The sequence below is a fragment of the Eleutherodactylus coqui genome, chromosome 3 (genome assembly GCF_035609145.1).
Source record: "Eleutherodactylus coqui strain aEleCoq1 chromosome 3, aEleCoq1.hap1, whole genome shotgun sequence".
Classification (NCBI taxonomy): Eukaryota; Metazoa; Chordata; class Amphibia; order Anura; family Eleutherodactylidae; genus Eleutherodactylus; species Eleutherodactylus coqui.
Window position 1 is genome coordinate 23,420,686 of NC_089839.1, and position 72,089 is coordinate 23,492,774.

Here is a 72,089-nt window from a genome sequence, read left to right on the forward strand (position 1 = left end):
AGTGACGTCATCAGACACGGAGTAAGCTTCCTCGCCGTACGTGCGCCGTCTCTGGAATGCCAGCGCTGATATATCTGGCTCTGGGCTTTATTTTCACAACTGCTCGCTGCCCCGGAGTGACAATTATTCCCCACAGCATCCATTGTGTGCGGCGTGTTGTGATTGGGAGCGCTAACCGTTATTATGGCGAGCGGCGTTGTTATTGTGCTATAACAGACAGGAGAGGGATCGTGTTACCCGAGGTGGAATTTTCCACTTTGAGGAAGAGGAGACGGGAGCCGCGTTCATTGCATCATCAAAAACCACTTGTGGAACGGTTGTTAATGCAACCTTGGACCAGCGTTAACAGCAGCACAGAGGATGTAAGCGTAATATACCGCAGTCTGGGTATTGCATATTATATAAACACTACTGAGCCTGGGATTTCCCTTTCATGGCACAATTTCTCTGCCTGCAAAGGGCACCAACCAACCTAAGGCCAATCTAGCCAGCAGAATTGTGAATGCAGCTCTGGGTGTGACTAGAGGACATGACATTTGATGATAGTTTAACACATACAAGCTGCTCTTGTGGAGCACGGTGGACACGTCACATACATGTTTATTTATACTGACCGCTAATGCTGTGAGCTAAACATGGGGTCACATGTGCAACACAGAGCAGCAGCATAGTGAGAGGAGCGTAGTAACAGCAGCACAGAGGATGTCAGCTAGGAGTGTGTGAATCCTTAGAGAGGTCTCAGACTGAGAAGGGGTCTCCAGCAGCACAGAGGGATTCAGGAGGGACGTGTGCTGAACTGGTGGGAGGTCACAGACCGAGATCAGCGTCCATGTGGAGGATTGGCAGCAAATCGCATGCATTGAAAGGCAGGTGCTTTCACTTTTTCACTCCTTCACACTAGCAAGCACGAATTGCGTATTCCACGAGCGGAAGATAAATCGCAGCATGCTCTATTTTGCTGTGGACTCCACGAGGACTGTGTCCATTGAAGTCAATGTTGTCCGTCCGACCTGCTGCCCAACTGCGGGTACCTGCGTCATCGCCCAGCGATGGCACGGGGAATACAAGTATTGAGTAAAAAAATGTACTGCGCGTCAAGCCGCCACAGTCATCCGGATTACAGATAATGCAGGTACGCGAGATCGCCAGACGGATCCCGCATGCGCAATCTGGCTCACCTGTGAGCAGCCGGCCTTGTATATTGCAAGGCGCAGGGTCCCAGCAGAAGGGGAGTAAGCCGAACAGTGAGAGGTCCTAGAATGAGCATTACATACTGTAGTAAGAAGCGCAGGGTCCCAGCAGCACAGAGTATTTCAGGAGATGAGTGAGCTGATCTTGCAGGAGGCCACAGACTGCGGGCTTATTCGAACGGGGAAATTTGCGCAGGTAACTGACAGGCGCGAAAAAAAAAACACCACTATTGGAACCGATGGTTTCTTATGGAAACATTCAGAGAAAGGAATTTTAGTCGCGCAAAAAAATCTGCACCTGCGGGGAATCCCTTGTTCTCCCCTGCAGGGTTACCACCTCCATCCCCACTGCAGGGGAATCCCTGTATCTCCCTTTGCCGGCCGGCTCGCAGTCTCCCATAGGAGTCTATGGACACTCCTGCGCATCACGTACCAAAGATAGGTCAAGATGTATTTTTTTCACGCAGCAGGGAACTTCAGATGATGATGTCATATCTTTTTAGGTTTTTTTGCGCAGCTGAAATTCCTTTGGGGGAATCCCTTGTTCTCCCCTGCAGGGGTACTCCCTTCATCCCCATTGAGATGAAGGGAGTCCCTGGCGATGAAGGGAAGCCCCCGTGGGAACCCCCTTCATCTCCGCTGTAGGGCTCCCCTTTGCTGCTGGAGAGAGAGATGGAGGGAGTCCCTGGGGGAACTCCCTTCATCTCCGAGGCGGGGCATCCCTTCACCGCAGAGACCCCCTGGGGGACTCTCTTTATCTCCCTCTCCAGCAGCGCATATTCCAGGCCACGGGTCCCTCCCGTTCAGCGTGGAAAGAGCGTGGCTGAAGCTAATAACTGCGTGGTTTTGACCCCCGTGAGAATGAGCCCTGAGAGTTAAACAATAGCAGGATCTTGCAGCAGCACAGAGTATTTGAGAAGAGGACTGTGGAGAACTAGTGAGATCTCACAGAGTCACATACTGGAAGGTGTCCCCAGCAGCGCAGATTATTTCAGGAGAGGAATGTGCTGACCTGGTGATAGGTCAAATACTCAGCATTGTATAGTGGAAAGAGCAATGTCTGCTGCAGCATAGAGTATTTCTGGGGTGCTTTGTGCTAATCTTTTGCAGGGCAGTGAGATTAATCTCGATGCTCTCTTGTTTTGTTCTCCGCTATATTGTACATTTCAGGCACCATTACTCCACATTGTTCCAGTCTTGTTCCGGTGACTCGGCATTGCTGGTGCCGGAGGTGGATTCTGTGTCCTCTGGTAGAGGTGACGACGCATGTCCGTTGGGAGTTGTATCGATGAGCTCTTGGTCCTTTTTCTCGTCTACTTTCCTCCTGCAGCACAGACAGGAGTCTCTGGAGTTCTCCAGGAGGTTTATACACAGGGTGATGATGAGGGCGAGCCACGCCATGCCAAACAGGATCCACAGGGACACCAGGTTGCGGTACCAGTTGAGATACCTCCGTTCAGGGTCCCGTCCTGTGGAGGTAATAGGAGTGTTATAAAGGTTTTAGGGTCAGTTCACGTGACATTAAAAAAAATCACCATTTTTGCTGCAAACTTACAAAAGTCATAGGAAAAAGTGATCCTAAGTATTCCTGGACCGTAGGCGCCCACACTTCCTGAATATATGAGGTCAGAGGACCTTGTGGCCACTCCCACTTAAAGGGATCTTCCACTCAGAGTCCGACCACTAAGACCACCAATGAAGTCAGACTAAATGTCCATGTAAGATGTTTAGGCTTAAACCCAAAACTCAACAGAAACGCCCACTTTCAGACATATTTCCTTAAAACCTGCCCACTGCTAGGTCCGTGAGTAGTGCTGTGGATACTGACCATACCTGCAGCCAGAGTACCTCATAGCCTTGCTTTAACACAGCGGAGTCCAATGCAATTTTTTGCGCATGTATTACATGTCTAGAACCGTGGCACGAATCTACAGCTGAGCCACGTGCTTCGCCACGCATCTGCACACAGATTTAGTCCTTGTGAATGGGCAAAATCCGTGTTTGTCATTTCCAATGTGGATCTAGCGTGGATCCGTGTTAAGAAGTGATGGGTTGGGCTTTTTTTTTTCTTGTGACGAGGTTTTCAAATCTGTGGCAGAAAAATCTGCACCATGAAATCAGCGACACGGATTCATATTTAACTGAAAAGTGCACAGATTTTGGCACGGAAAAAGCAACAAAAATTCACGGTATGAGCGTACCCTACGGGTATCTTTGCATGGCAGAATCCATGTCACAGATGGGAAAGGGGAGACCCAACACATCCTGCCTCTATCACCGATTTTTCACAGATCGACTGTTCTGAGCGCCTCGCCGCTATGACCACGTCTCATGGCCAAACCTCGATTGATCCCTCTAGCGAGATTGCGAGTGTGGAGTCGCCAGACTAAAGGTGGATTTGTAACCTGCTTTCACGGGGTCCTGTTGCATGCAGACCAAAAGCCCAAATCACCCCCTGATCCAGCCTAACGCACTCCAGCATACTACAATGCCATGCACATACACGCTGCCACCACCAGCTGCTTAGGGAAGCTGGGACCCAGACTGTGAATTAACACAATCTTCGAAGTTATGGTTCGTTTTAAAAAGGACAAGGTTTGACTAATAAATTGCAGGTTTATTCTAAAAAACTAGCAGTGCAAATAAATATATATATATATATATATATATATATATATATATATATATATATATATATATGTATACACACACAAAGATATACACGGCAGTATAGGGGAATACAAATATACACAACTAGACAGTATTTTAAAATCAAACAAGTGTGATAGACATGATGATTATTTATAAAATGTCTATCGTTTAATATAACCCAAATGTATTTTGTTGTTGTAATGACTTTTAACTCTGGAGTTTGATCGACACACAATCTAATCATAGTATTTAGTAGACAATGGGATGGTGAAGGATGTCTGATCTAATGTTGACTAAGTACATAGAAATTGCACAAGAAACCTCTAAGAGTTAAGGGCTATAGTGTTATGTGTATATCCTGTGTGTTTACTTAGCCCCCTTCCACTCTTCAAACACAAGCTAGTTGACAAATCATTTGTCAACTACACAGAATTCCTTAAGGCTGTCTGCATGCTAAAGAATACAAAGTCCATACCTTGGCGGACGTGAGGACGGGAGGGTAGGGAGGCGGGAGACTCTGTATAATCTAGCGAATGAGAATCTTATATGTTACTGATGTAATCTGTTGCACGCCCATTGAAGGGCGGTTGTCATGTGTTATAATAAAAAGCCTGAGCCTCTACACATGGTAGAGACTCTCTCCCGGTTTTAGACCAGCATTTGTGTCTGATTCTGGTCGATGTGTGCACACGATACTCAATTCGGAAAGCGACAAAATACCCCAAAGCCTGCTGGAGAAATCATATTCCAGATCAGTGGCGTCTCTGGGTGGACCGAGTTAAGAGATTTTGATTTCTTTCATTCTGGAAAAATACAGAGATCGGCGGATGGCACGCAGAACTCAGGGGCCCGAAAATCTACAGAACACGGTAAGATTGCTTTATGTAAATCTACCGATGTGATCTGGGTTCTGACTGCTTTTCTGCCTGTTCCTGATCCAGAGTGATAAATCAATGAAAGGCAGGTAATATAGTTCTTTCTTACTCGGAAAAGACCACCGTTTTAACCTGCTTAAGGGGTATTTTGTATGCTGTGTCTGTTATGTCTGAGACGGTTAAAAATTGTGTATACAAGACCAAGAGATAAATTCTGTGAGGGTTAATGTGTCGGGAGGGCGGACTCGGCTGTTTAAGTCTGAGGGAACACGCCAGTGACACGTGCTCCTAGGTAAAACTAGTGTGAGGTTAGGAAGATTTATGATACGTATACTTACATTTTATGATTGAGCGTGTTATGTTCTCATATGTGGAAAGGTATTTACGGGTGAATATAGCCGTGGTGTGACGGCTGGCTCCAGAAACTCTTGGTCATTGAAAATAATCGTCAGTCTCTGTGTATAGCTAAATGTCCTGTCTAGATCGTGTACAAGGAGTGCTCTTGGGGATTACTAGTATACAGTGGGCTGTTATAAAGGTAGATGAGATATATATATACCTTGAGCCGTTGTGGGTATTCTCCAGTAATCCCGTCTGTCTGCTATTATAGAAACAATGTGCAGTGTTGATTATTGGGGGAGGGGTGCTGGTAAGAGAGTGGACTGAAGTTAAGCCACTAAGAGCACTTCTCAATTAACCCTTTCTGTTTACTTTGTCTTTCCCTGTGTTTTATAGAATTAATGCGTATTGTAATCTGAGTGGGAAAGAAGGGTTATATGGGAAGGATTTGAAGAAAGCAGATTTTACAAAAGAAACAGTACTGTGTGCAGAAACTTTGAATAGAATAGAATAAGCAGGTAGCATAGAGTTGAGCAAAGTGAGCAAGGACAAAGGTCATAGAGCTTGTGATTTGGTTACTGAACAATGGGAAAGGATCAGGAAAAGTTGCAGAAAGAAATGCCAGGTTATAGACAGATAAGATAGGTTGTAGAAAGTTTTCAGAAGATGAGCAGGAAGCCTAGCAGAAAGAAATGTGTTTTTAGATTGCTAGAAGGAGGTATAATGTAGTTAAGAGATTGAAGAGGGGAAAGCATGTAGGGGGGGTATGTGTATTGCTTATGAACAATGTAATGTCTTTGTGTTGACTGCGGCCCCTCCCTGTAATGGCGGCCGTGCTTGCAATGTTTACAATCCAACATAGTGTGACTCTGCAGTAAATGTAGTGAGGCCTGCCCCCACCCTGAAGTTATTTCCCCCCATGTGCTCACTTTCAGGGTGTGTGATGTTACTTCCGGTCCCTCCCCATCCGGGACAGGACCTGGCCCCGCCCCTTCCTCCTCCAGCGGCCATCTTGCCTCACCTGGACGTGCTGCTACTCAGCAGCCATTTTGCCTCACCTGGGAGTGCTGCTGCCCCTGGCCCCGCCCGTTCCTCCGGCAGCCATTTTGCCTCACTTGGGAGATTTGTAGCCCCGCCCCTTTCTGCCTCTGGCGGCCATTTTGCTGCATTTGGGAAGCCTATATTTCCCAATGCCACTGTATCCAGTGCTAACATCATGATTGTCTGAAGTAAGGTTTTGTTTGACCAGACTTTGTTACGCTCCAAGATGTGGCCACTTTGGATGTGTGATAAGTTCAGGGAAACAAACCTTTGTGGAGATGCAGCTTGGGACATAGTAGATGACTAAGCTGGTTTATAGTGCATGGAAGATTGGAGTTGATGCATGGGGGGCAGAGACCAGGAATACATGACAGGGGACGCTCTCTCATGTTCCCAGGGGCTCTGTTTTCCACTGCCCGCTTCTCCAATGGATACTCAGACCGATGATGTTATGGAAGGCTCCTACAGATGGAATAATTTCCCTATAGTCACCCAGCAAACTTTTTCATGCAATTTGGTGAAGTAATTTTACTTTTTATGTGAAGAAAGAGGGACTGAATTGCCCAGAGTAGGATGTTAAGTCATCCGTATTCTTTAGTTTTTCTTTAAGTCTTTTGTATATTCTAGTGTCAGTCTACACTGAAGCTATAATTATATTCCGACAGGAGAGTAAAAGCTAAACGCTGGCCATACCCTGAAATACTATTACACTGGGTGACGTAAAATTTGAATCGTGTGGCGACCCCTTGTGTTAAAAAATGCTAACTGCGACCTGAAATAAAAAAAAATTTTTTTTTAAGGAGATTTTCGCTCAGACTTCGCTGCATACAATGTCACCTTGACCTACAAAGTGCTTGTTTTTGTGCCTCTTGGTTTACTAGTTTGAACGCAATGACTCTTTTTCCATTGAGTATTGCGGTTCAAAAGGGGGGAGGCATAGGTGATCTGGGTCATAGATGATCTAGGTGTTGTAGATCAGCTATTGGGTTTGAAAAAAAAATAAATAAATGATTTTGTGCTACAAGATTCCGAGCCATGTGAAATAGAACATCAGCACGATTATTTAGTACTAATTCAGTAAGAAACTGCAGATATGCAAACAGTTACCAGAACCCCTGTTGATAATGCATATGTTGAGCTTTTTGCAGATGGTACCAGGGTGAGGATTGATGACTCCACATCGGATATGCAGTGGTCACACAACAAGATGTCCTAGAAGCAGAAGCTCTGCCTCCGCATGTCACAGTACAATAAGCGGAATGGAAGGCCCTCACTGAGGCGTGTAGAGTGGCGAGAGGTAAGACCGGCAATCCTTTACACTGACTCCTGGTATGCATTTGGCATAGCTCATGATTACGGCCCAATATGGAAGGCCAGACAGTTTTTTACCTTAGCAGGACAACCAATTGAGAATGGTGCAACGGTACAGAGTCGCATGGAGGCCCTACTTCTACCTGACAAAGTTGAGAGTTCGCACCGATTCCTACACTGGAGAGGCGAGAGACGACACACTCGCTGACAGCGCAGCAAAGGCAGCGGCCCTCAAGCCGTGGAAGAAAGAAGAAAGATACTGACAGCATGAGTCAGTGGTAAAAAAAAAAAAAAAAAAAAAAACTTTGGACATTGACAAAAATTTGGACTTTGATATGCTAAAAGACTTTTACAGTTACAAGCCAGCAAGGAAGAAAAGAATAAATGGACTAATATGGGAGCAGCAGAAACAGGACAGTGTGTGGTGAACGGTCAACAGCACTTGCCCACCACAGTTCCTGTATCCCATGATGGCCCAGCTGATGGACGGAAAGACCCACCTAGTAAAGCAGTAATGACGACGACGCTTGAAAGAGGTTGGGCGACTTCTAGGTTCTCTGTAGCTGCTGCATCATTTGTCCGGTTTAGCATGATCTATGCCATGGGTAAGTCAGGGCAGAAGTAAATTTGCCACATCACACTTGCCGGGACCACTCTACCCATTTCAGGGATTGCAAATTGACTACGTTCAGCTCCCACTTGTTGGGAAGTATGAATACGTGCTTGTTGTTGATGTCTTTGCAGGTTGGAGGCCGACCCTGTTACCAAGGTAAACAAGTAGGTAACCGCAAAGAAGCTCATGAAAGAGGTAAACTGTGAATATGGGGTACCAGAGGTGATTCAGAGTCAGACAGAGGTATAAACTTCGCAGGTGAATGTAACATGTCATGTCTGCTCTGGGTGTATCCCAGGCCTTTTACATACTCTACCATCTTTAGAGTAGTGGAAAGGTGGAGAGACGTAGTGGCACACTAAAAAGTAAGATACTTAAAAATGACGCCACTTTGGAAAGACTGTCATCCAATAGCCTTATACAGTGTTAGATATGAACCCAGGGGGGATTATACATTATCTCCCTACGAGATTGTTTGGGCTAGCTCCAAGGCTAGGTCGTTACTATCCTCAGTGGTTACAATTACAATCTGATGTGTTGACTGAGTATGTGATTTCCGTTGTTAAAGAACTAACCAAAGCCTATGCACAGGTGTTCTCTTCCAGACTCAGAGGCAGACACTGGGACACATATCTTGCAGCCTGGGGATTGGGTGTGCGTCAAGAAGTTCCCCAGGAAGCACCCTCCTGAGCCCCGGTTTGATGGCCCCTACCAGGTGCTTCTGACTACTGCCACAGCTGTGAAACTAGCCGAAAGACTTACATGGATCCACGCTTCATACTGTAAGAAAGCTTCAGATCCGGGAGACCAGTCTTAGTTGTGCCAAAGACATTACTCTGGTTAAGGCTAGTGAGAGAGGAGGGTGGCAACTGGAATCCTTAGTCGGAAGAATATGAGGGTATGGTTACCTTCTAGTATAACTCGTCCAATGCTCAAGTAGCTGCATATTCCTTCGACTATTGTACTGTGGTCCCGTGTCTAGGCGCAAGATCCCACCGCAGGCCAGATTTAGCTCAGTCCAGCTGGTTATATGACTTATATACCCGGGGAATACAATATGTTTGCGCCACTGATAACGTCTGGGGAGAAGACTGCCGTTATTGGGGATCAGTGGGATGGAACACAGGAACAGACTGGTCCTATAAACCGCGAAGTGCCTTAAATAAGAAAAATAAGAGCGGGAAATCCCTAATTAGTCGTATAACCCTCCTTGAGAATAATAAGGACAGCAGGTATTGGAAGGCTGAACTTAGTATGCTGCTTGGTTTTAATGCGGTTGTTACACTAACCATGGGAGATCCAAGCCCGGGGGACGGGGAGACTTATAGTCTGGGGACATACCGGTACGGGAGGACAGATCCCTTAGGGAAGTTTAAAATAAGGGATATGGTAGATGCAGCCGAATGGAAGCCTTCACTTAGTCCCGTGCCCATAATTAACCCCCTCCGCCGTAAGATAAAGACCTTGACGAACATGATGATCATAGCCGACCCTACCTTTGAGGACACCTTGACAGTAGCGACTGGCTACTCTGACCAGAATCTCTGGTTGGAGTTGATGAGGTACAATGCTAACAGGAGCAACAAGTCTAACTGTTGCGTGTGCGGTAGTGCCCGACTACACTCGGGGATGGTCCCCCTAAATCTCCCTGTAGATGCTGAAGAGTGGTTTATTAGTCTCTTCACGAACATTTCCGCTAATTTCACTGTCCGTGAGAAATGGAAGAAGGAATACTCTATAACTACTTAAGTGTTTGCACCGGAGAGAGTATTACTGACTACCCTGGAAACTACACCTGCCAGGCAAATAGGCAGGGTGGAGGGAGATTTTTGGGGAACTCACCAACGGGTATTGCTCCTCCTACAGTATGATAGGAGGGGAATAGATGCAGAATCAGGTGCAGTCCTTAGGAGACGTTTACTGGCTTTGTGGAGGCATGAGGTAGAGGACCCGCCTGGAGGGTAATTGGACAGGGGAGTGTGCCTTAGTAAAGCCCTTATGCTCCTCCACATCCTGTCAGACACCAACGTTTCCCTTGTTTGAAAAAGATGAAGAGCCAGTTCCGATAATGCCAACCACATGCGCTACCAAAGAAAAAGGAGAAATGTACTAGTACTGCGCCTGCCCCGATCTCCTAAGATGGATTGTCAGTGGAATTCCCATTTGCCTAGGGATAGTGCAGAAGACCTTAGGTTCCGGCGAGGGCACACCCTGTGGGGTGTTAACTTGTACAGATAGAGGGTATGGATGCCCGGAAATGAGCCCAGGGAATCCATGGCCTCCCTCTGAGGTGAGGTAGGGATCCCCCCCTCCTAGGAGTAGGGACTTACGGGCAGTGGGAAAGCCCTGACGCAAGGGTGAGGCGACTTGGACGTGTTCACCATTAGGACTATCTCCAGGAGGGACATTGGTGTGGGTGAAGATTAGGGAGTCCCACACCGTGCGTACCTGTGCACGCTACTAGTATTGTAACATTATGCTAGAGCGAGAAGAGAGACCCCTGGTGGTAGTTTTGATCTACACGTATACATTGACGTCATAGGATAGCCAAGGGGGGTACCTGACAAGTTTTAAAAATTAGAGACCAAGTTAAAACTAGATTCGAGTCCACTTTCCTGATCATTATGGTAAATAAACGTTGACTGGATTAATTATGTTTATTATAATTAGCAGTGGTTTATAAATTATACTAGAGACGCCTTATAGGGACTAGTCGACCAATAGGATCTACCTCGACTATGACTTTTTTAAAAATAGAATGGCCTTAGAGACGACTTTAGCTAAAAAGGGGAGTGTCTGAAAGATGATAGGGGAGACTTGTCATACCTACATCCTAGACGACACGTGACCCGCGGGTAAAGACGCAGTTGCTATTAAGAAGCTGACCACACTAACTAAAAAGAGCTAACTTTTGGGACCAGCACTCGCCACGGATGAGCGGGTGGTAAAGGATCCTGGCACAGACGGGCGTCGCTGTTGTATGTGAACTGATGGTTACCTTTTCTGTTCTAGTCTGCTGTGTTATCCCCTGTGTCAGAGAGACCTGTGAAACTGATGCTGGAAAAGCCGCTCCCACCATGAGTTTGCTGGATGCATCCCCAGAAGGAGTGGACAAGTCCTACACCCCCTTGAAGACCCTAAAACGAACCTTCAACGCGCTCCAGTTATAGGCTCATGCGCAGAAAACTGTGAAAATTAGATAGAAAATTAGAGGATAGACATTTTAAGGGGGGATTGTGATAGACATGATGATTATTTATAAAATGTCTATCGTTTAATATAACCCAAATGTATTTTGTTGTTGTAATGACTTTTAACTCTGGAGTTTGATCGACACACAATCTAATCATAGTATTTAGTAGACAATGGGATGGTGAAGGATGTCTGATCTAATGTTGACTAAGTACATAGAAATTGCACAAGAAACCTCTAAGAGTTAAGGGCTATAGTGTTATGTGTATATCCTGTGTGTTTACTTAGCCCCCTTCCACTCTTCAAACACAAGCTAGTTGACAAATCATTTGTCAACTACACAGAATTCCTTAAGGCTGTCTGCATGCTAAAGAATACAAAGTCCATACCTTGGCGGACGTGAGGACGGGAGGGTAGGGAGGCGGGAGACTCTGTATAATCTAGCGAATGAGAATCTTATATGTTACTGATGTAATCTGTTGCACGCCCATTGAAGGGCGGTTGTCATGTGTTATAATAAAAAGCCTGAGCCTCTACACATGGTAGAGACTCTCTCCCGGTTTTAGACCAGCATTTGTGTCTGATTCTGGTCGATGTGTGCACACGATACTCAATTCGGAAAGCGACAAAATACCCCAAAGCCTGCTGGAGAAATCATATTCCAGATCACAAGGATAAAAATAAACTAAAGATACCAGATTTGCAGAGTCACTCAAGTAATGGGAGCAGCCTTACACCAAGGCGTATCGCTGAAGTCTGACCACAGTGGTCTGTGGAGCCCCGAATTATAAAGGAACCCTCAGAACACACCTTCCCCAGCCTCCTCTGATGTCATTCAGGAGGGTTGGGGTGAGGCTATGCATCCCTTGTGGAAAACTCATAATTCCCCATTTTTCCCATATCTTCGCAGAAGATCCTCCGATCGGGAATTTGGGGCCGGCATATTTCCGTTCATGATTTTATCTAACGATACTAAGCATGACTCGTAAATTATGTCCAGGTACGTGAAGAACGCAGTTTAGGGGTGTTCTGGGCTTCGGACCTCAATGTGTCTAGGTGCGTTTTGTTCAGCTGGCCCTCCTGATTCTGAAAATATAATTCATATCGGGCCGGGACCTTCACACAACCAAGAATCTTTATTAGCAAATTGTCCTTTAATTTTGACTGTCGGTGCCTGAACGTCTGGGAGAACTCTGCTCCTAGCTGAAGGAGCTTCCTGAGACTTCATTAACAGGTAAGCGATCAAACAATGCCGTGTCCTCGTGCTAATGCTAAATACTTAGACATTAGGAGCCAGGAGACTTAAGGAGAACCGAGGGGCTTATTTACATCACAGCTAAGGCTTTTTGTGCAAAATCCTCACTTTCCGACACAGAAAGTTCACTTTTTTGCAAATACACCTAAAAAAAAACATAACCCTAAGCATAAAATAAGGAATTTTCCATGATGGTCTCCAGATCGGTCACATAAGGAAATACTGAAGTTGTGGCTCGCAATGATATCACGAATATACGGTGACACCCATGCGGAAACACATTTCTGCCAGCCTACAGTCTGGATCCACATCTGGGACAGGAGTTGTAGACGACCTTTATTTCCGGGAAGTCCTCAATTTTACCCCTTCGCCACTACATTAGTCGAGCGCTAAACAAGCCGCACATTCACCTCTGCTACGTCAAGTCCCCCATACTCACCGATGACGTAGTCTCCAAAACCAATGGTACTGAGGGTGATGAAGGCGTAGTAGAAGCCCTCTTCATACGTCCAGCCCTCCATTGTCCGGAAGAGGATGGGGGGGAGGAAGAAGAACAGCAGAAGGCCAACCAGCAGGGCGCCAGCGCTAGAGACGAACTTCGCTGTTTTCTATTATGAATGAGGAGAAAAACATCAATTTGTGACGCTGAGACAATGACATCATAAATCCAGAGCAGCCTAATGCGGCGGCACTATAAACTATACAGACTACGAGAAGAGGGGTCAGGGGGCCGTTCTGTGAGAAATCAACAATCGTCTCGTCATGCTAAATATCAATAGACAAGACAGGGGAGCTTATGTACTGCTGGATACAAGGACAGCGCCAAAGTCAGCTCCTCTAAGTGGGGGCTACAAGTAGAGGAAGACAGAATTGTATCATCCAACTCTGTGACTGTGTGAGGGAAGTAGGGGGTGTGGAGGAGGTCCATATCAGAAAACTGATGCTGTACTGATCCGGAGTTACACCCTGTATTATACTCCAGAGCTGCACTCACTATTCTGCTGGTGGAGTCACTGTGTACATACATTACTTATCCTGTACTGATCCTGAGTTACATCCTGTATTATACTCCAGAGCTGCACTCACTCTTCTGCTGGTGGAGTCACTGTGTACATACATTACTTATCCTGTGCTGATCCTGAGTTACATCCTGTATTATACTGCAGAGCTGCACTCACTATTCTGCTGGTGGAGTCACTGTGTACATACATTACTTATCCTGTACTGATCCTGAGTTGCATCCTGTATTATACTCCAGAGCTGCACTCACTATTCTGCTGGTGGAGTCACTGTATACACACATTACTTATCCTGTACTGATCCTGAGTTACACCCTGTATTATACTCTAGAGCTGCACTCACTATTCTACTGGTGGAGTCACTGTGTACATACATTACTTATCCTGTACTGATCCTGAGATACATCCTGTATTATACTCCAGAGCTGCACTCACTATTCTGCTGGTGGAGTCACTCTATATATACATTACTTATCCTGTACTGATCCTGAGTTACATCCTGTATTATACCCCAGAGCTGCAATCACTATTCTGCTGGTGGAGTCACTGCGTACATACATTACTTTTCCTGTACTGCTCCTGAGTTACATCCTGCATTATACTCCAGAGCTGCATTCTGCCCAAGTACAAACACGTTAAAAATGTCTTCCGTCTGCTCTCACCTGTCGACCAATCTTCCTCCCCAGGAAGTCAGCGAATTGGTGCACCAGGCCCAGCATCCTCTGGCCAATACGCTTCAGCAGAATCAGGTTTAGTGGAATCCCAAACAGTGCAAAGAAGACGCAGAAGATGCGTCCGCCCACAGTGTTGGGGCTCAGGTTCCCGTAACCTGTCAGGCCAGAGCAAGAGGCGTTACATTGTATCCAGGAGGCAGAAAGTAACAAAGAGGAAACAAGAAGCCGGAAATACAAACAAAAAAAGCGGTACTGCGGCTATCTGTGTGCGGTCATACATGATACAATTACACGCTGTACGTAGGGTCTCTGGACGGGTTCATACACAACCCTATGCATTTTTACGCTCGGCCGTATGCTTCATGCATGTATAGTAGCAGGAGGAGGTCACTTCCAGCAGCGGTCCCACGGGACTTAGAGGAACGTAGAAAGCAGATTTCTGCTCCTCGCATGCTACTCGTTAACTTTGCGATTGGGTTTTGCTCTCCATCTCTTACAGGGGCCACAACACAAAACTGCAATCTATGTTCCGGGGCCCCCAGGGGTCCGTGCGCCGCACCATCATGCAGCGCACTCATGTCTTGTATTCAAATACACTATTTTTTTCAGTATAGGCCACCAGGACGGAGCTACGGCGCTGGCTCCGGCTTTTTTACTACACCCTGTATATAAGGCTGGAGGGGTGTGCAAGTAGTTGTAAAGGATCCTGGGATACACAGATGTAGCGATGGGTGCTGGATACACAGTGGATTTTGGGGGGCACATACTTATGCTGTAGTAGCGCTCACATAGTGTAGACCCCCAGTTCTCTGCGGGTGGAGAGTATCTGCAATAAATTCAGTCTGGCACTTCCATCTCCACCGCCGCACATCACGGGAATACGCTTCATCGTAGTGATCTGGCAGCGCTCACCTGATATGTTTTAGCAGGATTTTGGTCTAGGGAGCGCCAGCGTTGATGCATCTGTGCAAGTGCTGCCCTTCCACTGCCAATACAACTCGCAGCACTGATTACAGACAGTGAAATGCTGCCACCTAGTGGAGAAAGAGATCACTGCAGCTGCACTCAGATCACCACATCTCAGAATACTGAGACCCATAACAGAGCCAGTCACTGCTGCTACTACTGTCTGTCCCTGTGTTACACCTGTACCCCTAGGGAGATATGGGAGTGACCTCCAGTGTTATCTGCTGGAGAGGCTCCTGCAGGTAGAGGGAGGGCTGTGCCGCCGCAGTATGTTTGCCTACAGATGATCAATCAGCCCACTGCCAGATCATTAAGGCAACAGTCAGGGGTCTCTGCACCTGTCAGACCCCCTGCCCCTGGACGATAAGGCGCAGACGGCTGTCAGCAAGATTTTATCTCGCTGCAAGCTGCATTGTACAGTCAGAAATGTAAGACAGAGTAAAGATTCCCGCACACATACTGATATCAGAGCTCACCGATGGTCGTTATGGCCGTCACAGCGAAGAAGAAAGATCCAGCGAAGTTCCAGGTCTCCGTTTTACTCTCATTCCCCAGAATGGCCGACCCCATCTTATAATTCCTTATAATGTCCTGAGCAAAAATGGATACAGAGATGTCAGGAAATGAAACTGTAGACATCAGGGTTTTCTTTCTAGAATTTTCTCTTTATTTACTCTTTATGCCACAATCTCATATACATAGTAATATAGTCTGTAAAGCCGAAAAAAGACACATGTGCATCCAGTTCAGCCCCTAACCCTCCCCCCCCCCCCCCCCCCCAATGTTGATCCAGAGGAAGGCAAGAAAACCGCAATAAGGTAGAAGCCAATTTTCCTCATTTAAGGAAAAAACGTCCTTCCGGACTCCAATCTGGCAATTGATTTTCTGTTCAGAAGAATTCTAACATCCTGTAGTTCTCACACCGACCACTAGGCGTAATACTTTTCTAACACTTCCTGTTCTGTAGCGAAAACTTCCCAGCAGTCTTCTCATTATCATCACAGACAGAACAACACTGAGAGGTGACACCTATATATATAGATAACGCAGGAGGACCCATCATTTGCAATATATGATATCACAGTTCACCTCCTCCCCTCCCTGCACGGGTCACAGAGCAAAGCCACAGTACTCTCCTGTAGAAGTCTATGGTAAATGGTCACAGCTAATCTCCTCAATATCCAGTAGAGATCATAGAACATGCTCAGAACACGCTTCTATAGAAATCTATAGGCAATGAACACACCGTACCTCCTCCCCAGCCTTACACAGTGCACGGCACGCTCTGACAGAAGGCTATAGGTGATGGACACAGCTAACCTCCTTTCCTTCCCTGCACAATAAACTCTGGACTTATTATGGGCCACTCTGGACTTAGTATTAACTAACAAACCAGACCGAATAATGGGGGTGCAGGTTGAGGGGCACTTGGGGACAGTGACCACAAATATAATCAACTTCCATCTGTCATTTAATAAGAAGCCTTATCAGGGAGCGACAAATAAACTAAACTTTAGTAAAGCAAAATTTGATGAGCTTAGAACTACCATCGGTAACATTAATTGGGACAACATCCTCAAAAATATCAGTACAGAGGACAAATGGGAGGAGTTTAAAAGGATCCTAATGACGTCATGTGAGCAGTTCATTCCCTTTAAAAATAAAAGAACTACAAGTAAGGCTGGTTGTCCACGGGCGTTGCAAAGTCCCGCTGCAGATCTCCGCCGCCGCATGGGAGCAAGAGCCACACACATTTCTCCACCGGTCAGCCTAATCTAATAGATAGGCTGACCGCGGAGAATCAGTGCAATTTGCAGCATGCTGTGAATTGCCAACTGCGAGCGGATAATCGCAATGATACTCCGCTCGTGGACACGGGGCCGGCACTTTCCATAGCAACGCTGTGGAAAGCTTCAGCCTGTGTGATACGCCGGCGATTTACAGCTGAAGAATTCACGGTCGTGGACAGGGGGCCTAAAAGGAAACCATTGTGGCTCGATGAGACGGTAAGGGGGGCAATAAAGGAAAAAAAGAAAGTGTGTAAACTCCTAAAACAAGAAGGCAGCGAAGAAGCGCTAAAATCGTACAGGGAAAAGAACAAATTATGCAAAGATAAGATCAAAATTGCCAAGGAGGAGGCAGAAAGACTGATTGCCAAAGAGAGCAATAACAACCCAAAACTATTCTTCAATTATATTAACAGCAAGGATTTGCACTGAGAGCACTAGCCCTTTAACAAATAATGCAGGAGAAATCATAGAAGACGATGGGGGGGAAGGCAAACCTATTAGCCCCTTGAGTGTCACGCCCAGAAATTTTCTAGGACGAGCTCCACTGCACATAGTGATATAGCTGGGAAGGTTTCCGGGCTATGTTTCACTATGGGAGCTGCAGAGCACCTTGCCATAAGCTGTGGCAGTGTGCTCTGCCTGCACAGTCCCTCATAGAACTGTGCAGGACTTTAAAAAAAAAAAAAAGGAGCAAGAAGATATTACTGATCTGCCTGCAATCTCTGTCTTCTTTTTTTTAAACTCCTGCACTGCTTTGCTTACAGGTTGCCACGGAGACCATCGGCTTGTCAGAAGCCGGACGATGGTCTCTATGGCAGGGAGACCTGGTGATTGGCTGTCAGAGGATAGCCAGGCACCAGCTCTTACACAGCAGAGTAGTTATATTGTTGTATGAGGGAGCAATGTTATAGCAGTTATAATCTTATACATACGAGCAGTATTATAGTAGTTATATTCTTGTACATAGGGGGCAGTATTATAGTAGTTATATTCTTATATATAGAGGGCAGTTTATAGTAGTTATATTCTTGTACATAGGAGGCAGTATTATAGTGGTTATATTCTTGCACATAGTAGCAGTATTGTAGTAGTTATATTCTTGGACATAGGGGCAGTATTATAGTAGTTATATTTTTGTACGTAGAGGGCAGTATTATAGTAGTTATATTCTTGTATATAGGAGGCAGTATTATAGTAGTTATATTCTTGTACATAGGGGGTAGTATTATAGTAGGTATATTCTTGTACATAGGGGGACAGTATTATAGTAGTTATATTCTTGTACATAGGGGCAGTATTATAATAGTTATATTCTTGTACATAGGGGGCAGTATTATAGTAGTTATATTCTTGTACATAGGGAGCAGTATTATAGTATTTATATTCTTGTACATAGGAGCAGTATTATAATAGTTATATTCTTCTACATAGGGGGCAGTATTATAGTAGTTATATTTTTGTACGTAGAGGGCAGTATTATGGTAGTTATATTCTTGTATATAGGAGGCAGTATTATAGTAGTTATATTCTTGTACATAGGGGCAGTATTATAATAGTTATATTCTTGTACATAGGGGGCAGTATTATAGTAGTTATATTTTTGTACATAGGAGTTAGTATTATAGTAGTTATATTCTAGTACATAGGAGCAGTATTATAATAGTTATATTCTTGTACATAGGGGGCAGTATTATAGTAGTTATATTTTTGTACATAGGAGTTAGTATTATAGTAGTTATATTCTTGTACATAGGGAGCAGTATTATTGTAGTTATATTCTTGTACATAGGGGGCAGTATTATAGTAATTATATTCTTGTACATAGGGGGCAGTATTATAGTAGTTATATTCTTGTACATAGGGGGCAGTATTATAGTAGTTATATTCTTGTACATAGGAGGCAGAATTATAGTAGTTATATTCTTGTACATAGGGGGCAGTTTATAGTAAATATATTCTTGTACATAGGAGCCAGTATTATATTAGTCATATTCTTGTACATAGGAGGCAGTATTATAGTAGTTATATTCTTCTACATAGCAGCAGTATTACAGTAGTTATATTCTTGTACATAGGAGCAGTATTATAGTAGTTGTATTCTTGTACATAGGGGGCAGTATTATAGTAGTTATATTCTTGTACATAGCAGCAGTATTACAGTAGTTATATTCTTGTAGATAGGAGGCAGCATTATAGTAGTTATATTCTTGTACATAGGAGCAGTATTATAGTAGTTATATTCTTGTAGATAGGGGGCAGTATTATAGTAGTTATATTCTTGTACATAGGAGTAGTATTATAGTAGTTATATTCTTGTACATAGGAGGCAGTATTATAGTAGTTATATTCTTGTTCATAGAGGGCAGTATTATAGTAGGTTTATTCTTGTACAAAGGAGGCAGTATTATAGTATCGTTATTCTTGTACTTATAAGGGAGTACTATAGTAGTTATATTCCTGTTCATGGGGGGCAGTATTATAGTAGTAATATTCTTGTACATAGGAGCAGTATTATAGTAGTTATATTCTTGTACATAGGAGGCAGTATTATAGTAGTAATATTCTTGTACATAGTAGGCAGTATTATAGTAGTTATATTCTTGTACATAGGGGGCAGTATTATAGTAGGTTTATTCTTGCACATAGGGAGCAGTATTATAGTAGTTATATTCTTGTACATAGGAGCAGTATTACAGTAGTTATATTCTTGTACATAGGAGGCAGTATTATAGTAGTACTATTCTTGTACATAGTAGGCAGTATTATAGTAGTTATATTCTTGTACATAGGGGGCAGTATTATAGTAGGTTTATTCTTTTAGATAGGGAGCAGTATTATAGTAGTTATATTCTTGTACATAGGAGCAGTATTATAGTAGTTATATTCTTGTACATAGGGGCAGTATTATAGTAGTTATATTCTTGTACATAGAGTAGTATTATAGTAGTTATATTCTTGTACATATGGAGCAGTATTATAGTAGTTATATTCTTGTACATAGGGGGGCAGTATTATAGTAGTTATATTCTTGTACACAGGGGGCAGTATTATAGTAGTTATATTCTTGTACATAGGGAGCAGTATTATAGTAGTTATATTCTTGTACAAAAAAGGGCAGTATTATAGTAGTTATATTCTTGTACATAGGGAGCAGTGTTATAGTAGTTATATTCTTGTACATAGAAGCCGTATTATAGTAGTTATATTCTTGTACATAAGGGGCATAATTATAGTAGTTATATTGTTGTACATAGGAGGCATTATTATAGTAGTTATATACTTGTACATAGAGGCAGTATTATAGTAGGTATATTCTTGTATATAGGGGCAGTATTATAGTATTTATATTCTTGTACATAGGAGGCAATATTATAGTAGTTATATTCTTGCACATGGGAGCCAGTATTATATTAGTCATAATCTTGTACATAGGGAGCAGTATTATAGTTGCTATATTCTTGTACATAGGGCAGTATTATAGTAGTTCTATTCTTGTACATAGGAGCAATATTGTAGTAGTTATATTCTTGTATATAGAGGGCAGTATTATAGTATTTATATTCTTGTACATAGGAGGCAGTATTATAGTAGTTATATTCTTGTACATAGGGGGCAGTATTATAGTATTTATATTCTTGTACATAGGAGGCAGTACTATAGTAGTTATATTCTTGTACATAGGAGCCAGTATTATATTAGTCATATTCTTGTATATAGGGGCAGTATTATAGTAGTTATATTTTTGTACATAGGGGCAGAATTATAGTAGTTATATTCTTGTACATAGGAAAAGTATTATAGTAGTTATATTCTTGTACATAGGGGGTAGTATTATAGTAGTTATATTCTTGTACATAGGGGGCACTATTATAGTAGTTATATTCTTGTACATAGGGGGCAGTATTATAGTAGTTATATTTTTGTACGTAGAGGACAGTATTATGGTAGTTAAATTCTTGTACATAGGAGGCAGTATTATAGTAGTTATATTCTTGTACATAGGGGGCAGTATTATAGTAGGTTTATTCTTTTAGATAGGGAGCAGTATTATAGTAGTTATATTCTTGTACATAGGAGCAGTATTATAGTAGTTATATTCTTGTACATAGGGGCAGTATTATAGTAGTTATATTCTTGTACATAGAGTAGTATTATAGTAGTTATATTCTTGTACATATGGAGCAGTATTATAGTAGTTATATTCTTGTACATAGGGGGGCAGTATTATAGTATTTATATTCTTGTACATAGGAGGCAGTACTATAGTAGTTATATTCTTGTACATAGGAGCAGTATTATAGTAGTTATATTCTTGTACATAGGGGGCAGTATTATAGTAGTTATATTTTTGTACATAGGGGCAGAATTATAGTAGTTATATTCTTGTACATAGGAAAAGTATTATAGTAGTTATATTCTTGTACATAGGGGGTAGTATTATAGTAGTTATATTCTTGCACATAGGGGCACTATTATAGTAGTTATATTCTTGTACATAGGGGGCAGTATTATAGTAGTTATATTTTTGTACGTAGAGGACAGTATTATGGTAGTTAAATTCTTGTACATAGGAGGCAGTATTATAGTAGTTATATTCTTGTACATAGGGGGCAGAATTATAGTAGGTTTATTCTTTTAGATAGGGAGCAGTATTATAGTAGTTATATTCTTGTACATAGGAGCAGTATTATAGTAGTTATATTCTTGTACATAGGGGCAGTATTATAGTAGTTATATTCTTGTACATAGAGTAGTATTATAGTAGTTATATTCTTGTACATATGGAGCAGTATTATAGTAGTTATATTCTTGTACATAGGGGGGCAGTATTATAGTAGTTATATTCTTGTACACAGGGGGCAGTATTATAGTAGTTATATTCTTGTACATAGGGAGCAGTATTATAGTAGTTATATTCTTGTACAAAAAAGGGCAGTATTATAGTAGTTATATTCTTGTACATAGGGAGCAGTGTTATAGTAGTTATATTCTTGTACATAGAAGCCGTATTATAGTAGTTATATTCTTGTACATAAGGGGCATAATTATAGTAGTTATATTGTTGTACATAGGAGGCATTATTATAGTAGTTATATACTTGTACATAGAGGCAGTATTATAGTAGGTATATTCTTGTATATAGGGGCAGTATTATAGTATTTATATTCTTGTACATAGGAGGCAATATTATAGTAGTTATATTCTTGCACATGGGAGCCAGTATTATATTAGTCATAATCTTGTACATAGGGAGCAGTATTATAGTTGCTATATTCTTGTACATAGGGCAGTATTATAGTAGTTCTATTCTTGTACATAGGAGCAATATTGTAGTAGTTATATTCTTGTATATAGAGGGCAGTATTATAGTATTTATATTCTTGTACATAGGAGGCAGTATTATAGTAGTTATATTCTTGTACATAGGGGGCAGTATTATAGTATTTATATTCTTGTACATAGGAGGCAGTACTATAGTAGTTATATTCTTGTACATAGGAGCCAGTATTATATTAGTCATATTCTTGCATATAGGGGCAGTATTATAGTAGTTATATTTTTGTACATAGGGGCAGAATTATAGTAGTTATATTCTTGTACATAAGAAAAGTATTATAGTAGTTATATTCTTGTACATAGGGGGTAGTATTATAGTAATTATATTCTTGCACATAGGGGCACTATTATAGTAGTTATATTCTTGTACATAGGGGGCAGTATTATAGTAGTTATATTTTTGTACGTAGAGGACAGTATTATGGTAGTTAAATTCTTGTACATAGGAGGCAGTATTATAGTAGTTATATTCTTGTACATAGGGGGCAGTATTATAGTAGTTATATTCTCGTACACAGGAGGCAGTATTATAGTAGTTATATTCTTGTACATAGGAGCAGTATTATAGTAGTTATATTCTAGTACATAGGAGCAGTATTATAGTAGTTATATTCTTGTACATAGGTGGCTGTATTATAGTAGTTATATTCTTGTACATAGGGGCAGTATTATAGTAGTTATATTCTTGTACATAGAGGGCAGTATTATAGTAGTTATATTCTTGTACATAGGAGCAGTATTATAGTAGTTATATTCTTGTACATAGGAAGCAGTATTATAGTAGTTATATTCTTGTACATAGGGGGCAGTATTATAGCAGTTATATTCTTGTACATAGGAGCAGTATTATAGTAGTTATATTCTTGTACATAGGAAGCAGTATTATAGTAGTTATATTCTTGTACATAGGAGGCAGTATTATAGTAGTTATATTCTTGTACATAGGGAGCAGTATTATAGTAGTTATATTTTTGTACGTAGAGGGCAGTATTATGGTAGTTATATTCTTGTACATAGGAGGCAGTATTATAGTAGTTATATTCTTGTACATAGGGGCAGTATTATAATAGTTATATTCTTGTACATAGGGGGCAGTATTATAGTAGTTATATTTTTGCACATAGGAGGTAGTAGTATAGTAGTTATATTCTTGTACATAGGAGGCAGAATTATAGTAGTTATATTCTTGTACATAGGGGGCAGTATATAGTAGTTATATTCTTGTACATAGGAGCCAGTATTATATTAGTCATATTCTTGTACATAGGGAGCAGTATTATAGTAGTTATATTCTTCTACATAGCAGCAGTATTACAGTAGTTATATTCTTGTACATAGGGGGCAGTATTATAGTAGTTATATACTTGTACATAGGGGGCAGTATTATAGTAGTTATATTCTTGTACATAGCAGCAGTATTACAGTAGTTATATTCTTGTAGATAGGAGGCAGTATTATAGTAGTTATATTCTTGTACATAGGAGCAGTATTATAGTAGTTATATTCTTGTAGATAGGAGGCAGTATTATAGTAGTTATATTCTTGTACATAGGAGTAGTATCATAGTAGTTATATTCTTGTACATAGGAGGCAGTATTATAGTAGTTATATTCTTGTACATATAAGGGAGTATTATTGTAGTTATATTCTTGTTCATAGAGGGCAGTATTATAGTAGGTTTATTCTTGTACAAAGGAGGCAGTATTATAGTATCGTTATTCTTGTACTTATAAGGGAGTACTATAGTAGTTATATTCCTGTTCATGGGGGGCAGTATTATAGTAGTAATATTCTTGTACATAGGAGCAGTATTACAGTAGTTATATTCTTGTACATAGGAGGCAGTATTATAGTAGTACTATTCTTGTACATAGGAGGCAGTATTATAGTAGTTATATTCTTGTACATGGGGCAGTATTATAGTAGTTATATTCTTGTACATAGACCAGTATTATAGTAGTTATATTTTTGTACATATGGAGCAGTATTATAGTAGTTATATTCTTGTACATAGGGGGGCAGTATTATAGTAGTTATATTCTTGTACACAGGGGGCAGTATTATAGTAGTTATATTCTTGTACATAGGGAGCAGTATAATATTAGTTATATTCTTGTACAAAAAAGGGCAGTATTATAGTAGTTATATTCTTGTACATAGAAGCCGTATTATAGTAGTTATATTCTTGTACATAAGGGGCATAATTATAGTACTTATATTGTTGTACATAGGAGGCATTATTATAGTAGTTATATAACTGTACATAGGGGGTAGTATTATAATAGGTATATTCTTGTATATAGGGGCAGTATTATGGTATTTATATTCTTGTACATAAGGGGCAGTATTATAGTAGTTATATTCTTGTACATAGGGAGCAGTATTATAGTAGTTATATTCTTGTACATGGGAGCCAGTATTATATTAGTCATAATCTTGTACATAGGGAGCAGTATTATAGTAGTTATATTCTTGTACATGGGAGCCAGTATTATATTAGTCATATTCTTGTACATAGGGAGCAGTATTATAGTTGCTATATTCTTGTACATAGGGCAGTATTATAGTAGTTCTATTCTTGTACATAGGAGCAATATTGTAGTAGTTATATTCTTGTATATAGAGGGCAGTATTATAGTATTTATATTCTTGTACATAGGGGGCAGAATTATAGTAGTTATATTCTTGTACATAGGAACAGTATTATAGTAGTTATATTCTTGTACATAGGGGGCAGTATTATAGTAGTTATATTTTTGTACATAGGGGCAGAATTATAGTAGTTATATTCTTGTACATAGGAACAGTATTATAGTAGTTATATTCTTGTACATAGGGGGCAGTATTATAGTAGTTATATTTGTGTACATAGGGGGCAGCATTATAGTAGTTATATTCTTGTACATAGGAGCCAGTATTATATTAGTCATATTCTTGTACATCGAAGCAGTATTATAGTAGTTATATTCTTGTACATAGAAGCAGTATTATAGTAGTTATATTCTTGTACATGGGGGACAGTATTATAGTAGTTATATTCTTGTACATAGGAGCAGTATTATAGTAGTTATATTCTTGTACATAGGGGGCAGTATTATAGTAGTTATATTCTTGTACATAGGGGGCAGTATTATAGTAGTTATATAGTTGTACATAGGGGGCAGTATTATAGTAGTTATATTCTTGTACATAGGGGGTAGTATTATAGTAGTTATATTCTTGTACATAGGGGGTAGTATTATAGTAGTTATATTCTTGTACATAGAGGGCAGTATTATAGTAGTTATATTCTTGTACATAGGGAGCAGTATTGTAGTAGTTATATTCTTGTACATAGGGGGCAGTATTATAGTAGTTATATAGTTGTACATAGGGGGCAGTATTATAGTAGTTATATTCTTGTACATAGGGGGTAGTATTATAGTAGTTATATTCTTGTACATAGGGGGTAGCATTATAGTAGTTATATTCTTGTACATAGAGGGCAGTATTATAGTAGTTATATTCTTGTACATAGGAGCAGTATTGTAGTAGTTATATTCTTGTACAGATTGGGTAATATTATAGTAGTTATATTTTTGTATATAGGAGCAGTATCATAGTAGTTATATTCTTGCACATAGGGGGCAGTATTATAGTTGTTATAATCTTGTACATAGGGGGCAGTATTATATTAGTCATAATCTTGTACATATAGGGCAGTATTATAGTAGTTATATTCATGTACATAAGAGCAGTATTATAGTAGTTATATTCTTGAACATATAGGGCAGTATTATAGTAGTTATATTCTTGTACATAGGGGCAGTATTATAGTAGTTATATTCTTGTACATAGGGGCAGTATTATAGTTGTTATACTCTTGTACATAGGGGGCAGTATTATAGTAGTTATATTCTTTACATTCTTGTACATAGGGAGCAGTATTATAGTAGTTATATTCTTGTACATAGGGGGGCAGTATTATAGTAGTTATATTCTTGTACATAGGGGCAGTATTATAGTAGTTATATTCTTGTACATAGGGGCAGTATTATAGTTGTTATACTCTTGTACATAGGGGGCAGTATTATAGTAGTTATATTCTTTACATTCTTGTACATAGGGAGCAGTATTATAGTAGTTATATTCTTGTACATAGGGGGGCAGTATTATAGTAGTTATATTCTTGTACACAGGAGCAGTATAAGGGCTTAGTCAGACGGGCGTTTTTTGCCGCGATTTGCGCATGCGCATGCGTCCGGCGATTTTTTAAAACCATTGCTTTGCAATGGCATCGGACACATGAGCGCTTTTTATGCGCTCGTCCGAAAAATTATAGAACAAAAAATCGCAGATCGCACCTATCTGCGATCTGCGATTCCTGTTCGCTTCTGTATATGCGCTCAATGGGGCCGGCGGCAGCAGCGCCGACCCCATTGAGAACATATAGAAGACAAATCATTCTTCTCTGCCACAGCTGTAACAGCTGTGGCAGAGAAGAACGATGTTTGCCCATTGAATTCAATGGAGCGGCAATACAGCCGCTCCATTGAAAGCAATGGGCTGCCGGCGTGCGCGGGGTTAATTGTCGGGAAGGGCTTAAATATATAAACCCTTCCCTGCAATTCATGCTAAAATGTGTTAAAATAAAAAAAAATTGTATACTCACCTTTCCGCTGCAGCCGGAGTCCAGCCGCTGCCGCTGTCAGTTCTCCTGAACTGCTTCTCGGCACTATTCAGCCGGCGGGGCTTTAAAATCCCCGCCTGCTGAATGATCTGCTCTGATTGGTCACAGCCTGACCAATCAGAGGCCGGTTTCACTCACACACCCATTCATGAATTCATGAATGGGTGAGTGACTGCTGCCTCTCAGCGCTGAGCCAATCAGGGGCAGGTCTGACTCACATCCATTCATGAATTAATGAATGGGTGTGAGTGAGGCATGCTTCTGATTGGCTCAGCGCTGAGCCAATCAGGGGGCAGGTCTGACTCACACCCCCTTCACACCCACTGCAGGACGGCTGCCCGGAGCTGCAGGCAGAAGGTGAGAATGCAATTTTTTTTTATTTTAACACATTTTAGGATGGATTGCAGGTAAGGGCTTATATATTTAAGCCCTTACCGACAATTCATCCCGGGCTCGCCCGCAGCGCATTGCTTTCAATGGAGACGGCTGTATTGCCGTCTCCATTGAATGCAATGCGCTGGACAGCTCCGGCCCGTTTCTAATGAAACGCGGCTAGGAGCAGATTTTCGGGCGATTTGCGGGCGACTTGCGCGCACCGGTCACGCGATTTGCGGATGCGCATCCGTCATGCGATCCGCAAATCGCGGCAAAAAACGCCCGTCTGACTAAGGCCTTATAGTAGTTATGTTCTTGTACATAGAAGCAGTATTATAGTAGTTATATTCTTGTACATAGGGGACAGTATTATAGTAGTTATATTCTTGTACATATAGGGCAGTATTATTGTAGTTATATTCTTGTACATAGGGGGCAGTATTATAGTAGTTATATTCTTGTACATAGAGCAGTATTATAGTAGTTATATTCTTGTACATATGGAGCAGTATTATAGTAGTTATATTCTTGTACATAGGGGGGCAGTATTATAGTAGTTATATTCTTGTACACAGGGGGCAGTATTATAGTAGTTATATTCTTGTACATAGGGAGCAGTATTATAGTAGTTATATTCTTGTACAAAAAAGGGCAGTATTATAGTAGTTATATTCTTGTACATAGAAGCCGTATTATAGTAGTTATATTCTTGTACATAAGGGGCATAATTATAGTAGTTATATACTTGTACATAGAGGCAGTATTATAGTAGTTATATTCTTGTATATAGGGGCAGTATTATAGTATTTATATTCTTGTACATAGGAGGCAGTATTATAGTAGTTATATTCTTGTACATGGGAGCCAGTATTATATTAGTCATAATCTTGTACATAGGGAGCAGTATTATAGTTACTATATTCTTGTACATAGGGCAGTATTATAGTAGTTCTATTCTTGTACATAGGAGCAATATTGTAGTAGTTATATTTTTGTATATAGAGGGCAGTATTATAGTATTTATATTCTTGTACATAGGGGCAGTATTATAGTATTTATATTCTTGTACATAGGGGGCAGTATTATATTAGTCATATTCTTGTATATAGGGGCAGTATTATATTAGTCATATTCTTGTATATAGGGGCAGTATTATAGTAGATATATTTTTGTACATAGAGGGAGAATTATAGTAGTTATATTCTTGTACATAGGAACAGTATTATAGTAGTTATATTCTTGTACATAGGGGGCAGTATTATAGTAGTTATATTCTTGTACATAGGGGGCAATATTATAGTAGTTATATTTTTGTACATAGGGGGCAGCATTATAGTAGTTATATTCTTGTACATAGGAGCCAGTATTATATTAGTCATATTCTTGTACATCGAAGCAGTATTATAGTAGTTATATTCTTGTACATAGAAGCAGTATTATAGTAGTTGAATTCTTGTACATAGGGGGCAGTATTACAGTGGTTATATTCTTTTACATAGGGGACAGTATTATAGTAGTTATATTCTTGTACATAGGGGGCAGTATTATAGTAGTTATATTCTTGTACATAGGGGGTAGTATTATAGTAGTTATATTCTTGTACATAGGGTGTAGTATTATAGTAGTTATATTCTTGTACATAGGGGGCAGTATTATAGTAGTTATATTCTTGTACATAGGGGGTAGTATTATAGTAGTTATATTCTTGTACATAGGGGGTAGTATTATAGTAGTTATATTCTTGTACATAGGGAGCAGTATTGTAGTAGTTATATTCTTGTACAGAGTGGGTAATATTATAGTAGTTATATTTTTGTATATAGGAGCAGTATCATAGTAGTTATATTCTTGCACATAGGGGGCAGTATTATAGTTGTTATAATCTTGTACATAGGGGGCAGTATTATAGTAGTTATATTCTTGTACATAGAAGCAGTATTATAGTAGTTGTATTCTTGTACATAGGGGGCAGTATTACAGTAGTTATATTCTTTTACATAGGGGACAGTATTATAGTAGTTATATTCTTGTACATAGGGGGCAGTATTATAGTAGTTATATTCTTGTACATAGGGGGTAGTATTATAGTAGTTATATTCTTGTACATAGGGGGTAGTATTATAGTAGTTATAGTCTTGTACATAGGGTGTAGTATTATAGTAGATATATTCTTGTACATAGGGGGTAGTATTATAGTAGTTATATTCTTGTACATAGGGAGCAGTATTGTAGTAGTTATATTCTTGTACAGAGTGGGTAATATTATAGTAGTTATATTTTTGTATATAGGAGCAGTATCATAGTAGTTATATTCTTGCACATAGGGGGCAGTATTATAGTTGTTATAATCTTGTACATAGGGGGCAGTATTATAGTATTTATATTCTTGTATATAGGGAGCAGTATTACAGTAGTTATATTCTTGTACATAGGGGCAGTATTATAGTAGTTATATTCTTGTACATAAGGGGCAGTATTATAGTAGTTATATTCTTGTACATAAGGGGCAGTATTATAGTAGTTATATTCTTGTACATAGGGAGCAGTATTATAGTAGTTCTATTCTTGTACATAGGAGGCAGTATTATAGTAGTTATATTCTTGTACATAGGGAGCAGTATTATAGTGATTATATTCTTGCACATAGGGAGCAGTATTATAGTAGTTATATTCTTCTACATAGGGAGCAGTATTATAGTAGTTATATTTTTGTACATAGGGGGGCAGTATTATAGTAGTTATATTCTTGTACACAGGAGCAGTATTAGGGCTTAGTCACACGGGCGTTTATTGCCGCGATTTGCGCATGCGCATGCGTCCGGCGACTTTTTAAAACCATTGCTTTGCAATGGTATCGGACACATGAGCGCTTTTTATGCGCTCGTCCGATAAATTAGAGAACAGAAATCGCAGAACGCACCTATCTGCGATTCCTGTTCTCTTCTCTATATGCGCTCAACGGGGCCGGCGGCAGCAGCGCCGACCCCATTGAGAACATATAGAAGACAAATCATTCTTCTCTGCCACAGCTGGAACAGCTGTGGCAGAGAAGAACGATGTTTGCCCATTGAATTCAATGGAGCGGCAATACAGCCGCTCCATTGAAAGCAATGGGCTGCGGGCGTGCGCGGGGTTAATTGTTGGGAAGGGGTTAAATATATAACCCCTTACCTGCAATGCATCCTTAAATGTGAAAAAATAAAAAAAAAGGATGTTCTCACCTGCTCCCGGCAGCTGGAGATCCCGGCGGTCGGCCTGCAGTGGGTGTGAAGGAGGTGTGACTCAGGCTTGCCCCTGATTGGCTCAGCCTGAGCCAATCAGAGGCTGAGCTCAGTCACACCCATTCATGAATTCATGAATGGGTGTGACTGAGACTTGCTTCTGATTGGCTCAGCGCTGAGCCAATCAGGGGCAAGCCTGAGTCACACCTCCTTCACACCCACTGCAGGCCGACCGCCGGGATCTCCAGCTGCCGGGAGCAGGTGAGTACATCCTTTTTTTTTATTTTTTCACATTTAAGGATGCATTGCAGGTAAGGGGTTATATATTTAACCCCTTCCCGACAATTAACCCCGCGCACGCCCGCAGCGCTTGCATTCAATGGAGCCGCTGTATTGCCGGCTCCATTGAATGCAATGAGCTGGACAGCTCCGGCCCGTTTCTAATGAAACGCGGCTAGGAGCAGATTTTCGGGCGATTTTTGGGCCGATTTTTCGGCGCCGGTCACGCGATTTGCGCATGCGCATCCGTCATGCGATGCGCAAATCGCGTGAAAAAACGCCCGTGTGACTAAGGCCTTATAGTAGTTATGTTCTTGTACATAGAAGCAGTATTATAGTAGTTATATTCTTCTACATAGGAGCAGTATTATAGTAGTTATATTCTTGTACATAGGGGGCAGTATTATAGCAGTTATATTCTTGTACATAGGGGGTAGTATTATAGTAGTTATATTCTTGTACATAGGGGGTAGTATTATAGTATTTATATTCTTGTACAGAGGGGGTAATATTATAGTAGTTATATTTTTGTATATAGGAGCAGTATCATAGTAGTTATATTCTTGCACATAGGGGGCAGTATTATAGTTGTTTTAATCTTGTACATAGGAGGCAGTATTATAGTAGTTATATTCTTGTACATAGGGGGCAGTATTATAGTAGTTATATTCTTGTACATAGGGGCACAATTATAGTAGTTACATTCTTGTACATACGGGGCAGTATTATAGTAGTTATATTCTTGTACATAGGGGGCAGTATTATAGTAGTTATATTCTTGTACATTGGGGGCAGTATTATAGTAGTTATATTCTTGTACATAGGAGCAGTATTATAGTAGTTATATTCTTGTACATAGGGGCAGTATTATAATAGTTATATTCTTGTACATAGGGGACAGTATTATAGTAGTTATATTCTTGTACATAGGGGCAGTATTATAGTAGTTATATTCTTGTACATAGGGGACAGTATTATAGTAGTTATATTCTTGTACATAGGGGCAGTATTATAGTAGTTATATTCTTGTTCATAGAGGGCAGTATTATAGTAGTTATATTCTTGTACATAGGGGGCAGTATTATAGTAGTTATATTCTTGTACATAGGGGGCAGTATTATAGTAGTTATATTCTTGTACATAGGGGGCAGTATTATAGTAGTTATATTCTTGTACATAGGGGGCAGTATTATAGTAGTTATATTCTTGTACATAGGGGGCAGTATTATAGTAGTTATATTCTTGCACACAGGGGGCAGTATTATAGTAGTTATATTCTTGTAAATAGGGGCAGTATTATAGTAGTTATATTCTTGTACATAGGGGCAGTATTATAGTTGTTATACTCTTGTACATAGGGGGCAGTATTATAGTAGTTATATTCTTTACATTCTTGTACATAGGGAGCAGTATTATAGTAGTTATATTCTTGTACATAGGGGGGCAGTATTATAGTAGTTATATTCTTGTACACAGGAGCAGTATAAGGGCTTAGTCAGACGGGCGTTTTTTGCCGCGATTTGCGCATGCGCATGCGTCCGGCGATTTTTTAAAACCATTGCTTTGCAATGGCATCGGACACATGAGCGCTTTTTATGCGCTCGTCCGAAAAATTATAGAACAAAAAATCGCAGATCGCACCTATCTGCGATCTGCGATTCCTGTTCGCTTCTGTATATGCGCTCAATGGGGCCGGCGGCAGCAGCGCCGACCCCATTGAGAACATATAGAAGACAAATCATTCTTCTCTGCCACAGCTGTAACAGCTGTGGCAGAGAAGAACGATGTTTGCCCATTGAATTCAATGGAGCGGCAATACAGCCGCTCCATTGAAAGCAATGGGCTGCCGGCGTGCGCGGGGTTAATTGTCGGGAAGGGCTTAAATATATAAACCCTTCCCTGCAATTCATGCTAAAATGTGTTAAAATAAAAAAAAATTGTATACTCACCTTTCCGCTGCAGCCGGAGTCCAGCCGCTGCCGCTGTCAGTTCTCCTGAACTGCTTCTCGGCACTATTCAGCCGGCGGGGCTTTAAAATCCCCGCCTGCTGAATGATCTGCTCTGATTGGTCACAGCCTGACCAATCAGAGGCCGGTTTCACTCACACACCCATTCATGAATTCATGAATGGGTGAGTGACTGCTGCCTCTCAGCGCTGAGCCAATCAGGGGCAGGTCTGACTCACATCCATTCATGAATTAATGAATGGGTGTGAGTGAGGCATGCTTCTGATTGGCTCAGCGCTGAGCCAATCAGGGGGCAGGTCTGACTCACACCCCCTTCACACCCACTGCAGGACGGCTGCCCGGAGCTGCAGGCAGAAGGTGAGAATGCAATTTTTTTTTATTTTAACACATTTTAGGATGGATTGCAGGTAAGGGCTTATATATTTAAGCCCTTACCGACAATTCATCCCGGGCTCGCCCGCAGCGCATTGCTTTCAATGGAGACGGCTGTATTGCCGTCTCCATTGAATGCAATGCGCTGGACAGCTCCGGCCCGTTTCTAATGAAACGCGGCTAGGAGCAGATTTTCGGGCGATTTGCGGGCGACTTGCGCGCACCGGTCACGCGATTTGCGGATGCGCATCCGTCATGCGATCCGCAAATCGCGGCAAAAAACGCCCGTCTGACTAAGGCCTTATAGTAGTTATGTTCTTGTACATAGAAGCAGTATTATAGTAGTTATATTCTTGTACATAGGGGACAGTATTATAGTAGTTATATTCTTGTACATATAGGGCAGTATTATTGTAGTTATATTCTTGTACATAGGGGGCAGTATTATAGTAGTTATATTCTTGTACATAGAGCAGTATTATAGTAGTTATATTCTTGTACATATGGAGCAGTATTATAGTAGTTATATTCTTGTACATAGGGGGGCAGTATTATAGTAGTTATATTCTTGTACACAGGGGGCAGTATTATAGTAGTTATATTCTTGTACATAGGGAGCAGTATTATAGTAGTTATATTCTTGTACAAAAAAGGGCAGTATTATAGTAGTTATATTCTTGTACATAGAAGCCGTATTATAGTAGTTATATTCTTGTACATAAGGGGCATAATTATAGTAGTTATATACTTGTACATAGAGGCAGTATTATAGTAGTTATATTCTTGTATATAGGGGCAGTATTATAGTATTTATATTCTTGTACATAGGAGGCAGTATTATAGTAGTTATATTCTTGTACATGGGAGCCAGTATTATATTAGTCATAATCTTGTACATAGGGAGCAGTATTATAGTTACTATATTCTTGTACATAGGGCAGTATTATAGTAGTTCTATTCTTGTACATAGGAGCAATATTGTAGTAGTTATATTTTTGTATATAGAGGGCAGTATTATAGTATTTATATTCTTGTACATAGGGGCAGTATTATAGTATTTATATTCTTGTACATAGGGGGCAGTATTATATTAGTCATATTCTTGTATATAGGGGCAGTATTATATTAGTCATATTCTTGTATATAGGGGCAGTATTATAGTAGATATATTTTTGTACATAGAGGGAGAATTATAGTAGTTATATTCTTGTACATAGGAACAGTATTATAGTAGTTATATTCTTGTACATAGGGGGCAGTATTATAGTAGTTATATTCTTGTACATAGGGGGCAATATTATAGTAGTTATATTTTTGTACATAGGGGGCAGCATTATAGTAGTTATATTCTTGTACATAGGAGCCAGTATTATATTAGTCATATTCTTGTACATCGAAGCAGTATTATAGTAGTTATATTCTTGTACATAGAAGCAGTATTATAGTAGTTGAATTCTTGTACATAGGGGGCAGTATTACAGTGGTTATATTCTTTTACATAGGGGACAGTATTATAGTAGTTATATTCTTGTACATAGGGGGCAGTATTATAGTAGTTATATTCTTGTACATAGGGGGTAGTATTATAGTAGTTATATTCTTGTACATAGGGTGTAGTATTATAGTAGTTATATTCTTGTACATAGGGGGCAGTATTATAGTAGTTATATTCTTGTACATAGGGGGTAGTATTATAGTAGTTATATTCTTGTACATAGGGGGTAGTATTATAGTAGTTATATTCTTGTACATAGGGAGCAGTATTGTAGTAGTTATATTCTTGTACAGAGTGGGTAATATTATAGTAGTTATATTTTTGTATATAGGAGCAGTATCATAGTAGTTATATTCTTGCACATAGGGGGCAGTATTATAGTTGTTATAATCTTGTACATAGGGGGCAGTATTATAGTAGTTATATTCTTGTACATAGAAGCAGTATTATAGTAGTTGTATTCTTGTACATAGGGGGCAGTATTACAGTAGTTATATTCTTTTACATAGGGGACAGTATTATAGTAGTTATATTCTTGTACATAGGGGGCAGTATTATAGTAGTTATATTCTTGTACATAGGGGGTAGTATTATAGTAGTTATATTCTTGTACATAGGGGGTAGTATTATAGTAGTTATAGTCTTGTACATAGGGTGTAGTATTATAGTAGATATATTCTTGTACATAGGGGGTAGTATTATAGTAGTTATATTCTTGTACATAGGGAGCAGTATTGTAGTAGTTATATTCTTGTACAGAGTGGGTAATATTATAGTAGTTATATTTTTGTATATAGGAGCAGTATCATAGTAGTTATATTCTTGCACATAGGGGGCAGTATTATAGTTGTTATAATCTTGTACATAGGGGGCAGTATTATAGTATTTATATTCTTGTATATAGGGAGCAGTATTACAGTAGTTATATTCTTGTACATAGGGGCAGTATTATAGTAGTTATATTCTTGTACATAAGGGGCAGTATTATAGTAGTTATATTCTTGTACATAAGGGGCAGTATTATAGTAGTTATATTCTTGTACATAGGGAGCAGTATTATAGTAGTTCTATTCTTGTACATAGGAGGCAGTATTATAGTAGTTATATTCTTGTACATAGGGAGCAGTATTATAGTGATTATATTCTTGCACATAGGGAGCAGTATTATAGTAGTTATATTCTTCTACATAGGGAGCAGTATTATAGTAGTTATATTTTTGTACATAGGGGGGCAGTATTATAGTAGTTATATTCTTGTACACAGGAGCAGTATTAGGGCTTAGTCACACGGGCGTTTATTGCCGCGATTTGCGCATGCGCATGCGTCCGGCGACTTTTTAAAACCATTGCTTTGCAATGGTATCGGACACATGAGCGCTTTTTATGCGCTCGTCCGATAAATTAGAGAACAGAAATCGCAGAACGCACCTATCTGCGATTCCTGTTCTCTTCTCTATATGCGCTCAACGGGGCCGGCGGCAGCAGCGCCGACCCCATTGAGAACATATAGAAGACAAATCATTCTTCTCTGCCACAGCTGGAACAGCTGTGGCAGAGAAGAACGATGTTTGCCCATTGAATTCAATGGAGCGGCAATACAGCCGCTCCATTGAAAGCAATGGGCTGCGGGCGTGCGCGGGGTTAATTGTTGGGAAGGGGTTAAATATATAACCCCTTACCTGCAATGCATCCTTAAATGTGAAAAAATAAAAAAAAAGGATGTTCTCACCTGCTCCCGGCAGCTGGAGATCCCGGCGGTCGGCCTGCAGTGGGTGTGAAGGAGGTGTGACTCAGGCTTGCCCCTGATTGGCTCAGCCTGAGCCAATCAGAGGCTGAGCTCAGTCACACCCATTCATGAATTCATGAATGGGTGTGACTGAGACTTGCTTCTGATTGGCTCAGCGCTGAGCCAATCAGGGGCAAGCCTGAGTCACACCTCCTTCACACCCACTGCAGGCCGACCGCCGGGATCTCCAGCTGCCGGGAGCAGGTGAGTACATCCTTTTTTTTTATTTTTTCACATTTAAGGATGCATTGCAGGTAAGGGGTTATATATTTAACCCCTTCCCGACAATTAACCCCGCGCACGCCCGCAGCGCTTGCATTCAATGGAGCCGCTGTATTGCCGGCTCCATTGAATGCAATGAGCTGGACAGCTCCGGCCCGTTTCTAATGAAACGCGGCTAGGAGCAGATTTTCGGGCGATTTTTGGGCCGATTTTTCGGCGCCGGTCACGCGATTTGCGCATGCGCATCCGTCATGCGATGCGCAAATCGCGTGAAAAAACGCCCGTGTGACTAAGGCCTTATAGTAGTTATGTTCTTGTACATAGAAGCAGTATTATAGTAGTTATATTCTTCTACATAGGAGCAGTATTATAGTAGTTATATTCTTGTACATAGGGGGCAGTATTATAGCAGTTATATTCTTGTACATAGGGGGTAGTATTATAGTAGTTATATTCTTGTACATAGGGGGTAGTATTATAGTATTTATATTCTTGTACAGAGGGGGTAATATTATAGTAGTTATATTTTTGTATATAGGAGCAGTATCATAGTAGTTATATTCTTGCACATAGGGGGCAGTATTATAGTTGTTTTAATCTTGTACATAGGAGGCAGTATTATAGTAGTTATATTCTTGTACATAGGGGGCAGTATTATAGTAGTTATATTCTTGTACATAGGGGCACAATTATAGTAGTTACATTCTTGTACATACGGGGCAGTATTATAGTAGTTATATTCTTGTACATAGGGGGCAGTATTATAGTAGTTATATTCTTGTACATTGGGGGCAGTATTATAGTAGTTATATTCTTGTACATAGGAGCAGTATTATAGTAGTTATATTCTTGTACATAGGGGCAGTATTATAATAGTTATATTCTTGTACATAGGGGACAGTATTATAGTAGTTATATTCTTGTACATAGGGGCAGTATTATAGTAGTTATATTCTTGTACATAGGGGACAGTATTATAGTAGTTATATTCTTGTACATAGGGGCAGTATTATAGTAGTTATATTCTTGTTCATAGAGGGCAGTATTATAGTAGTTATATTCTTGTACATAGGGGGCAGTATTATAGTAGTTATATTCTTGTACATAGGGGGCAGTATTATAGTAGTTATATTCTTGTACATAGGGGGCAGTATTATAGTAGTTATATTCTTGTACATAGGGGGCAGTATTATAGTAGTTATATTCTTGTACATAGGGGGCAGTATTATAGTAGTTATATTCTTGCACACAGGGGGCAGTATTATAGTAGTTATATTCTTGTACATAGGGGCAGTATTATAGTAGTTATATTCTTGTACATAGGAGCAGTATTATAGTAGTTATATTCTTGTACACAGGGGCAGTATTATAGTAGTTATATTCTTGTACACAGGGGCAGTATTATAGTAGTTATATTCTTGTACATAGGGGGCAGTATTATAGTAGTTATATTCTTGTACATAGGGGGCAGTATTATAGTAGTTATATTCCTGTACATAGGGGGCAGTATTATAGCAGTTATATCCTTGTACATAGGAGGCAGTATTATAGTAGTTATATTCTTGTACATAGGGGGCAATATTATAGTAGTTATATTATTGTACATAGGGGGCAGTATTATAGTAGTTATATTATTGTACATAGGGGGCAGTATTATAGTAGTTATATTCTTGTACATTGGGGGCAGTATTATAGTAGTTATATTCTGGTACATAGGAGCAGTATTATAGTAGTTATATTCTTGTACATAGGGGGGCAGTATTATAGTAGTTATATTCTTGTACATAGGAGCAGTATTATAGTAGTTATATTCCTGTACATAGGGAGCAGTATTATAGTAGTAATATTCTTGTACATAGGGGGGCAGTATTATAGTAGCTATATTCTTGTACATGGGAGCAGTATTATAGCAGTTATAATCTTACACATAGGGGGCAGTATTTTATAGCGTATAATGTTGGCTCAGTGACTTACATTTTCCATCCTCATATAAATAGCTTTCATTTGATTATTTCTGTTTTCTCAGATTACACTTTGATCATTTTTCATGATGTTCCTCGTTACATCTGCTTTATGATGTGTACGCTGCATTAGATGATCAAGTTGTAGTTCCTGCTACTTGCTCTGAGTTGATGAGAGTCGGAGAAGATCAAAATATTTACTTTACGTGATATGTGTTCCTGCCAGCGAGGGGTTAAAGGGTCCGTGGTCAGGAGGTATAATGTTATAAGGCAGTGGAGGAGTTTCATGGGGCCGCAGCTTCTGTTACTGTTTATTTGTGATTTTACGGTTGATCGCTTTTATTATTAGGCTCATCTGTCATCATTGCTGATGTTTTGCTCTGAAGCTACAACAGTTACGTCAGTCACGTCTCGGAACAGCAAACTGACCGCTGACCGCTGACCGCGCCGTTTATGGGGATATGAAAATAAAGTTCAATTCCTGTATTACTGAAGTTTTGCAACTTTCTATCACACTTTGTGCTGCCCGTATTACGGACCGCAATAACCAATTAAAGGCAATGGGATCTAATAAATATGCTGTGAATATGCAAATTTAGTGTGTATGTATGCAGAAAATCAAAGAAGTATGTAATTAATGTGCGCACAAAAGAATGGAATTCGCAGTAAACACAGGGAGCTTCGGCGATATTGCGACTTTGTAGCACCACGTTCGATGATTTTCGGGGGGGGGGGGGGGGGAGGGGCGAGCGCTGCATTCATTAAATGTCTGTGATTGGTTCATTGAGTGCTGGCTCTGATTAGCTGAGCTGTGGCCCTCAGCCAATCAGAGGCAGCGCTTCCTGTAGGTGGGAATTTTCCAATCCCTGGCCAGAAGAGATGCCTGAAGACCAGTGCTGGGGAGCGACACAACGGAGCCGGACAGCGCTTCGTAGGTGATGTATATGTAGTTTTGGTTCTTTTCCCTGCAGCTAGGGCTTAGTTTAGGCCATTTACAATAGGATTTCCTACTGTAAAAGCTGGAAGCTCCATAGGGAAACATGGGCTTCAAAATCTTGCGCATCACGAGCATCTCTAGCAACCTGCGTGATGTCACTTGTGTGACAAAATTGCGCTCTGAACAGAGCCTGATCACATCGTCTCGCGAGCATTTCTGCGCAGGTAAGTATCCTTTTTCCGCTGGCAGTCCGTTCACATTTCCGCGTCGGTTTTGAACCGGCTCAGCAGCCTAATTAACGGCCGCTGTTAGCAATTAACACTGCGAAATGACACGGTTACGCACACAATTTCATGTAGATGGGTACAGATTTGCGCACCCCATAGACTCCTATTGAGCCTTGAGTGCCAATGCGCACAAAAATAGACAGAAATGCAAGCGTACGTCATCAGTACTTTCATCACTGTTTGATCCGTATTTGCTGAATCGAAAAAAATACTAAGAAATGCAAATATGGACTCAAAAATTGAAAAAAAAATAGGTCATGTTCCAGTTTTTAAAAAAACAGCCAAGTTCTAGTGTTGACGGCTCATCCTCAGGAGAAACCTCAGTAGTGGATTAGAAGGGCTTTTTTTGTCAGGGACCCAAGCTGATCCTCTGTTAGCTGGGCCAGTGTGCTTGTGCACTGAGCTGATTTCTACAGGAAGTAGACAGCTCCGTTCCCATTGCAGTGGCCAGGTTTGGTATTACAGGCGCAGCTTCAGTTGACATGAATGAGAACTTGGTCTGTAATACCAAGCCTGGCCACTAAAGTTGGAACAGAGCTGTCTGCTTCCTGTAGAAATCAGCTCAGTGAATGAGTCGAGACGGTCAGTAGGGGTTCTGGGCGAGAGACCCCACCAATCTACTCGTGGTGACCTATTCTGAAGATTCGCCATGAATAGTTTACAACCGGACAACTCCTTTAATATAATATATAGCATTTAGTGGGTTTTCAAACGTTATTTCATCGTACACAACCAGCATACAAATTGTACGGGGATTGGCAGGGATGGTGGAGTGGGCACGGGGCAGGGTCAATAAGTTGAAAATAGTGCTTTTTGTTTTACTGTATTTTACACATTGCTGCTTATTTGTTAGTGCATTTTTACGGCCGCTTTTAGCTTTATATATAATTATTCTGGAGGGAAATCACTATATCAGCTCAAAGGAAAATTATAATTCAATGCAGTATCAGAATATTGCCACCAGGTGGCGCTGACACATTCCATATAAGTAGCTTTATTATACCAGGAATCATAGGCCTCCTTCCCACGAACAGATTTACGCCGCGTAAATTCGCGGCAAAAATCCGCTGCGTTGCCCCCTGCTATTAGGTTCTATTGAACCTAATAGCACAATGCTCACGATGCGGAATTCCACCGCGGAATTACGCACCGCGATTTCTCCCGTCCTCACCCGCAGCATGCTCTATTTTCTGCGGGTGAGGACGGGCTGTACGCGCTGACGGCTTCCATTGCAGTCAATGGAAGCCGTCCGTTCACGCTATCTCCCGCTGTAACCAGCGGGAGATAGCGTGAAAAAACGCTTTCCCGCCCACCGCCGCGCGTCATATGACGCCATATGACGCGGCCGGCCACGTCACGTGACACGGCCGGCCGCGCACGTGACACGGCCGGTGACGCGGCGGCGGTGGGCGGTGACGGGCGGTGACGCGGCGGCGGTGGGCGGGGAAGCGTTTTCATGCTATCTCCCGCAGGTAAGTATAGGGGCTCTGGGGGGCGCCGTGACGGGCTTCACTGCGTAATATTATGTGGCGGAGCCCGTCACGCTCGTGGGAAGGAGGCCTAGTGTCTGCAGATAACAGGGGGCATTTACTTACACTGGTGTTTTTTGCGTCGGTCTAAATAAAGTATTCATGGGAGTCAGTGCTGTGAATGTACTAAGGGGCACAAGTGTCTTAATAGGTTTGTCGCATCCGGTGTTTCACCTCCTTGTGCCAGACTGAATCCTACGCCGGTTTGTGGTATATGTTATACTCCACCTGACGGGACTGGTACCACAACCACATGCTGCCCTGCCTGCTCACATATATACAAAAGTGCCAGAGGCCGACAAAAAACGGCAAAAAGTCACAAAAAGGCAGACCAGCATAATACACACATCAGCTGCTGTGGAACATCATAATATACACCTCAGCCTCGGCAGAACCTCATAATACACACCTCAATTGCTGAAGAACATCATAATATACAACTCAGCTGCTGCGGAACTTCATAATACAGACTTCAGCTGCTGCAGAACCTTATAATACACACCTCAAATGCTGCAGAACATCATAATATACAACTCAGCTGCTGCTAAGCATCAAATTTACACACCTCGGCCCCTGCAGAACCTCAGTATACACACGTCAGCCTCTGCAGAACCTCATAATACACACCTCAACTGCTGCAGAACCTCATAATACACACCTCAGACTCTGCGGAACCTCATAATACACAACTCAGCTGCTGCGGTACCTCATAATACACACCTCAGCCTCTTCGGAACCTCATAATACACACCTCAGCATTTACAGAACCTCATAATACACACCTCAGACTCTGCGGAACCTCATAATACACACCTCAGCCTCTGCAGAACCTCATAATATACACGTCAACCTCTGCGGAACCTCATAATACACACCTCAGCTGCTGCTGAACATTGTTATTAACTTCAAACTACTGCCGAACATCATAGTACGCACATCAGTTTCTGAAAAACATTACAATACACACCGCAGCTGCTGCGGAACATCATAATATACACCTCAGCTGCTGCAGAACATCCTAATACACACCTCAGCTGCTGCGGAACATCATAATACACAGCTCAGCTGCTGCAGAACATCATAGTACGCACGTCAGCTTCTAAAAAACATTACAATACACACCTCAGGTGCTGCAGAACATCATAATATGCACCTCAGCTGCTGCAGAACATCCTAATACACACCTCAGCTGCTGCGGAACATCATAATACACAACTCAGCTGCTGCAGAACATCATAGTACGCACGTCAGCTTCTGAAAAACATTAAAATACACACCTCACTTGTTTCAGAACTTTATATTACACACCTCAGCTGCTGTGGAACATCATAATAAGCACCTCAGCTTCTGAAAACCATTGACATACACACCTCAACTGCACCGAAACTGCACAGTACATCCATCAGCTGCTGCAGAGCATATTAGTACACACCTCGGCTGTTGCTAAACCTCGTAGTACACACATCAGCTTCTGGAGAACTTCATCACATGCCCCTTAGCTGCTGCAGAACATCCTAATACACACCTCAGCTGCTGCAGAACCCTTTAACCCACTCCTTTGCAAAGCCTTCTATTATAGGAAACTTTCCGTCAACTTATTTTTCCAAAAGAGGTTCTGCAGCAGTTCAGGTCTATATTCCAAGCAATGATGCAAATTATAAAATATTTCTAGTCATTCTGAAGCAGTGTTTCTCTCATTGCGTTGGCGGGCTGCGCCGTGGGGGAGGGGATGCCATTATTTCAGGCTGATAGGATCTATGTGACATAATAACTGTGTATCAATTATTTGCATTGTGTAAACATAGAAACAATGTATCAGTCAGATCCTGCATAACAGCAGCCGCATTGTTACATTGTATCACACGGTTACATAGCAACCAACATGTACAGGACCTCCTACAGCCCTCTTACCCTGGGCGATACATCGATCGCATTCCTGTATCCAGCAGGAATCGGAATTATCATTCAGTGTACATACCTGTAACCTATAATGATTCTAGTAAATTCTATCAGGTCTTTTCCTCCAGAGCTGCGCTCATAAACCTGCTCTTACATCACATATTGTGCTCTAGTTAGATTCAGAGCTGCATTCAGTATTCTGCTGTTATATCCTGCCTTATACTGAGGTCACATCTCATTCTGTAACATCCCAGCTCCAATCATTCTAATTGATTATATTATATGTGCTTTCTACTTCTTTCCCTTTCCAAACTGAGGATTGTTTTGCAGGAGTTACTGCGGCTAAGAGATTTCTTAGCACAAAAAAAAAAAGCGAGCGTGTGAGTGTGTGAGCGTGTGAGCGTGCGAGTGTGCGAGTGTGCGAGTGTAGGAGTGTGTGCTGTGTTCTAAAGTGTGTTGTGTTTTAAGTGTGTGACTTCAGATTCAGGGACTTTAGACGGCAGTCACTTATATTTATTCATTGTTTATCTCTGTGATTTTTCACTTGCACCATCTACTTTGTGTGCCCCATGATGGACAATGTAGTCCACTGTATGTCTTGTGCCAGGTATGCAGTCCCTGATCAGCCGGTCGAGGGGGCATACTGCTGTATGTGAACGTGTTGCGCATTTGGAAGCCCAGACCCTGGATCTAAATGGAGGAGCTTGTAACACTGAGATCCATTGGCACCATGGAAAGGGGTTTGTTGCTCTCTAAGCACTCGCTGGGGTAGATGTAGAGGTGGATGGTAGTTTGGAAGAGCAGGATGAGCAGGCAGCTAGCTGGGTGACAGTTGCGAGAAGTAGAGGGAAGAGATCCTTGGAGGCTGGTCCTGAACTGGCACACCCCAACAAGTTTGCAAAGTTGGCAGATGAGGGGGATGCCGTTACAGGGTTAGCATTACTGCAGCATGGCGTGCCCTCTGACCACCAGGGGATGTCTGCTCCAGTAAGAGGGAGAACAAAGACCAGGATCGTTAGTGTGTTGTCTTCCTGGCACTCGAGTTCGACACATCGAGGATCGGGTTGACAGATTTCTGGAAGGATCCAGCGGTCATGGCACTACTTTGGCACCAATGAAAAAGTTAGAGGTAGGTGGAAGGTCCTTAAAAACAGGAACTAGGATGTAATCTTAGGACAAGAACCTCAAAAGTAGTATTTTCTAAAGTACTACCTGTGCCTCGTGCTACACCAGAAAGGCAACCGAAGATTAGGGAGGTGAACAAGTGGCTCCAGCGTTGGTGTAGGTAGGAAGGGTTTGGGTTCCTGGAGAACTGAGCTGACTTTGCTGTTGGCTTCAGACTCCACCATAGGAATGGGCTGTATCTCAATGGGGAGGAGGCAGCTGTGCTGGGGCAGAAGATGGTTTGAAAGTCGGAGGAGTGTTTCAACTAGGGATTGGGGAGGGCAACCAGAGAGATAGAGGGGAAGACAGTGTAGACAGTGACCTGAGGATAAGTAATGGAAATGGGGGTAGATAATTCTCTCTCCACATTAGTGCAGGACCCAACTAGATCAATGTCTCTTTTGCACACAAAGCAACCCTCTGGGTCAGGAGAAACAAGGATGACTGCACCAGCTTCTCTGACTACCTGATGCATACTACGCATCATTAGTCTAAGGCGCTACACCTGCTCTGATTAACCAGTGCTGTCCACATGATCAGTGCTGGCCAATCAGAGCAGCATGTACTGTCTAAGACTACCGATACATACTATGCACAGTGCGCATCAGGTGGTCAGAGAAGCAGTTCGGTCATCTTTGTTTCTCTAGGGCTGGAGGGTCACTTTAAATTTAAAATCCCCGCCTGCTGAAAGTGCTGTCTCTGATTGGCTGAGCACTGTGACCAATCAGAGGCAATTGAATGACAGCTGAGAGCTGTCTCTGATTGGTCCCTGCACTTAGCCAATTAGAGGCAGCCCTTTCAGCAGGCAGGGATTTTAAATTCCCACCTGCTGAAAGCTCCTCATAGCAGTGCAGGAGAAGAGCCGGCTGGATGCGGCTGAGCCCGGCAGCTGCAGAGAGGTGAGTATAGATTTTTTTTATTTTTTACACATTTTTGGGATGCTTTTCAGGGAAGGGCTTATATTTTACGCCGTTCCACAAAAATCAATGCAGGCCTTTCCGGCAGACCATTACTTTCAGTGGACCCGGCTGTATCTCAACTCCATATCAGCACAGGTTGGTGAGACATCGATCCTTTCAAACCAATCTGATCAACTTCTATGAGGAAATAATTCCCAGAATGGATCAGTCACTGAATCTCACATATCTTGAACTGGATGGGCAAATGTCTTTCATCAGCCTTACAAACTGTTACTATACTGCACAGTGTAAGGAGTAAAAAATGGGTCAGGAAGGGTATCGCTTCTCCTTAAGGAGAGCACCTAGAAGGTGTGTGAGGAGACTTAAAAGGCCATCCATACTCATCTGTAAAATATGCAAATGGGAAGATGGAACAATACCTCTGCAGCGCCACCTACTGGAAGACAGCATTCCTGCAAGTCAATGTCAGTGTCGCAGGTTGTCGGTCGCCACAGCGTCCTCGCATGGTGGCCTCGACGCAGGCCAAGACCTGTTTTCTTGTTATGCAGGTCAAGGATTAATGCACTATGTGCAGAAACTGCTGGTTGCTGTCTCACTATGCGGCATGGTTCATGCTGACTATTAGTCATTCCTGGGAGAAGGTTGGGGGTGTGGTTCTCTAATTGCTCTGTCAGTCCTCAGGTGTGTAGAGCTTTATATTCTTACCCCTCCCTTCTGCTCACTACTGCTTATTCAGTTCCCTAGAGGAAAGACTGGAGTTTGGTGTTTCTCTAGGCTAGGTGAATTGCTACGAATACAGATAAGTGCTGTTGTTTGCTATCAGTTGTATTTTGGTTTCCCTTATTGTTTTTGCTTGGTGGGGTCAGTTCATCTCTCCAGGGGTTCCTATAGGGACAATCAGGGCCCAGGAAAAAGACAGTGCGGCCGCCTTTATCAAGGCGATGACTCCGATTTTAGACAGGGACCCGTCACTTCCCTGCTAGGTTAGGGCTAGACTTGCTCTCCCCCTGGAGTGGTGCTACTGATCTGCATAGTGTGGTGTTTTCCTATGTTCCCGCAGTGTGTACGTTATCCTGCGCCGTGCTGAGCGTGGTACTCTTGTGCCACATGGGCTTTCAGATTTCTGATGCAGTATGTACTGTTCTGCAGTGCATAGTATTGCAACTGCAGTAATGTGAATGTCACTCTGCGTCCGTGCTGAGCGTGGTGCTCATGTTCCACACAGATGTGACAGTTAGACTATTTAAACAAGCCTCATAATAATTACTGGGAATTGTGAGCCAAAACCAAAATAATCATGCACAGTCAGCTTTTTTGGTGTGATTGCCCCTCATCTGTGTGCAGCGGGTCCCTGGCTTGGCTAGTGAGAGGCCTATAGATGTGGGTCAGAAAGGGTATAATTTCTCCTTAAGGAGAGCACCTAGAATGTGTGAGGAGACTTATACGGCCGTGCATGCTCCTCTGGGAGTAAACATGATGCTTTCCACAATGCATTACAACTGGGTATATTCTGAATGAAGAATGAATTTGCCGATTGTCATTGTATCTTGAGAGTTTGCAGAAAAGCAGCAGAAATTTGAAGTCTGCTCTAGGCGTAACTCGAGTATGAGGCATAATAGTGGTATACGACGAGGAGGGAGGGGCCAATAATGCAAGTAATATGCTGCCCTTCTAGAAAGTCGAAAACTTGAGTTCCCCTTTAAAAGGCTCTTACTGACCACCTTTTTTGTAACTGAAATCCAAAGTACGATATACATAAGGGATAAGAGGAAGACTCCGCTTCCTGCTTCTGAACTTCTCAGGATTGTGTGTTTCCTTTCTGCTCTATTAAATCAGAATCTTGCTCTAATCAGAGGAAGGAATCCAAGGAAAAGTAAATCACCTGAGAGAATATACAAATACAGGGGGCCGCCCAAAGAATCTACAGCAGCGATGACAAGATCTGTCTCTGAGCAAATAATCCTTCAGGAGATGGATCAGCTACTGTGAGAGAGCGTGAAGGTCAGCTCCACCCAAATACACCATGTCCAACGTTCCCTATAATAATCTGCTGCAGAAGGTTCTCCTCGGAACATATGATTTTACCTATAACATCCTCAGGTAAAAAGTCAATTAAAGATAGCAGAATTGTGGTGGGAAATTCTACCACAGTAAAAGCTACAAAGGCTTAGTGCCGGCAGCACTGGGTGTTAGGACCACTACATTGAAAGGGCAACTGTAATAAAGTAAAAACACTAGCATACAGCGCCCTATTTACTAGAATACAACTACTATAAAACTGCCCCCTGTATACAAGTATACAACTATTATAATACTGCCCCCTGTGTACAACTATATAACTACTATAATACTGCCCCCTATGTACAAGAATATAACTACTATAATACTGTCCTATATGTACAAGAATATAACTACTATAATACTGCCCCCTATGTACAAGAATATAACTACTATAATACTGTCCTATATGTACAAGAATATAACTACTATAATACTGCCCCCTATGTACAAGAATATAACTCCTATAATACTGCCTCCTATGTACAAGAATATAACTACTATAATACTGCTCCACATGTACAAGAATATAACTACTATAAAACTGCCCCCTATATACAAGTATATAACTATTATAATACTGCCCCCTGTGTACAACTATATAACTACTATAATACTGCCCCCTATGTACAAGAATATTACTACTATAATACTGTCCTATATGTACAAGAATATAACTACTATAATACTGCCCCCTATGTACAAGAATATAACTACTATAATACTGTCCTATATGTACAAGAATATAACTACTATAATACTGCCCCCTATGTACAAGAATATAACTCCTATAATACTGCCTCCTATGTACAAGAATATAACTACTATAATACTGCTCCCCATGTACAAGAATATAACTACTATAAAACTGCCCCCTATATACAAGTATATAACTATTATAATACTGCCCCCTGTGTACAACTACATAACTACTATAATACTGCCCCCTATGTACAAGAATATTACTACTATAATACTGTACTATATGTACAAGAATATAACTACTATAATACTGCCCCCTATGTACAAGAATATAACTACTATAATACTGCCCCCTATGCACAAGAGTATAACTACTATAATACTGCCCCCCGATGTACAAGAATATAATTACTATAATACTGCCCCCTATAACAAGAATACAACTACTATAATACTGCTCCTATGTACAAGAATATAACTACTATAATACTGCTCCCTATGTACAAGAATATAACTACTATAATACTGCCCTCTATGTACAAGAATATAACTACTATAATACTGCCTCCTATGTAAAAGAATATAACTACTATAATACGGCTCCCTATGTACAAGAATATAACTACAATAATACTGCTCGTATGTACAAGAATATAACTATCATAATACTGCCCCCCTATGTACAAGAATATAACTACAATAAAACTGCGCCCTATGTACAAGAATATAACTACAATAAAACTGCGCCCTATGTACAAGAATATAACTACTATAATATAGCCTTCCATGTACAAGAATATAACTACTATAATACAGCCTTCCATGTACAAGAGTATAACTACTATAATACTGCCCCCCGATGTACAAGAATATAATTACTATAATACTGCCCCCTATAACAAGAATACAACTACTATAATACTGCTCCTATGTACAAGAATATAACTACTATAATACTGCCCCCTATGTACAAGAATATAACTACTATAATACTGTTCCTATGTACAAGAATATAACTACAATAATACTGCTCCTATGTACAAGAATATAACTACTATAATACTGCTCCTATGTACAAGAATATAACTACTATAATACTGCCCCCTATGTACAAGAATATAACTACTATAATACTGCCCCCTATGTACAAGAATATAACTACTATAATACTACCCCCTATGTACAAGAATATAACTACTATAATACTGCCTCCTATGTATAAGAATATAACTACTATAATATAGCCTTCCATGTACAAGAATATAACTACTATAATACAGCCTTCCATGTACAAGAATATAACTACTATAATACTGCCTCTATGTACAAGAATATAACTACCATAATACTGCCTCTATGTACAAGAATATAACTACTATAATACTGCCCCTTATGTACAAGAATATAACTACTATAATACTGCCTCCTATGTACAAGAATATAACTACTATAATACTGCTCCCTATGTACAAGAATATAACTACAATAATACTGCTGCCAATGTACAAGAATATAACTACTATAATACTGCCCCCTATGTACAAGAATATAACTACAATAATACTGCTCCTATGTACAAGAATATAACTACTATAATACTGCCTCCTATGTATAAGGGGATAACTACTATAATACTGCCTCTATGTACAAGAATATAACTACTATAATACTGCCCCCGATGTACAAGAATATAACTACTATAATACTGCCCCCTATGTACAAGAATATAACTACTATAATACTGCCTCCTATGTACAAGAGTATAACTACTATAATACTGCCTCTATGTACAAGAATATAACTACTATAATACTGCCCCCGATGTACAAGAATATAACTACTCTAATACTGCCCCCTATGTACAAGAATATAACTACTATAATACTGCTCCTATATACAAGAGTATAACTACTATAATACTGCCTCTATGTACAAGAATATAACTACTATAATACAGCCCCCGATGTACAAGAATATAACTACTATAATACTGTCCCTATGTACAAGAATATAATTACTATAATACTGCCCCCCTATGTACAAGAATATAACTACTATAATACTGCCCCCTATGTACAAGAATATAACTACTATAATACTGCCCCCTATGTACAAGAATATAACTACTATAATACTGCCCCCTATGTACAAGAATATAACTACTATAATACTGCCCCCTATGTACAAGAATATAACTACTATAATACTGCCCCCTATGTACAAGAATATAACTACTATAATACTGCCCCTATGTACAAGAATATAACTACTATAATATTGCCCCCTATGTACAAGAATATAACTACTATAATACTGCCCTTATGTACAAGAATATAACTACTATAATACGGCCCCTATGTACAAGAATATATTTACTATAATACCGCCTCCCGCTGTACAAGAATATAACTACTATAATACTGCCCTCTATGTACAAGAATATAACTACTATAATACTGCCCCCTATGTACAAGAATATAACTACTATAATACTGCCCTCTATGTAAAAGAATATAACTACTATAATACGGCTCCCTATGTACAAGAATATAACTACAATAATACTACTCCTATCTACAAGAATATAACTATCATAATACTGCCCCTTATGTACAAGAATATAACTACAATAAAACTGCGCCCTATGTACAAGAATATAACTACTATAATACTGCCGCCTGTGTACAAGAATATAACTACTATAATACTGCCGCCTGTGTACAAGAATATAACTACTATAATACTGCCCCCTATGTACAAGAATATAAGTACTATAATACTGCCCCCTATGTACAAGAATATAACTACTATAATACTGCCCCCTATGTACAAGAATATAACTACTATAATACTGCCCCCTATGTACAAGAATATAACTACTATAATACTGCCCCCTGTGTACAAGAATATAACTACTATAATACTGCTCCGTATGTACAAGAATATAACTACTGTAATACTGCTCCGTATGTACAAGAATATAACTACTGTAATACTGCTCCGTATGTACAAGAATATAACTACTATAATACTGCCCCCTATGTACAAGAATATAACTACTACAATACTGCTCCATATGTACAAGAATATAACTACTATAATACTGCTCCTATGTACAAGAATATAACTACTATAGTACTGCTCCTATGTACAAGAATATAACTACTATAGTACTGCCCCCTATAACAAGAATACAACTACTATAATACTGCCCCCTATGTACAAGAATATAACTACTATAATACTGCTCCCTATGTACAAGAATATAACTACTATAATACTGCCCCCTATGTACAAGAATATAACTACAATAATACTGCTCCTATGTACAAGAATATAACTACTATAATACTGCCTCTATGTACAAGAATATAACTACTATAATACTGCCCCTTATGTACAAGAATATAACTACTATAATACTGCCCCCTATGTACAAGAATATAACTACAATACTACTGCTCCTATGTACAAGAATATAACTACTATAATACTGCCTCCTATGTACAAGAATATAACTACCATAATACTGCCCCCTATGTACAAGAAGATAACTACAATAATACTGCTCCTATGTACAAGAATATAACTACTATAATACTGCCTCCTATGTACAAGAGTATAACTACTATAATACTGCCTCTATGTACAAGAATATAACTACTATAATACTGCCTCCTATGTACAAGAGTATAACTACTATAATACTGCCTCTATGTACAAGAATATAACTACAATAATACTGCTCCTATGTACAAGTATATAACTACTATAATCCTGCTCCCCTATGTACAAGAATATAACTACTATAATACTGCTCCATATGTACAAGGATATAACTACTATAATACTGCCCCCTATGTACAAGAATATAACTACTATAATACTGCCTCCTATGTACAAGAAAATAACTACTATAATACTGCTCCTATGTACAAGAATATAACTACAATACTACTGCTCCTATGTACAAGAATATAACTAGTATAATACTGCCTCCTATGTACAAAAATATAACTACTATAATACTGCTCCTATGTACAAGAATATAACTACAATACTACTGCTCCTATGTACAAGAATACAACTAGTATATTACTGCCCCCTATGTACAAGAATATAACTACCATAATACTGCCCCCTATGTACAAGAATATAACTACTATAATACTGCCCCCTATGTACAAGGATATAACTACTATAATACTGCCCCCTATGTACAAGAATATAACTACTAAAATACTGCCCCCTATGCACAAGAGTATAACTACTCTAATACTGCCCCCCGATGTACAAGAATATAACTACTATAATACTGCCCCCTATGTACAAAAATATAACTACTATAGTACTGCTCCTATGTACAAGAATATAACTACTATAGTACTGCCCCCTATAACAAGAATACAACTACTATAATACTGCCCCCTATGTACAAGAATATAACTACTATAATACTGCTCCCTATGTACAAGAATATAACTACTATAATACTGCCCCCTATGTACAAGAATATAACTACAATAATACTGCTCCTATGTACAAGAATATAACTACTATAATACTGCCTCTATGTACAAGAATATAACTACTATAATACTGCCCCTTATGTACAAGAATATAACTACTATAATACTGCCCCCTATGTACAAGAATATAACTACAATAATACTGCTCCTATGTACAAGAATATAACTACTATAATACTGCCTCCTATGTACAAGAATATAACTACCATAATACTGCCCCCTATGTACAAGAATATAACTACAATAATACTGCTCCTATGTACAAGAATATAACTACTATAATACTGCCTCCTATGTACAAGAGTATAACTACTATAATACTGCCTCTATGTACAAGAATATAACTACTATAATACTGCCCCCGATGTACAAGAATATAACTACTATAATACTGCCCCCTATGTACAAGAATATAACTACTATAATACTGCCCCCTATGTACAAGAATATAACTACTATAATACTGCCCCTATGTGCAAGAATATAACTACTATAATATTGCCCCCTATGTACAAGAATATAACTACTATAATACTGCCCTTATGTACAAGAATATAACTACTATAATACGGCCCCCATGTACAAGAATATATTTACTATAATACCGCCTCCCGCTGTACAAGAATATAACTACTATAATACTGCTCCCTATGTACAAGAATATAACTACTATAATACTGCCCTTATGTACAAGAATATAACTACTATAATACGGCCCCTATGTACAAGAATATATTTACTATAATACCGCCTCCCGCTGTACAAGAATATAACTACTATAATACTGCTCCCTATGTACAAGAATATAACTACTATAATACTGCCCTCTATGTACAAGAATATAACTACTATAATACTGCCTCCTATGTAAAAGAATATAACTACTATAATACGGCTCCCTATGTACAAGAATATAACTACAATAATACTGCTCGTATGTACAAGAATATAACTATCATAATACTGCCCCCCTATGTACAAGAATATAACTACTGTAATACTGCCCCCTATGTACAAGAATATAACTACTATAATACTGCTCCGTATGTACAAGAATATAACTACTATAATACTGCTCCGTATGTACAAGAATATAACTACTATAATACTGCCCCCTATGTACAAGAATATAACTACTACAATACTGCTCCATATGTACAAGAATATAACTACTATAATACTGCTCCTATGTACAAGAATATAACTACTATAATACTGCCCCCTATGTACAAGAATATAACTACTATAATACTGCCCCCTATGTACAAGATTATAACTACTATAATACTGCTCCTATGTACAAGTATATAACTACTATAATCCTGCTCCCCTATGTACAAGAATATAACTACTATAATACTGCTCCATATGTACAAGGATATAACTACTATAATACTGCTCCCTATGTACAAGAATATAACTACTATAATACTACTCCCCATGTACAAGAATATAACTACTATAATACTGCCCCCTATGTACAAGAATATAACTAGTATAATACTGCCCCTATGTAGAAGAATATAACTACAATAATACTGCCCCCAATGTACAAGAATATAACTACTATAATACTGCCCCCTATGTACAAGAATATAACTAGTAAAATACTGCCCCCTATGTACAAGAATATAACTACTATAATACTGCCCACTATGTACAAGAATATAACTACTATAATACTGCCCCCTATGTACAAGCATATTACTACTATAATACTGCCCCCTATGTACAAGCATATAACTACTATAATACTGCCCCCTATGTACAAGAATATAACTACTATAATACTGCCCTATATGTACAAGAATATAACTACTATAATACTGACCCCCTAAGTACAAGAATATAACTACTATAATACTGCTCCTATGTACAAGAATATAACTACTATAATACTGCTCGTATGTACAAGAATATAACTACTATAATACTGCCCCCCTATGTACAAGAATATTACTACTATAATGCTGCCCCCAATGTACAAGAATATAACTACTATAATACTGCCCCCCATGTACAAGAATATAACTACTATAATACTGCCCCCTATGTACAAGTATATAACTACTATAATACTGCCCCCTATGTACAAGAATATAACTACTATAATACTGCCCTATATGTAGAAGTATATAACTACTATAATACTGCCCCCTATGTACAAGAATATAACTACTATAATACTGCCCTCTATGTACAAGAATATAACTACTATAATACTGCCTCCTATGTACAAGAATATAACTACTATAATACTGCCCCCTATGTACAAGAATATAACTACTATAATACTGCCCCCTATGTACAAGAATATAACTACTATAATACTGCCCCCCTATGTACAAGAATATAACTACTATAATACTGCCTCCTATGTACAAGAATATAACTACTATAATACTGCCCCTATGTACAAGAATATAACTACTATAATACTGCCCCTATGTACAAGAATATAACTACTATAATACTGCCCCCTATGTACAAGAATATAACTACTATAATACTGCCTCCTATGTACAAGAATATAACTACTATAATACTGCCCCTATGTAGAAGAATATAACTACTATAATACTGCCCCCTATGTTCAAGAATATAGCTACTATAATACTGCCCCCTATGTACAAGAATATAACTACTATAATACTGCCTTCTATGTACAAGAATATAACTACTATAATACTGCCCCCTATGTACAAGAATATAACTACTATAATACTGCCTTCTATGTACAAGAATATAACTACTATAATACTGCTCCTATGTACAAGAAGATAACTACTATAATACTGCCCCCTATGTACAAGAATATAACTACTATAATACTGCCCCCTATGTACAAGAATGCAATGTGGTTGAGCATGCATGAGTGGGAAGGGGGGAGTAAGCCACAATCAGGCACCTTTGACAGCATCTTATTTTCTTTTTGAATAGTGGATTGGGAATGCTTAAATGCGACTGGCCCTATTCTTTTCCTCACCATCATTTGCTACCCGTACAATGTCGGGAGGCCCCCATGGGTATTGCAGTCCTGGTTCAGCCTTGGTTAGAGCTTCACACCAGGTATGTTCTGCACATTGTATCCTGTAGCCCCTCCTCCTTCTATGGCTTTCATTACACTCCAGACATTTATCTGTAAAGGTCACACAGGAAGTGTTTGCAGAGTCTTCGAAGATGCTGGATTCCTCTTTGATCTCAGGGTATTTTCTTTTATGGTCTTATATCTCGGTAATTGGGTCGTATAATTGGTGCTTTCAAGTCGGATACGGAGATATCATCTGAACTTTGACCTCGCTGTTTATATTAAGAAGTGATTTTCATTATTACTATTTTATGGCAAACATTTCACATCCCCAATAACTACAACACCCCATCGGCAGGTCCTACAACTCTCAGTGACTATCACTGCATGCTGAGAGGTGTAGGGTTGAAACAGGTCTGTGTCAGTAGACATAAACCTGGACCACACATACAGAGGATCAATGAAGAGTGAATGCGAGAACATCCAAGTGGGGGCGCTGTCCATGGCACTCTGTGAAGTTGCTGTTTTCAATTTCCATTTCCAAGAAATGAGAGTTGTAATCTGGTCGCTATGAGAAAGTGAGTTTTGATAAAATGTGTGTAAAGTGATAACGAAGAATAAAGTAAATAGGAGTGAAGAGTCAAAAAAAATAAAGAGAGCAAATCTGATGGTGAAGATGGATGAAGACTGAAGATCGATAAAGAGGAAAACTGATGAGAAAAGGAAAATGACAAGTGGTTAATTGTATGAGACTGATGATGAGCCAAGTCTAATGGTGGGTGAATATGGAGGATGAGTGATGACCAAGGATGGAGAAAGACTTAGGATGAGAGATGACCAACAATGGAAGACCAAAGATGAATGAACACCATGGATGAGTTAAGACAGAGGACGAGGGAAGACTGAAGGTGAGGGAAGACCAACAATAGGAGCCCAAAGATCAAAAACGTCCAAGGATGTGCGAAGACCAACAATAGAAGACTGAAGATGAAGGATGAGGGAAGACCAACAATGGAAGAGTGAGAATAAGAAAAGACTAATGATCAGGGAACACCAATGATAACAGACCGATGATGAGGGAAGACCAACAATGGAAGACGAATCATGAGGGAAACAGAGGAACAGAAAAGAGCAGTGATCAGGGAAGACCCATGATAGAAGACTGATGATGAGGGAATACCAAAAGTGAGGGAAGATTGTGATTAAGAGAAAACTGAAGACGAAGGAAGACCAATGATGATGGAAGACCAAATGTGAGGGAATAGTATAGGGGAAGGAAGACCAACAATGAAAGATGAATAATGAGGTCAATTTAAGGATAAGGGAAGACCCACAATGACCAATGATGAGAGAAGACCAACAATGGAAAACCAAAGATGAGGGAAGACCAATGATGATTGAAAACAAAAAATAGAAGTCCAATGATGAAGGAAAACTGAGGCTGACCGACGACTGTGGTTGAAGGAAGACTGAAGATGAGGGTGGACCAATGATGAGGGAAGACTGTAGGTGAGTGAATACCAAGGATAGGACAAGACTAACAATGGAAGCCCAAAGATGAAGGAAAATAGAGGATGAGAGAAGACCAACAATAAAAGAGTAATGATGAGAGAAAAGCGAGGATGGGGGGATACCAAAGATCAGGGAAGACCAATCATCAAGGAACACCAACGATAGAAGACAGGGAAGACCAAGCATGAGGGAAAATAGAGGAACAGAGAAGACCAGTGATTAGGGAATACCCATGATAGAAGACTGATAATTCGGGAACACCAAAGATGAAGGAATACCATGAGGAAAAATTCAGCATGAGGGAAGAGCAAGGATCAGGGAATACCAAAGGTGAGGGAAGACCAACAACAGAAGATCGAGGATGAGGAAAGGCCAATGATAATTAAAAACCAACAATAGAAGTCTAATGATAAATGAAGACTGAAGCTGACTGAAGACCGAGTTTAACAGAAGACCGAAGATGAAGGTTGGCAAATGATGAGAGAAGACTGCTGATATGGATAGACAAAGATCAATGATGATGGAAGACCACTGATAACAGAAGATAAGTATAGACTGGAATACCGATGCTTGAAGGATGAAGAAGGGAGACGACTGATGGAGACATGTGATGGGTGAACAATATAGAAGTGCAGTAGGGAGACCAAGAAGGACTAAAACCTATGGAGGAATGTCTGAGGAGCAGAGACCGTAGGGGAGCAAAAGGCTCAGTGGAGAGCAGACTGCAGAGACCACAGAGACGCGCAGAGCACAAGGGAGAAGAGACCACATTGTAGATGATGTAGAGATGAAGAGCAGCCGTCGGAGGCCACGAGACTCTCAGGATGACCTGAGTGTAGACCTCAGTGTATTTGTGTTGGGTGGCAGCAGTCGTTACATTTACTTTCTCCTGATCTCATGTACACAGCAGATGATTCCACTGTCACTCATCACCAGATCACTAAGGAGGACAAACAGACAAGACAAACATAGGGCACCAGAGCGCCACCACCAGTCACTGGCACCATCCAACCCACGGGGATCACCATAAAACAGCAGAGATCTCACTGCTCTAAAAACATGTATATAATGTGCATCATATTTCTAGTGATGACCCCTGTATAGTGACAGTGAGCCAATGAGCTTACCCCTGAACAGTGTTACTTGGCTGACCCCTGTATAGTGCAACCCTCACTTTATAGTATTAGTGAGTCCAACTGCTGTATAGTGACAATTGGTCTGTCCCATTTAGTATTAGTCGCCCTGACCCCTATATAGTGTTAGTTGGCCTGACCCCTATATAGTGTTAGTTGGCCTGACCCCTCTGTAGTGTTAGTTGGCCTGACCCCTATATAGTGTTAGCTGGTCTGACCCCTGTATAGTATTAGTTGGTCTAACTCTTGTATAGTGCTAATCGGTTTAACCCCTATACATAGTTGGTCTAATTATCGGCCTGACCCCTGTATAGTGTTAATCGTCTGACCCCTGTACAGTGGCCCCTGATCCCGAAAGCCTGGTACTCACCACGATTAACCTCTCCAGGGTCTGGTTGTCCATACACGTGAGGTTCCGCAGCAGCTCCCACTTCTCATGCTGGAAGTTGAGGCTCAGGTTGTGTTCAGCTGGGCTCTCCAGGGCCCAGAAGACTGTGGCCCCCAGCGCCAGGTAACAGAAGTAGATGACCAGTAAGATCAGGGTGACTGGCACACGGCAGCGGCGCAACTTACTGCAGCAGTGCATGATGGTCCCAGGTCACTGTGGGCGTATAGTCTCCGGGAAAAGACCCTCCATGAAATTGACCTTAATATCTCTAAAATACAGAGACTGCTCCTAGTATAGAGACTGCTCCTAATAAACAGACTGCTCCTAGTATAGAGACTTCTCCTAATAAACAGACTGCTCCTAGTATAGAGACTGCTCCTAATAAACAGACTGCTCCTAATAAACAGACTGCTCCTAGTATAGAGACTGCTCCTAATAAACAGACTGCTCCTAATAAACAGACTGCTCCTAAAAAACAGACTGCTCCTAATAAACAGACTGCTCCTAGTATAGAGACTGCTCCTGATAAAAAGACTGCTCCTTATTATGCCCCAGATATAGAAATATTACTCCTAATATACAGGGACTACTCCAAATATAGAGACTGACCTTAATAAGCAGAAATTACTCTTAATATAGAGGTTGATCCTAATATGCAGAATGAACCTAACATATGGATCCTGTCCTAGAATACAGACACTGATCCTGATATACAGAGCCGACTTCTAATATACAGGATGCCAATTAGATCCTGAGCCTAATATAGGGAGCCTGTGCAATAAACACGGAGAATCCCTCAAATAAAACAGATGGCTCCTAATATACAGACTGCAACTAATATACAGACTGCGACTAATATACAGACTGCAACTAATATACGGACTGCAACTAATATACAGACTGCGACTAATATACAGACTGCAACTAATATACGGACTGCAACTAATATACGGACTGCAACTAATATACAGACTGCAACTAATATACAGACTGCAACAGAGACTGCTTGCAATAAGCATACAATGTTCCTAATATACAGGGACTGCTCCGAAGTAAAAAGTCTACAAACATCTTATATAGAGAGATGCACTAATATACAGACAACCCTGATATACAGAGAGACTGCTGCTAATATAGAGACAGGGGCAACTCTTCACATGCAGACTGCTCCTAATACACAGAGAGACACCGCCTCATACAGAGAGACTGACCCTAATACGGAGACCCCTCCACATACAGACCCGGCAGCTGTACGACTCCTGTCATCCGCCAACCCATAATACACGCTAGCTGCTCTGGAGTCCGAGCCCGGGGGGGAGGAGCCTCCTGGGAAGAGGGCGTGGTCTGCGAAGTGCCCTGTTCCTGGAGAACTTGCATCAGAGTTTTCGGGAGGTTCATTAGTTCATGGAGTTAAAAGGGTTAAAATAGATGGTAATGGTGGATGTAGGGGAGTCTTTACAAACTCTGATAGGGGTAGTAGTATCTCCATAGGCAGTGATAGGAGCAGTGACATGTATATACACTGATGGGGGTAGTAGTATCTCCATAGGCAGTAATAGGTGCAGTGACATGTATATACACTGATGGGGGTGGTAGTATGATGGCTGTAGGGTGCATAGTACTGGGGGTAGTAGTATGTGTATAGGCAGTGATAGGTGCAGTGACATGTATATACACTGATGGGGGTGGTAGTATGATGGCTGTAGGGTACATAGTACTGGGGGTAGTAGTATCTCCATAGGCAGTGATAGGTGCAGTGACATGTATATACACTGATGAGGGTGGTAGTATGATGGCTGTAGGGTACATAGTACTAGGGGTAGTAGTATGTGTATAGGTAGTAATAGGTGCAGTGACATGTATATACACTGATGGGGGTGGTAGTATGATGGCTGTAGGGTACATAGTACTGGGGGTAGTAGTATGTGTATAGGCAGTGATAGGTGCAGTGACCTGTATATACACTGATGAGGGTGGTAGTATGAAGGCTGTAGGGTACATAGTACTGGGGGTAGTAGTATGTGTATAGGCAGTGATAGGTGCAGTGACATGTATATACACTGATGAGGGTTGTAGCATGATGGCTGTAGGGTACATAGTACTGGGGGTAGTAGTATGTGTATAGGTAGTAATAGGTGCAGTGACATGTATATACACTGATGGGGGTGGTAGTATGATGGCTGTAGGGTACATAGTACTGGGGGTAGTAGTATGTGTATAGGCAGTGATAGGTGCAGTGACCTGTATATACACTGATGAGGGTGGTAGTATGAAGGCTGTAGGGTACATAGTACTGGGGGTAGTAGTATGTGTATAGGCAGTGATAGGTGCAGTGACATGTATATACACTGATGGGGGTGGTAGTATGATGGCTGTAGGGTACATAGTACTGGGGGTAGTAGTATGTGTATAGGCAGTGATAGGTGCAGTGACATGTATATACACTGATGAGGGTGGTAGTATGATGGCTGTAGGGTACATAGTACTGGGGGTAGTAGTATGTGTATAGGCAGGTGATAGGTGCAGTGACATGTATATACACTGATGAGGGTTGTAGCATGATGGCTGTAGGGTACATAGTACTGGGGGTAGTAGTATGTGTATAGGTAGTGATGAGTTTTGTAGTATGGCAACAATGGGTGTCGTAATGTATCCACATAGAATGACAGGTATGTAGTACTGCTACAAAGAATTATAGGTGTAGTAGTCCTCATTATCACTCAGAATGAGGTCTCCTTCACACAAGAGATGAAGGGAGTCCCCGGCGATGAAGGGAAGCCCTGTGGGAACCCCCTTTAGTGGCGGGTCTTATCTTCACTGGAGAGACATGAAGGGGGTTCCCCGGGGATGCCCTTCTTCTCTGTCTCCAGCAGCTCGGTGTGTGAATGGCCCTGAACCTGACAACTAGCGATGCAGAAAATTATCCATTCGGACAATTTGTTTGCAGTTCCAGATACATGATTTTATAGCCCGTGTGAATGAGCCTCATAGAGAATGTTCAACTTTTTAAGATATAACTACCCAGTAAAGTTGGTGGGGGGTGGGAGCATGGGCCTCGCTACAAGAATCGTATATGGCCCTTATTCCCTTACTTAGTAAGGCCTCATTCACACAATCGTGATTATAGCGCAGTATAGGAGCATGAAAAAGTTGTGCCTATACTGCACTAAAAATCGCATGAACAGGCAATTCTTTACACGTAGAAGAGCCGAGCTTCATGTGCGTGAAAATCTTGCATTCACTGGAGTAGTGGCAGCAACTCCATGAGGGCAGAGAGAAGAAGCCCTGCGGGGCTTTGGGATTTCCCCATAGCAAGAAAAGAAAGAGTAGTGCTATGGGGCATTAACCCTTTGCCCCGTTCCGTCCCTTCCTGCTATGGGTTAATCCCCTATAGGCCCACTTTGTCTCTCCTTGCTATGGAGAAATTCCCCATAGCCCCGCTCTCTTTCCCTGCTATGGGGAAATCCCCCAGAGCCCCGCTCTCTCCCTGCTATGGGGAAATGCCCTATAGCCCCGCTGTTACGTGTGCTTGGATCTGTAGTTCTAAGCTTCCTAGCAGCATAGCTACAGGTGGTTGAGGGTTAATTGAGCTGGATGGGTGTAGTACTTCCTGCTAGCCAATCCCCTGGTTCTGTGCTCACATATAAACCCTGCTTCTGCCAGTCTCAGCTGGGTTCCAGAGGGAGCAGTCATGAATCCTTGTCTGTTGCAAGCAGGTCTTTTGTGGCTCTCTGCTCCCACGATGGTTTGGACACCTGTAGTCCTTCTGTGTGTTATATGCAGATCCCTTTACAGGTGTGGCCTCCAAACGTCTTATGTCTCTCTTTGTGTGTCAGTTGGTGGATCCCTGACACTGTTCCCTATGTCAGCTCTGTGGCTGACTGTCTATCCCCCCTGTATGAGGACACATGGACTTGCTGTGAGTTTAATCTGTGTGCATGTGAGTTCTGGGTGGAGTCTGTTTGGTTTTCACTATGTGTATGGGTCCGTGCCGGTAGAGTCCGTGCCCTGGTTGTCCTGTCCTGTGTCCTATTACCTGTTCTGTTGCAGCTTGCTGTGTTATTTGTGCCTTGCGGTTCATGTTCGCTTGTACGTTTATTTTCTGTCAGTTTTGTGTTAGCTTGCTGTATGACCTGCGATCTGTGTCCTGTCCTGTTGCAGTGTGCTGTGTGAACTCTGTCCAGTTCTGCTGGACTCCTGGTTAGTGCAGGGACTAGCGGTATATCCAGGAGCCATGAAGTGGCCCGCTAGCTTCCACGTTTTGTACAAAATGTCAACTAATACCTGGTATTTACATTCAGCTTATCATCTGCTATTAGTGTTTGCATTTTGGCTGCTGTATGCTGTGTATTCTGGCTCTGTGTGTCCTATTGCTCAGTCCCTGTCATGTGGCCTGTGAATGCGTCTTGCTCTGGTGCATGGTTCCTAGGAGCACCTTGGACCCAGATCCGAAGACCGCTGGGCCGCCCTTTATTGGGGTGAATCCCCACGCTTAGGTAGGGCCATGCCATCCTCCAATGTAGAACAGGGTCAGTTGCCTGAAACCCGTGTTACCCTAGTGCAACCTGTGTGCGTGCATCCCTTCCAATCCTTTTTGGTCACGATCGTGTGGGCCCCGTCCTTAGTGTGCCCACACGATCATATGCTATGGGGAATTAATCCATAGCCCTGCTCTTTTTTCCTACTATGTGGAAATCCCCCATAGCCCTACTTAATTTGCAATAGCCACTCTCTCTCTTCCTGGTATGGTTTAATTCCCCATAGCCCCGCTCTCCCTCTGCTATGGGGTAATTCCCCATAGCCCCTCTCTCTCCCTGCTATAGGTTAATTCACCATAGCCCTGCTCTATCTCTCCCTGCTATGGAGAAATCCCCCCTAGCCTCTCTCTCTCCCTGCTATGGGGAATCAACCCATAGCCCTGCTGTCTCTCTGCTATGGGGAAATCCCCCATAGCCCCACTCTCTCCCCCTGCTATGAGTTAATCCCCATAGCCTCTCTCTCTCTCCCTGCTATGGGGAATCAACCCATAGCCCTGCTGTCTCTCTGCTATGGGGAAATCCCCCATAGCCCAACTCTCTCCCCCTGCTATGAGTTAATCCCCATTAGCCCCACTCTCTCTCTCCCTGCTATGGGGAATTTCCCAATAGCCCTGCTGTCTCTCTCTCCCTGCTATGGAGAAATCCCTTTTATTTTTCCTGTGCAGGAGTTTCCATAGACTCCAGTATATATTTTTAAAAGTATTAGAACTATTCACCAAAAAAGAAATTTAGTTCAAACTATTAACTTTATTAAAGATCTTTGAAAACCTTGTTACTGGACAGACTGAAGCATATATTTAAAATGAGGAGCGGAACTGGTTCACAGATGGAAGCCCAATATTCCCTCATTCCAAAGAAACCTGTTCTCCGTGAGTCTGAACTAAGCTCTTCTGAATGTGATCTATCAGACAGTGAAGAATACCACAATATGTTAGGGGCAGAAATAGAGGAGGAGGAAGACATAGGACGAGAGGAAGAGGAAACTGGGGACAACTTTTTTAGAGACACCGATATCCCAGTATATGTTGAGAACGAGACCAGGAGGCCCCAGTCAGGCTCCATAGAAATAGACTCATCGGAGAGGGTCAGCAGTCCTGAAGTTGAGAGTAGTGATGGAAAAAATAAAAAAAGGATGAACTAGATATTATTAATCTATCTACAAGACAACGATCTGAGGCAGAGATGAGTTTACTAAAAAGAGGCCTTTCATTTGTTCCAACCAATAAATACAAATCTTTTGATTGGATAAAGGATGTGGCCATTTTCCTCCATAAAGTTAGATGGAGGAAATATGTTGTGATCAAGGGACAAACCAGATGCGAACAATTGGGTATTAATCCTGAGGGCTTGGAGACCTTAGACCTCCTTGAGGAATTATCTTAGGAGCGTGAGGGGCCCTTGGCCAAGGATCATTCATGGAACTGAAACCCAAAAGCACCAGTATGCCTTCATCCGGAGAATGTCCATAGATTGACATATTCGAGACATTGGTAGTGGAGGAGCTTGAGAAACTCGCCAGAACTAAAAATTACCGAACTCAGAATCTCTCAAATGACGAGAAGAAAGCGCTGGAATCCCTAGAGAAGGACTCTAGTACCAACTTGTCACCATCGGATAAGGGGGGCAACCTGATTATAATGGGACGCAAGGAATATAAAGAAATGGGCCTCAGAAATTTTGAGGGACACCATTAACTATGGGATTTTACCCTCTGATCCCACGGATGGTTTCCTCTCGGACCTGAGAACCTTGCTACATAAAGCATGGGATGAAAAAATCCTGGGGAATAGTGAATATGAGTATATCTGTCCCCCGTTGTCTCAGAAAGCAACATTTTACACACTCCCGAAGACTCACAAGGGCCTCACCCCCTTGAAGGGAAGGCCCATTGTGTCAGCTGGCCAGCTTGGATGTGGAGGCCCTGTATGGTAACATCTCACACAGTGATGGTATTGAGGCTAGTCGCTTATTTCTTGACCAGAAAGGAGTCAATATGAAACCCCAGAATAATTTTGTCCTTGATTTGCTCAAGTTCCTCCTGGAACATAACTTCTTTTTGTTTGAGGGACGATACTTTCACCAGCTCAGGGGAACCACTATGGGGAGCTTCTGTGCCCCTACTTATGCATGTCTCTTCCTGGGCTGGTGGGAGGAGAAATATGTATTCCAGGAGCCAAATGAAAAATGGCCGAACCTCATCGATTTATGGGTTAGGTTCATTGATGACGTGTCCATACTGGTCTGGATAAAGGTTTAGCCTTCCCGATCTGGTGATCCTACTGAACTTACGGTTAGGGGTTGTTCCACATGCCATACCAATACTAATATTTGAGAGGATTGATACGTGGTATCCCTAATAATAGCACGATCACGGAGAACGGGTTTCTTTGGAATGGGGGGATATTGGGCTTCCATCTGTTAACCAGCTCCCCTCCTCATTTTAAATATATGCTTCCGTCTGTCCAGTAACAGGGTTTTTAAGGATCTTTAATAAAGTTAGTAGTTTTAACTAAATTTCTTTTTTGGTGACCAGCTCCCATAGAAGTCAATGGATACTCCTGTGCAACTTGCACCAAATATAGGTCAGGTCCTATCTATTCTCATAGCACGGACCTCAGATGTAGACATTGTAGCAACGCATGTCCATCTTTTGAAGGTGCGAGTTTCTTTGCGCGTCTAAAATTCCTTCATGGGAGCATTTCCATAGGAAACCATTGGCTCTAGTGGATGCGATCTTTTCATGCATCTATAATGCGCTAAAAGCATGTTCATGTGAACGAGCCTTAATAGTGTGTGTGTGTGTATATATATATATATATATATATATATTTATGTGTATATATATATATGTGTGTGTGTGTGTGTGTATATATATATATATATGTTAATAGAGTTTGTGAAATTAGACTTCCTCAGAGACCTCTGGATGATGTTCTGCTGCACCAGATGAGACAAAATCGAACACTTCAGACGAAGCGCTCGATATTTATTTAAAAAAAAAAGTTAAAAAGTTGCTGATAGGGGGCGCTATAGCTATGCATATCATGCTACAAATGTTCAATTTACCGCCTTGGTTTTCAACAATGCTCTCCATTCACAAAACTGTGTTTTCTACCTCTGAACACGGTCTGTCAGCTTTAATCGCTGCAGCATGCTGACAAATACTGTCCTTCAGGTCTGACGCTGCTGCAGGTCTGTCACAGCAGAGCTGGTCCACTACAGCGCCACCTATCGGTGACTCTTTTACAAACTTTTTTCTTTATAAATGGCGAGCGCATCGTCCGAGGTGGCCTTTGTCACAATCTTGTCTCCTTAGGAGCAGCAGAATGTCCTCCAGAGGCCTCTGGGTTGGGGAAGTATAATTTCGCTATCCCTGTAATATATATTTAGCTGTCACTTGGGTGTCTTTCTATTCCTGTACGGAGTTCTCAGCCTCCAGCAGACTTGTGCGCTCAGCCGCTCGCTGAGGGAGAAGTGACAGCGTGAGAACTGCAGCTCCTCGGTTCTCAGTTGACTAATATTCATGAACTTGTGGCAACGGAAGTAAAACCACAATGAACTGAAGGTAACCCAGAGATGCGTCGCCTCCCCTGCGCTCAGGGTTGGGGTCTCATAAGGAGGACGCACTTCTCGTGTACCGGCCATTGACATTACTGGACACTTGCTGGAAAATCTCATCGCCTGAGGACATGCCCACATTTTAAAAAGCGGTGGGTCCTGGTATACACCTTAAAAAAGGCACTATTTTGGCACTTGCGCCAAAAGTGTGACTTTTGCCCCCAGAGTTCTGGCGCAAGTGATATAACAAATATACCCAGCAGCACAAATCTCCTTTCGTCAGTTCTTCCGGCTTGGTCTTACTTCCACTGATAGCCTCAGGATGCGCGGTGACTTTGGCCACGACAGGACACAATCAAAGCAATGCAACCTCAAGTTGCCATGACCATGAGCTGCCAGTGTAAAAAAATCCACCAACGTTGGATTTTTGCCAGCTGTAGTTTTTGGCAACTTCCGAGTCGCACCCTGACCCCATAGACTTCTCTGAAAGTGCGAAGATGCCCAACAATTGTTGGTCTACCACCCCTGCCAGGAGAAAGTTGTCCTGTAGCCCCAGCTGTACATTGTAACAAGTCCATCAGCTGTGTCAGGGAAGTACATGGGACAACTATTGGGTGAAAAATCATTGAAATTAGCACATTTCAGTGATAGTTATCCTCCCGCTCAGTAGTCCTCGTCGCTTTGAAACTAAGTGCGCATTGAGCGAGCTCTCACGCAAACAGGCATTCGTTCGTCTTTCGTATTCGTATCATCTGTCTTGCGCCAGAGTAAATAAGGCACTGATTTTGACCTGCACCATTTCTGCACAAGACATAGGTCTTTTCTCGGCACTTGTCAAAAGAGAAAAGTGGTTGAGGTTCACCAAGGGGGAGGGGGGGGCGTCCCGGCTTCCTTACGTTTTTATTGTGCTGAACTGATACTAGTAGATTGTCAGCCATCTTTGCGTGTCAACTATTCTCTCTGTTATCTGCCACCTTTCTGGTCTGTCAACATTGAGTGGATTAAGGCAAATGTTTTAAGGCCCTTTTAAACGCAATGATAATCACTAAGGGTGAACACTCACTAGCGATATTTTCTTTCTTGCGCTGCGAGAGCACGAGAAAACTCTCGCCTCGCAGCGCAAGAAAGACGCCGGTATAGAAACAGCATAAATCTAGTGCTCTCAATGGGGCCAGCGGCAGCAGTGCTAGGCCCATTGAAAGCATAGGGAGAATGCCGCGGACTTCTGCCACAGCTGTGGCAGAAGTCCGCGGCATTCTATTCCATTGCTTTCAATGCAATGGTTTCTGCCAAGCCCCACAGTAAGATTATCAGGGAAGGGCTTGAAAAGGGCCCTTCTCCAATAATCAACAATAAGTGGTTAAAATTTTTTTTTTTTTTAAATTACTCACCTCTCCTGCACTCAGACGCGTCCTCCCGCTGGCTCCCCGGCACTGCTGTCCAGCACTTTCAGCAGGCGGGGTGCCCAGAACTGGACACAGTATTCCAGATGAGGTCTGACTAAGGAAGAGTAGAGGGAGATAATGACCTCACGTGATCTAGACTCTATGCTTCTCTTAATACATCCCAGAATTGTGTTTGCCTTTTTGGCTGCTGCATCACATTGTTGACTCATGTTCAGTCCATAATCTATTAATATACCCGAGTCTTTTTCACATGTGCTGCAGCTTAGCCCAATTCCTCACATTCTGTATGTGCTTTTTTCATTTTTCTTGCCAGACATTTTTGGACATTTCTCCTTGTTAAATACCATTCTGTTATTTGCCGCCCACTGTGCAAGCTTTACTAGATCTTTTTGAATACTCTGCTTCTCTTCCCTAGTGTTAGCGAATCCTCCTAGCTTTGTGTCATCAGCAAATTTGATCAGTTTCCCATCAATTCCCTCCTCCAGATCATTTATAAAAATGTTGACCAACACTGGGCCGAGGACAGAGCCTTGTGGTACCCCACTTGATACATTCTTCCACTTGGATGTGCAGCCATTTATGACACTCTTTGAGTACGATCACTCAGCCAGTTGTGAATCCACCTAACAGTTGCCTTGTCAATCCCAGATTTGGTCTTTTTTTTCAATAAGTATGGTATGAGATACTTTGTCAAATAAGGTCTGCTGCTCATAAATACCAGCTCCTCTGCTGTGGCTGCTGGTCTTTCTCCTGTTTGTACAGTATGTTCAGTGTGAACAGTGCCATTGTTATGTTCCTGTGGGCAAACTGAGCACGGGGCCCACACGATCTTGACCAAAGGAGACTGGGTACGCACATGGGTTTCTGACAAACTGACCCTGTGCTACGAGGGTGTTGACCTGGCCCTACCTAAGTGGGGACATTGCCTCAATAAGGGCAGCCCAGCGGTCTTTGCATCTCGGCCCTAGCTGATCCTAGGAGCCACGCACCAGAACAGGATACATACACATGCCACATGCCAGGGACTGAACAACAGGACACACAGAGCAGAATACACAGTATACAGCAGCCACAATGCAACCACTAATAGCAAATGATGAGCTGAATATAAATGCGAGGTGTTAGTTCGTACATTGGCCAATAAACTTAAGCTGCAAGGCCCCTCGTATCTTGCAGTCCCTACACTAGCAAGACACATCTACTAGAGGGCCCTAGAGGCCAACCTAGCACAGACATAGCAAACAAACTCAGCAGACCAAACTGACACAAAATAAACGTACAAACAGACATGAACCGCAAGGCACAGATCACACAGCAAGCTGCAACAGAACACAGATAGCAGATCACACAGCAAGCTTCAACAAACAAGGATTCATGACTGCTCACCCTGAACACAATACAGAGACTGACCAGGAGCTGGGTTTATATGTGAGCATAGACCCAGGAGATAGGCTAGCAGGAAGTACCACACCCAGCTAGCTCAATCAATTAACCCTGTGAGGGTTGTGCTGCTAGGAAGCTTAGAACTACAGATCCCAGCAGCACACATAACAGCCATGTTTATACATGTCTGTGCAGCTTTCAGTGTGAACAGTGTCATGTTCCTGCATATCTGTGCATGTAGCTGGACATGAGATGTGAGCAGGCCTGTTCAGTGTGTGTTTAGATGTGATCAGTGTCAAGTTCTTGCAGTTATTGGTACGTGTGGTGTGAACTGTGTCTTGCTGTGGATCCTTTGTCATCCAGGTCTAAGTAGGTCCCTAGGCTCCAGCGCTGGGGCATCCTTGTCGGGATGATCATGTGCATGCAAGCACGTTTCCTGGGGTTAGTTGTCTCATTAGAGTAGGGACCTACGAGACAACGAGGACCCTTGAAGTGGGCTCGCAGGCTTAAGTACCTGGACTAAAAGACGAATTGATACCTTGTACACTCTATAGTTATTCCATCTGGCTATGTGTGCAGCTATACAGGTGAGTGCTTGATTTATGTCTGTTTTTCAGTTATGTGTGCGAGTATCAAGTCCAGTTCGCAGTTCTGCGGTTACGTCTGGGTTCGCCAGTTGGCCAATATGACGTCTGTTTTGCAGTTCTGCAGTCCCGCCTGAGTTCGCCTGTCGGCAAGTATGAAGTCCGTTTCACAGTTCTGTGGTTTCATCTCAGTTCACCTGTCGGCGAGTATGAAGTCCGCTTTGCAGTCCTGTAGTTCCGTCTGAGGTTGCCTGTCGGTGAGTATGAAGTTTGTTTCGCAGTTCTGCGGTTATGGCTGAGTTCACCTGTCAGTGAGTATGAAGCTATGAAGTCCGGTTTGAGTTCATGGGTGTGAAGTGGACTTAACAACAACCTTTCACATCTGTACAACAGGGGCCTTTGTTCCCATTTGCTTCTTTTGAGACACTCCAGGATGCCTTTGTAACATGCTAACGAAACTCGCAAGTCCTTCTGCTACTCTAGTTTACATCCCTACAGACTGGATGTCCCACCCTTATAGGATAATCAGGACACCAGGAGGAGTTCTCCAGGAAGTTTGCAAGATTTATTGCGCTAGCAGGACTCAGGCCAAAGCATCTTCCAAATCCTAAGTGCGCCAATAAGGAAATACAGCGAGTTTTATAGATTCACAAAGCCCCTATGTAATCATATACATGTCACAATACTATTGGTTCACAAGCGACTTCTCCTGCTCACGTGACTTTCACATTTAGCAATGAAAGACATTCGAAGAACGCTATGAAATGATGCTTTAGTTAAGTCTAAGTGGTTATCACTTCGTGGTTGAGCTATTTCCTGCAGGCTGCTGTCTGGTAGCATCCTATAGAAGAAGAACATCCGTTTAGGTATATCTCTGCCAACACACAATACAAATTCTTAGAAATGGCTGACACCATAGAGTAATAGCAGTTCATACAATATAACATGAGATAACACTTTAAAGACAGGTTCTCAAAATGGCGAACCTGGAAGAGCGGTCATGCCGTAACCACGTCAAATTTCAAGAAATTCCAGAAAGAGCGTCCGCCTCTGAACTGGTACAATATCTACAAAGCCTTCGGAAAGCCTTGCTGCCCGAGCGTTCATTGCAGGACTTTGTAATTGATAGGACACATAGACTTCCTAGCGGTCCATATGCCAAGAGATGTCCGGGGGGCCACAAGGAACATAAATCCATTATCTGTGCCAAATCAGTCCTTGTCTCTGTACACAGATCTATCCGCAGCCCAGCAGCGATGAATACTCCATTACTACACAATTCCTCATAAGTGGGGATTTCCAGTCCGTCTCCTGATTACCAATAACAGGACCAGCTCTGTCGGCAAATCTGCGGAAGACGGAATTAACCTTTTATGTCAATAGAATTTAAATGTCTCGCTAACTAACAAAGACCCGACCAACTTCCTCAACAGCGGACAGAAGAATGGCGCACTGTGAAACCTCATAAGCAACTTCGGCATTTGCTGATAAGCTTGCCCTGTTGGTGTGTTACTATGAACCTTTCAAATCCCGGAAACACCTGAGAACTTAGTCAGGGTCCGTTTAGACGAGTCGATTCCTTGTTTGAACAGGCGAACAAGCAAACGTCAGCGCTCGCTCCCGGGCCGCCTATTTATACAGCAGATACATCGTTGGCGTGTTCAAATGAGAATTCGTTCAGTCGCTCGCATTCGCTGTATTAGTGAACGGACGAACGACGATTGTTACGTTTGCATGGGATGAAACACGAGCAAAAAGTGGACAATTCATCATTCGTAGTTCGATGGACGCCGCGATCAGACGGAAGATTATTGTTCGTTTTCGCAAGTTTGATCATATAAAAGAGCCTTCATGCAGCTTCAGAGAAGCTGTTCCATGACTGTCCGCACTCACTGCCATGTGAAGGACTGTTAGTTGTTAGGGCTCCTTCATG

General features: G+C 41.4%; 1 protein-coding gene across 1 annotated transcript; it reads right to left on the bottom strand.

The window, feature by feature from the left end:
- Positions 1 to 391: 391 nt before the first annotated feature.
- Positions 392 to 58,958, bottom strand: KCNK17 (potassium two pore domain channel subfamily K member 17). The gene is made up of 5 exons (XM_066595305.1): positions 58,670 to 58,958; positions 15,604 to 15,718; positions 14,150 to 14,316; positions 12,908 to 13,076; positions 392 to 2,659 (listed from the first exon to the last, which is right to left on the bottom strand). Exons 1-5 carry the CDS (start codon positions 58,883 to 58,885, stop codon positions 2,367 to 2,369), a joined length of 960 nt encoding a protein of 319 aa, XP_066451402.1. The 5' UTR covers positions 58,886 to 58,958; the 3' UTR covers positions 392 to 2,366.
- Positions 58,959 to 72,089: the final 13,131 nt, after the last annotated feature.

What these genes read in the sequence shown, in the direction of transcription:
- KCNK17 (XM_066595305.1), bottom strand. Translation starts at nt 58,885, where the DNA reads ATGCACTGCTGCAGTAAGTTGCGCCGCTGCCGTGTGCCAGTCACCCTG. An exon ending in CCCTGGAGAGGTTAATCGTG is followed by an intron (nt 15,719 to 58,669) that starts GTGAGTACCAGG and finishes ATTTTTGCTCAG; the next exon opens with GACATTATAAGGAATTATAA. An exon ending in GGAGGAAGATTGGTCGACAG is followed by an intron (nt 13,077 to 14,149) that starts GTGAGAGCAGAC and finishes CATTCATAATAG; the next exon opens with AAAACAGCGAAGTTCGTCTC.